Source organism: Dendrobates tinctorius, unplaced genomic scaffold (assembly GCF_039654945.1).
Source record: "Dendrobates tinctorius isolate UK_male_01 unplaced genomic scaffold, ASM3965494v1 ptg000290l, whole genome shotgun sequence".
Lineage (NCBI taxonomy): Eukaryota > Metazoa > Chordata > Amphibia > Anura > Dendrobatidae > Dendrobates > Dendrobates tinctorius.
This window is the reverse complement of record NW_027361957.1, coordinates 5,346,059-5,418,147: the sequence shown is the minus strand read 5'-3', so window position 1 is coordinate 5,418,147 and position 72,089 is coordinate 5,346,059. Positions and strand designations below refer to the sequence as shown.

The following is a 72,089-nucleotide window of genomic DNA, read 5'->3' as shown; positions in this document are numbered from 1 at the left end:
ATACTATTGTTTTAACTACAGAGAGTTCAGAAATCAATATTTTGTGGAATAACCATGATTTTTAATCACAGCTTTCATTCGTCTTGGCGTGCTTTCCACCAGCCTTTCATACTGCTCCTGGTGCAAAAATGTAAGCAGTTCTTTGATGGCTTATCCATCATCCTCTTGATTACATTCCAGAGGTTTTCAAGGTCTGGAGAATGGGCTGCCCATGACAGGGTTTTTATTTGGTGGTCTCTTTTTGCCAGAACTATATATGTAATACCAAGCCCGAGGTTTACTAATGAACAGGTCTCAACCAGATATCCTCATTAATTAAATGGTACATAAAGAGTTAAAAAAAGACACACACACACACACACACACACACACACACACACACACGCCTATGTAGGAGCATTAACATAATTAACCTAGATATGCTGTAAAAAAACAGCAATTGTCAGAAATCTGCGTGAAACGCAATGTTTATTTTAAAAAAAACTTGTGTGGGCTCCCGCATAATTTTCATAACCAGCAGAGTGAAAGCCGACAGCTGATGATAATCTGGGAAAGAGCCAATAGCCGTCAAGGTTCCCAGGCTATTAATATCAGCTCACAGATGTTTGCTTAGCCTTTACTGGCTAGTCTACAGGGGTCCCCCTATAAAATCGAACCAGCAAAGGCAAGACAGACATCTGCGGGCTGATATTAATAGCCTGGGAAGAAGCCATGGTTATTGGCACCCCCCACAGGCTAAAAACATCAGCGCTCAGCCGTCCCTGATATGGGGCATCTTAGGTCGGGGTCACACTGGCGAGGAATACGGGAGAGTGAGAGGCGTTAAAAGCACGCATTAGACACAGACCAATGATTCTCTATGGGGTCCCTCGCACCAGCCGTATATTTCTCATCCGTATTCTAGGCTCCGTGCCAATCGCAGCATGCTGCGATTGTCAGCGTACTACGGCCGTAGTACGCCAATGCAAGTCTATGGGTGCGCAAAAAATACGGATTACACACGGACCACACATGTGACTTGCGAGAAATGCGCACCAGGTGTCTTTTAGCAAAGCCGGCAATTCAGTGCACGATACAGTAAACTCACACTGACAGGTTTAATAAAGAAACAAAAGAATAGATATAGACACATAGAATACATATATATATATATACACTCACTGGCCACTTTATTAGGTACACCTGTCCAACTGTGTGTTAAGACTTAATTTCTAATCAGCCAATCACATGGCGGCAACTCAGTGCATTTAGGCATGTAGACATGGTCAAGACAATCTCCTGCAGTTCAAACCGAGCATCAGTATGGGGAAGAAAGGTGATTTGAGTGCCTTTGAACGTGGCATGATTGTTGGTGCCAGAAGGGCTGGTCTGAGAATTTCAGAAACTGCTGATCTACTGGGATTTTCACGCACAACCATCTCTAGGGTTTACAGAGAATGGTCCGAAAAAGAAAAAAAATCCAGTGAGCGGCAGTTCTGTGGCCGGAAATGCCATGTTGATGCCAGAGGTCAGAGGAGAATGGGCAGACTGGTTCGAGCTGATAGAAAGGCAACAGTGACTCAAATTGCCACCCGTTACAACCAAGGTAGGCAGAAGAGCATCTCTGAACGCACAGTGCGTCGAACTTTGAGGCAGATGGGCTACAGCAGCAGAAGACCACACTGGGTACCACTCCTCTCAGCTAAGAACAGGAAACTGAGGCTACAATTTGCACAAGCTCATCGAAATTGGACAGTAGAAGATTGGAAAAACGTTGCCTGGTCTGATGAGTCTCGATTTCTGCTGCGACATTCGGATGGTAGGGTCAGAATTTGGCGTAAACAACATGAAAGCATGGATCCATCCTGCCTTGTATCAACGGTTCAGGCTGGTGGTGGTGGTGTCATGGTGTGGGGAATTTTTTCTGGGCACTCTTTGGGCCCCTTGGTACCAATTGAGCATCGTTGCAACGCCACAGCCTACCTGAGTATTGTTGCTGACCATGTCCATCCCTTTATGACTACAATGTACCCATCATCTGATGGCTACTTTCAGCAGGATAATGCGCCATGTCATAAAGCTCGAATCATCTCAGATTGGTTTCTTGAACATGACAATGAGTTTACTGTACTCAAATGGCCTCCTCAGTCACCAGATCTCAATCCAATAGAGCATCTTTGGGATGTGGTGGAACGGGAGATTCGCATCAGGGATGTGCAGCCGACAAATCTGCGCCAACTGTGTGATGCCATCATGTCAATATGGTCCAAAATCTGTGAGGAATGCTTCCAGCACCTTGTTGAATCTCTGCCACGAAGAATTGAGGCAGTTCTGAAGGCAAAAGGGGGTCCAACCCCTTACTAGCATGGTGTACCTAATAAAGTGGCCAGTGAGTGTATATATATATGCATTCTATGTGTCTATATCTATTCTTTCGTTTCTGTTAGAAATCCTGTCATAGGGCTTCATTATATGTCCATTTTGCAAGCCTGCGAGAAAATCTCACCATACGGATGCCATACGGATTGCATACAGATGCTGACATGCGCAAAATACGCGACCACACCTTGATTACGGATGACATACGGAGCACTAGTTAGTGGTCTGTCATCCGTATTACGCATGTAAAATACTGACCGTATTTTGCGCAGGTTAGTGTGACTCCAGCCTTATAGATGCACCAATTCTGGCACTTAACCTCATTCTTCCCACTTGCCCTGTAGCGGTGGTAAGTGGAGTTCATATTTGTGGGGTTAATGTCACCTTTGTATTGTCAGGTGACATCAAGCCCACAGGTTAGTAACGGAGAAGCGTCTATAAGACACCTATCCATTACTAATCCTATGGTAAAAAAAGAAACAGCCAGAATAAAGTCCTTTATCTAAAATAATCACACAAGACTCCTTTATTAAATTTTAATTTACCATTCTTACTGAACGCCTAATCCCTGACACACTCATCTCCTGGAAACAATCAAAAAACAATAAACCAACATTTAATACTATCCTGTCCGACGTAGTCCATTTAATACCAAGTGTCCCACAAAGATCTTACCTGGCCTCCGACGATACACTGACAGGAGGAGGTCGCTCCCGCAATGTATCACTGCGCTGCTATGAGAGTTCCGGTGCTTTCACAGAACCGCTGCATGAGATCGGAGCTGATCAGCTGTTGAACTCCAGTGAACTCTCACGGCAGCGTGGTGATACACTGCGGGAGAGATTACCTCCTGTCAGTGTATCGCTGGAGGCAGGGTAGAGCGGTCACATCTCCCGATGTGACTGTTCTACACGTGAGATCGCCATGGGACACTCGGTATTAAATGGACTACGGCGGACAGAGTATATGTTGGTTTATTATTTTTGATTGCTTGCAGGAGACACGGGCATCAGGGATTAGGTGTTCGGTGCGTATGTACTTTCTATGTGAATATGTATGGAATTATGTAAATGTTTTGATTTTTTTTTTTACAATTGAACACAGGCGCCGGACGGTGAGACTATTCTCCCATCATCGGCTCATGCTGTCTCTGTTATATGTGACAGCAGACATAGCTGGATGGGAGTAGTAGGCCCATCAGATAACGCCTAAGTACAATCACTATGGGCTGTTCATCACATGGGTACACACCCGCAGATAGACAAGCACACATTCTCCGCCCACAAACTCTTCCTCCTTCTGACATCATGTCCTTTGACAATTCTACAGCAAATGCGCAAACCTTATTAGGGTAAGTTCACACAAGGCGTTTTTGTTGCTTCTTTTTCTGCATCAAAACCTGATTTCTTGGCAGGAAAGAAGCTGCGGCAAAAACGCAGGTTTAGGTGCGGTTTGTGTGTCTCTTTGTCCATGCTAATGTCCATGACTTTTCTGCAGAAAAATGCTGCAAATAATACCTGCGTTTTTGCTGCGTTTTAGCAGCATCCATTCAAGCTAATAGGTGAAAAACGCTGCAAAAATGCTGAAAGAAGTGACATGCTCTATGTCCAAAAAAAGCAGCAAAGCACAAAATCCTGATGACAAAAAAACAATGTGTGCGTGAGATTTCTGAAATCTCATAGGCTTTGCCGGTACTGTAAAAAGCAGCTGAAAATTAGCATACAAAAGCAGCAAAAACGCCCAGTGTGAACTTACCCTTACACCTGCAGTTTTGCTGCAGATTTGACTGACTTAATTGAAGTCACTGAGTCAAAAAAGCTGCAGAAACGCAAAAAAAATTGACATGCTGCAGAAAATAAAACGCTGCAAATACGGACGGAAATTTACTGAACAGTTTGGGTAAGGCCATTTTCTCCTGTAGTATGACTATAACGCAATAGCCAAAGCAAGGTCCATGAAGCCATGGTTGCCTGAGCTTGGTGTGGAAAACGTGACCGGCTCACACAACCCTGTTCTTAACAACAGACAACACCTTTGGAAAGAACAAGAGATTGAAAGCCAGAAGCTCGTGGCCAATATCAGTGTATGACTGACTTCAAAAAATGCTTTTCTGGATGAATAGGGAAACGTTCCCACAGACACACTCCAAAATCTCATAGAAAGCCTCCACTTTTCAGAGTAGACAGTCTGAATACATGTGGGGAATCCCTAACATAGAGGCAATCCCCACATGTATTCAGGGGGGCTAGCAGCCACAAGTCATGCAGATGAGACGACGAAAACGAAATCTCCGAGCACGCCGAATACTCGGAGGTCACCCGAGCAACGAGTATACTCGCTCATCACTACAAAGGACAAAAAAGCCAAAGGTGTGTGCATGAGATCTCTGAATTCTCATAGACTTTGCCGGTACTGTGAAAACGCAGTTGAAAATTTGCTTTAAAAAAAACAAACTGCAAAAACACTACCTATGAACATAGCCTAAGACAAAATGACGGGGGAACAATAGTGGGTAGGTATGATATAGTAACTAATAAATAACCATGCCAGAGGGAAAAAAAGGAAAGTGGTATTGTATTGCCAAGGAGTGAAAAGATGGCAGTGAGATAAATGAGCCGAATATTGCACAAACCGGAGCCTGGTAGCTCTAAGGTAAATAATGACTTGGTATCAAAAACGTAAAGGGTTCAGACCTTCCTAATTTCATCAGGGTGTCATGGATCCTGTAACTACTGGCAGAGTCTGATCCGCAAAACGGATGAAAATAGGACATGTTCTGAGTCACGAGTCTGTTTTTAACCCCTTCACACCTAAGGGTATGTGCACACGGTGCGGATTCTGCTGCGTTGTACAGTACCATTAAAGGCTATGAGAATTGAAAATCGCTGTCCACATGCTGCGGATTTTTCCATGCATTTAAATCCGCAGCATGTCAATTCTTTGTGCGGATCCACAGCGTTTTGAGACCTGCTCTTTTATAGGAATCCGCAGGTGTCAAAATGCAGGGGAAATCCGCACTAAATCCGCAGGCAAAATGCAGGTCATTTGACCTGCGGATTTAGCTAAATCCGCAGCAGAATCCGCAACGTGTGCACATACCCTAAGCCGGTTTTCAGCCTCATGACTGGTCCAAATTTTTCAAATCCAACCAAGGTCACTTTAGGTGGCAATAACTCTGGAACACTTCCACATATTTCAGTGCTTCTAAGACTTTTTTTTTTCATGACACATTGTACTTTATGTAAGTCGTAAATTTAGGTTGATGTCATTTTCACTTATTTATGAAAATATGAAACATTTTCAATATTAGAACTTTGAATTCATATGCCCATTAAACAGATAGTCCAGCCAAACAGAATCGTTAATACATAACAGTTATACATGTCTACTTTCCAACTTTGCCTAAGCATTTAAATTTTTTTTTTTTTTTTTTTGGGGGGTATAATCTATGTTCAAAGGGTTAAGAGTTGAACCACTTCACTTTGAGGGGCTTAGTCTGGTTTCACACTAGCGTTGAAACAACGCTGCGCACTGCGTCGGTAAGCCCCGCCCCGATCCGGCTCCCTGCCCTCCCCATCCGGGATCACCGCCTACTTTCGCATTTGCACGCATGCGATCGGCGCACCCTATCTTTAGCATAGGGTGCGCAGATCATGCGCTGCCAGTGTGAAAGTAGCGAGCTGCGCACTTTTGACGGTGCGCCGTGCGCGCCGAAATGCAGCATGTTGCATTTCGGGGCGCACCGTCAAAAGTGCGCAGCACGCTACTTTCACACTGGCAGCGCATGATCTGCGCACCCTATGCTAAAGATAGGGTGCGCCGATCGCATGCGTGCAAATGCGAAAGTAGGCGGTGATCCCGGATGGGGCGGGCAGGGAGCCAGGGCGGGGCTTACCGACGCAGTGCGCAGCGTTGTTTCAACGCTAGTGTGAAACCAGCCTTACATGTTAACAAACTCAAACATTACTGCCATGTGCCCAAACCCCAGTCTGGGCACATGGCAGGGCTCTCAGAAGTGAAGGAGCATCATTAGACTAATGCTGCTGGAATAGATTACGGACACCATCTCACATTTGCAGAACCCCCCACACACACAAAGTGACCCCATTTTGGAAACCACACCCATTGAGGAATTTTTCTAGTGGTGGGATGAGCATCTTGCAACCATTAGTGCTTAACAGAAATGTATAATATTGGGCCGTGAAAATGAAATATTACACAAAAATGTTGATATTAACCCTAAAATTCTTATTTTCATAAGAGTAAAAGGAGAAAATAGATTCCATAATTTGTTGTGCAATTTCTCCCCAGTGTGCCCATCTGTTTGGGTGCAGGGCAGGGCTCAGAAGGGAATGAGCAGCATACAGTTGTGGCCAAAGTATTGACACCCCTGCAATTCTGTCAGATAATACGGTTTCTTCCTGAAAATTATTGCAAACACAAATTCTTTGGTATTATTATCTTCATTTAATTTTTCTTAAATGAAAAAACACAAAAAGAATTCTCCTAAAGCCAAATTGGATATAATTCCACACCAAACATAAAAAAGAGGGTGGACAAAAGTATTGGCACTGTCTGAAAAATCATGTGATGCTTCTCTAATTTGTGTAATTAACAGCACCTGTAACTTACCTGTGGCACCTAACAGGTGTTGGCAATAACTAAATCACACTTGCAGCCAGTTGACATGGATTAAAGTTGACTCAACCTCTGTCCTGTGTCCTTGTGTGTACCACATTGAGCATGGAGAAAAGAAAGAAGACCAAAGAACTGTCTGAGGACTTGAGAAACCAAATTGTGAGGAAGCATGAGCAATCTCAAGGCTACAAGTCCATCTCCAAAGACTTGAATGTTCCTGTCTCTACCGTGCGCAGTGTCATCAAGAAGTTTAAAGCCCATGGCACTGTGGCTAACCTCCCTAGAATTGGACGGAAAAGAAAAATTGACAAGAGATTTCAACGCAAGATTGTGCGGATGTTGGATAAAGAACCTCGACTAACATCCAAACAAGTTCAAGCTGCCCTGCAGTCCGAGGGTACAACAGTGTCAACCCGTACTATCCGTCTGCGTCTGAATGAAAAGGGACTGTATGGTAGGAGACCCAGGAAGACCCCACTTCTTACCCCGAGACATAAAAAAGCCAGGCTGGAGTTTGCCAAACCTTACCTGAAAAAGCCTAAAACGTTTTGGAAGAATGTTCTCTGGTCAGATGAGACAAAATTAGAGCTTTTTGGGCAAAGGCATCAACATAGAGTTTACAGGAGGAAAAAAGAGGCATTCAAAGAAAAAAACACGGTCCCTACAGTCAAACATGGCGGAGGTTCCCCGATGTTTTGGGGTTGCTTTGCTGCCTCTGGCACTGGACTGCTTGACCGTGTGCATGGCATTATGAAGTCTGAAGACTACCAACAAATCTTGCAGCATAATGTAGGGCCCAGTGTGAGAAAGCTGGGTCTCCCTTAGAGTCATGGGTCTTCCAGCAGGACAATGACCCAAAACACACTACAAAAATCACTAGAAAACAGTTTGAGAGAAAGCACTGGAGACTTCTAAGGTGGCCAGCAATGAGTCCAGACCTGAATCCCATAGAACACCTGTTGAGAGATCTAAAAATGGCAGTTTGGAGAAGGCACCCTTCAAATACCAGGGACCTGGAGCAGTTTGCCAAAGAAGAATGGTCTAAAATTCCAGCAGAGCATTGTAAGAAACTCATTGATGGTTACCGGAAGCGGTTGGTCGCAGTTATTTTGGGTAAAGGTTGGGCAACCAAGTAATAGGCTGAGGGTGCCAATACTTTTGTCTGGCCCATTTTTGGAGTTTTGTGTGAAATGATCAATGTTTTGCTTTTTGCTTCATTCCCTTTTGTGTTTTCTTTTAAGACAAATTAAATGAAGATAATAATACCAAAGAATTTGTGTTTGCAATCATTTTCAGGAAGAAACTGAGTATTATCTGACAGAATTGCAGGGGTGTCAATACTTTTGGCCACAACTGTATGACTTTAGGAGCAGATTTTTTGCTAGAACCATGTCACATAAGGAGAGCCCCTGACATGCTAATACAGCAAACAACCCATAGTGACCTCATTTTTGAAACAACACTGAGGAATTCTTCTAGGTGTGTAGTGATCATTTTTAACCCACAGGTGATTCATAGGATTATATAATACTAGATGGTGGCACGATTCTAACGCATCGGGTATTCTAGAATATGTATGTAGTTTATTTATGAAGTTTTAATAATAATGCACCCCCCCATCCTGGTATGCATGGTCCCCTCACCTCCCAATCCTGATATGCATGGTCCTCACCCCCAAACCTGGTAAGCATAGTCCCCTCATCCCCCAATCCTGGTATGCATGGTCCTCTCACCCCTCTTTCCTGGTAAGCATGGTCCCCTCACCCCCCTTTCCTGGTAAGCATGGTCCCCTCACCCCCCTTTCCTGGCATGCATGGTCCCGTCACCTCCCTTTCCTGGTATGCATGGTCCCCTCACGCCCCAATCCTGATATGCATGGTCCCCTCACCCCCCAATCCTGATATGCATGGTCCTCTCACCCCCCAATCCTGATATGCATGGTACCCCTCACCCCCCAAGCCTGGTATGCATTGTCCCTTCACCCCCCTATCCTGGTATGTATGGTCACCTCACCCCCCTTTCCTGGTATGCATGGTCACCCTCACCCCCCTTTCCTGGTATGCATGGTCACCCTCACCCCCTTTTGCTGGTATGCATGGTCACCCTCACCCCCCTTTGCTGATATGTATGGTCACCCTCACCCCCCTTTCCTGGTATGCATAGTCTCTGTTAAAATAAAAAATAGTTATATACTCACCTTCCGACGGCCCGCGATGTCCACTCCACGCGCCCGGCCTCGCGGTCCCAGTAATGCATTGCGCGAAACACCGCTGATGACGTCGCGCTCTCGCGAGAGTGACATCATCTCCGGTCTAAGGTGCAAGGCATTACTGGGACCGCGAGGCTGGGCGCGTGGAAAGGAGATCTGACGCCGTCAGAAGGTGAGTATAAGCTTTTTTTAATTTTAATTCTTTTTTTTACAGAGCCCTGCGCCTGCCGCTGATTGGTCGCGGCCGCTTACCGTTACAAACAGCTGCGCCTGTCGCTGATTGGTCGCAGCCTGGCGGCAGTGACCAATCAGCGCAGCGGGATTTCGGTTACAGACCGACATGATAAGATGATTATATATATATAGATTAGACTGAAAATTAAAAAAAATGTTTCCAGGAAATTGTTTTAGCCCCAAGTTTTTAGATTTCAAGAAGGCTGATGGGAGAAAGCAGACCAAACATTTTGTTACACAACGTCTCCTGAGTATGATGATACCTCATATGTGGACGGAAACTACTTTTCCACCACAAAGCAAAGCTCAGAATGGAAGGAGCACTGTAGTATTGTGCAGATTTACTGGGATAGTTTGTGGGAGCCATGTAACAATGGCAAAGCCGCTGAGGTGACAGAACCCCCTATAAGTGACCTTATTTTACATACTACACCCCCTCCATAAATTGATCTAGGGCTGCACTGAGCATATAACACCCCAGTTGTTTCATAGAATTTAATATCATTGATCGGATCAGTGAACATATTTCCGTTAACAGATAACAGACCTCAATGGGGACTTGTTTTTGTGGAATGAATTGAAGGTTTTCTAGGTAGCATTTTGCGGTATAGGACATTTTGGATCACTTAAGGCTCTGTACACATTCATCCTGTGCTCTATACTCATCTTGAATATCGGAGCTTCCATCTAAATATCAAAAATTTGTGACTCATACAAAACCCCCAACAAATCCATTCACTACAATAAGGCAGGCAGAGTTACTGTGGACTCTGTCTGGCCTCTGTTCAGCAGTGTCTGTGGTTGACCGCACTTTTGTGCATGACTAAAAAAACTGACACTGCTGGATCAAAGGCTAAAGTGACCCAATCTGCCTCATTATAGGGAATTTTCTGTCGGGTTTTGTCAGAATAACGTTTTCTTCAGATTCAAGCAGAAACCCCAATACAAGCGGTCAGTAGAAAGCGCAGGAAAAATGTGAGAGGAGCCTTACTGAGATCTCTGGGAGGCACACTGAACAAATCAACAGCAGGTCAGGTTTTTACACAGTAGTGTTCAAAATAAGAGTGTGTTCAAAAACATGAGTTAATCACAAAATCTTTATTCTAGTTTTTATTTCCATGCATTGGGAACATTGCACACTATTTTCTAATTCAAAATATGGAGAAATGTGTATAATTTTTAACTACAATACCAAAAAAAACATAAAATTAACATTGCGCTGTTCAAAAAAATAGCAGTGTCTGCATTTGTCTTTACAAACTCACAATATGTACTTTTTTTTTAGGATTTAGCATTTCTGTGAATCACTAACCTAACATTTACGTGGGAAGCAGTTCTAAAAAAAACTGTGGTTATACACCTACGTTACATACAGTCATACAGACACAGTCTGGTGTCTGTCAACTGTTATTCCAGCCCAGGATGCTTGGACTCCATCCCACAATTTTTTGTCATTTGTTGGCTTTGCCTCAGAAACGGCACATTTGATGTCACCCCACAAGTGTTCTATTGGATTAAGGTAGCCTCCTATATACACCTCACATATATCAAAGCCCTATATTAGTCACACATTCTCATCATCCCTAGTACTCTCCTATATACACCTCACATATTACATCCACATTAGTCACACACTCTCTCAGCACCCCAGTAACTTCCCACAGGCACCTCACATATTACATATGTCACACCACCTCAGCCTGCCTAGCCACCTACTATATACAACTAACATATTACACCCCTATATTAATCACAGTCCCTCACCATCCTAGTAAACTCCTATATACATCTCGCAGATATTATACCCCTATATTTGTTACATGTTCTCAGCAACCCTTGTAACCTACAGTGATGAGCAATAGGGTAACATGATATGGGGTTGTTTCACAGCCAAAGGCGTTGGATACTTGACAATGATCGATGATGCTCTCAAAGCTGAGCTTATAGTTGAGTATCCTACAAGACGAGTTACTTCATACACTCGAGTACTATGGGTATGAAAAGGATGACCACGTTCAAGCAGGACACCGATCCGAAGCATACATTGAGATTGGCAAAGAAACAGTTCAATGACAATGAAGTAGAGATGCTGCATTGCCCCCCCCCCCACAGTCCCCAGACCTCAACCCAATCAAACACTTGTGGATTGAGTTGAAGAAAAAGCTGTATACATATGCAAGTGGGTCGACCAGTCTGCACCAAGTTCGGGAACATGTAGAAAAGACCGGAGATCAGATGTCATTCGAGACATGTTTGAATCTGATCGAGAGCATGCCCAGAAGGATTCAGGCAGTGTTGAAAGCCAAAGATGGATTTACAAATACTAACAAAATAATAAAAATTTAGAATTTTAGAAGCAAAACAGTAACAATGCAGTGACATGACAAGAATCTACATTAACAATAATTTTATTTCTATAGCGCCAACATATTCTGCAGCACTTTATCTAATCATATGCTAAATAGTTGCAAGTCAAATTCATGTATGAGATATCCAAGATGATTGTCTATAAAATGACCACTGTCGCACGTTCAAAGCAGAAGTGGATGCTGAGCTATGGAGCCTGAAAGCCAAAAGTTCAAAACATTGTTACTTACCCTTTTGCTTGTCATTGTATATTACAGCCCTATAATAGTCACACACCCTCTCAGCATCACAGTAACTTCCTGTACACATCTCGCATATATTATACCCCTATATTAGTCACACGTTCTCAGAACACCCTGTAACCTCCTTTATACGACTAAGACTAAGTTCACATTAGCGGTCGGGGGGCTTTGCGGATGGCTGCGTACTTCCTCTGTTAAGCCTTGCCTACCTCCGCATACTTCTGCATGCGTCCTGCGTACCTATCTTTAACATTGGGTACGCAGGACATGCGGATGTATGTGGCTGCGTCCGCATACTTCGTTTTAATGAGCCGACGAACGCAACATGTTGCATTTTTGTCCGGACGGCGGGTGCGTCAAAACGATACATCCGCATGTCCTGCGTACCCAATGTTAAAGATAGGTACACAGGACGCATGCAGAAGTATCCGGAAGTAGACGGGGCTTAACGGAGAAAGTACGCAGTCCTCCACAAATCCCCGGTACGCAAATGTGAACTTAGGCTTGTTTCACACTAGCGTATGGCAGAGCTGCGGAGGGATGAGTAGTTCCTCCGTGAAACTCCGCCCACTGCTGCACCTCCTCCGTTCAGCCCCGCCTACGTCGGCATGCGGCCTGCGTACCCTATCTTTAGTATTGGGTACGCAGGCCATGCCGATGTATGCGGATGCATCCGCATGCGTCGTTTTGACGGTGCGGCGACCTGCGCCGAATGCAACGTGTTGCATTTTTTTGCAGTCGACCCCTGAGGAAGTGTTGAAACGCGCGTCAGGTTGGAGGGGCATGGCTTGGACCCTGCATCATACAGTAAGTTGCCTACTTAGGGCTTTGTGCCTATGTTTATCACATTGCAGCAGTTAATATTTGACCTAATTGGCTACAGTTTATTTCTATTCTGGTTATTATGTATTATGATTTTATAACTTTATAGGGTATATGGTTACACAGCCCACTTATATCTTTTTACTCATGTTTGGCTTGTCTAATGTTTGTCTATTAATGCACTAGCACTTTATAATAGCAGCATTTTGAGCCTTTTGATATTTTTTTTCTGTTTATACCAGTATGGATTGACAGTATTCATGCTGCTCTATAGGCAATTGATGCTTAATAGGGTCCATTACTACCATGTCCCTCGCATTTGAGGCACCTTTTTATCAGTTCTTTGTCTAATATTGTGACTATAATAAAATTTGCATATTGAATTCTTTGTGTTAGTTGTGCTTTTTCTGATTACCCTATGTCACTCTCATTTTTGAGTGCTTAGGGATTTCAGACGGGGTTATATGTATCGGTGAGCACCATATAATTGGATCTTTTTCTATTGATTCTATCATATGAACAATGGCCTATGTCTCTTGAGCCACCAAACAAAAACACATCCATTCAAGAGTCAACATTCAGGGTCATATGAACAATGACAAAAACAAAACACCTAGGCCACACGGTAACTAGCCCAAGAAAGTAAGAGAACCATGGTTAAAAGATAAGTCAATCTTTATTAGAATCAATTTTAAATCAATTAAAAAGAAAATAATAAAAAGAAACCGAGTGCATAGTGTGAGGGATGTCACTGCCCCCTGGCCAATTAAACTGCTACCTAATAATAATATAGCTAATTATATACTGTGAGATAAAATCTCTGCAGTGATGGTATAGAAAAAAAAGAATAGAATTCTAACAGTGCATACTGATACCTGTAATATGTTGATGGAATGCAAATGTGATCAAAAAGGGTAACGCTCTAAGTAAATCAAATCCAATGACTCTTCATATGAACAAATACATTTAACTGTGAGATGTCTACTTAGAAAGGATGGAACATGAAGGAATAGCATTCTAGTTGTGCATACTGACACCTAATACAGAGGGAATACAAACTGAGGGTAGACCAGGCTGAAACAGTAAATCAAAATCCTCCCGCCAAGCGACCTGGGTACATAGTTCAGTATAGGTCTTAATCCAGTCACCAACACTGTTCAATCATAGATCGCCCAATAAGAGCAATAACAGTAACTGTCTGGAGTGGGCTAATAGAAGTAACATATTGAAATGACAAACGTCCAGTAAATAACTGTGTAGAACGGAATGTATGGATGCACGAGGTAGGAGCAGTCAGGATGGTTCACAGCGGCGTCCCCACACCCCGACGCCTCAAGTGTCTTCCGAGGGCACTTTATATTCCACAGTATTATGGGTGTCAGTGTTCGACTTCTATTCTCTTTTTTTCTATACTATCACAGCAAAGATTTTATCTCACAGTATATAATTAGCTATATTATTATTAGGTAGTAGTTTAATTCGCCAGGGTGCAGTGGTGTCCCTCATGCTAAGCACGCTGTTTCTTTAATTGCTTTTAAATTGATTCTAATAAAGATTGATTTATCTTTCAACCATGGTTCTCTTCCTTTCTTGGGCTAATTACCTTGAGACCTAGGAGTTTTGTTATGTCTTATGAAGTGCCAGTAACACAAGCAAGTGGACATTAGAGTAGTACTCATATGAACAATGACCTATGTCTCTTGACCCAACGAAGAAAAATACGTCTGGCATATTCAGATTAAATGCTGTGTCGTCACATCACACATTCTCTCCACATCACTTGTGACCTCCGATATACAGCTTTCATACATTATACCCCCTAAGTCACACACCCTCTCAGTACCCCCTCTAACCTCCTACATACACCCCTGTGTGTCACACGCCCTCTCAGTATCCCAGTTACCTCCTATATACACCTCTGTATTAGTCAGACCCACTCAGTAACCTCCTATACACTCCTCACATCCTTGTATTAGTCATACAGCGTCAGCACCCCCAGTAACCTCCTATGTGCCCCGTATCAGTCACACGCCCTCTCAGTATCCTCCTATATACACCTCTGTATTAGTTACACACCCTGTCAGTACCCCCAGTAACCTCCTATACACACCACAGATAGTACACCCCTATATTAGTCACACACCCTCTCAGCACCCCCAGTAACCTCCTATACACCCCTGTATTAGTCAGACCCACTCAGTAACCTCCTATACACCCCTCACATCCTTGTATTAGTCATACAGCGTCAGCACCCCCAGTAACCTCCTATGTGCCCCCTGTATCAGTCACACACCCTCTCAGTATCCTCCTATATACACCCCTGTATCAGTCACACACCCTCTCAGTAACCTCCTATACACCCCTGTATCAGTCACACGCCCTCTCAGTAACCTCCTATACACCCCTGTATCAGTCACACGCCCTCTCAGTAACCTCCTATACACACCTGTATCAGTCACACACCCTCTCAGTATCCTCCTATACACCCCTGTATCAGTCACACACCCTCTCAGTAACCTCCTATACACCCCTGTATCAGTCACACACCCTCTCAGTAACCTCCTATACACCCCTGTATCAGTCACACGCCCTCTCAGTAACCTCCTATACACCCCTGTATCAGTCACACACCCCCAGTAACCTCCTATACACCCCTGTATCAGTCACACACCCTCTCAGTAACCTCCTATACACCCCTGTATCAGTCACACACCCTCTCAGTAACCTCCTATACACCCCTGTATCAGTCACACACCCTCTCAGTAACCTCCTATACACCCCTGTATCAGTCACACACCCCTCAGTAACCTCCTATACACCCCTGTATCAGTCACACACCCTCTCAGTAACCTCCTATACACCCCTGTATCAGTCACACACCCTCTCAGTAACCTCCTATGTGCCCCCTGTATCAGTCACACACCCTCTCAGTAACCTCCTATACACCCCTGTATCAGTCACACACCCTCTCAGTATCCTCCTATACACACCTGTATCAGTCACACACCCTCTCAGTAACCTCCTATACACCCCTGTATCAGTCACACACCCTCTCAGTAACCTCCTATACACCCCTGTATCAGTCACACGCCCTCTCAGTAACCTCCTATACACCCCTGTATCAGTCACACACCCCCAGTAACCTCCTATACACCCCTGTATCAGTCACACACCCTCTCAGTAACCTCCTATACACCCCTGTATCAGTCACACACCCTCTCAGTAACCTCCTATACACCCCTGTATCAGTCACACACCCTCTCAGTAACCTCCTATACACCCCTGTATCAGTCACACACCCCTCAGTAACCTCCTATACACCCCTGTATCAGTCACACACCCTCTCAGTAACCTCCTATACACCCCTGTATCAGTCACACACCCTCTCAGTAACCTCCTATGTGCCCCCTGTATCAGTCACACACCCTCTCAGTAACCTCCTATACACCCCTGTATCAGTCACACACCCTCTCAGTAACCTCCTATACACCCCTGTATCAGTCACACACCCTCTCAGTAACCTCCTATACACCCCTGTATCAGTCACACACCCTCTCAGTAACCTCCTATACACCCCTGTATCAGTCACACGCCCTCTCAGTAACCTCCTATACACCCCTGTATCAGTCACACGCCCTCTCAGTAACCTCCTATACACCCCTGTATCAGTCACACACCCTCTCAGTAACCTCCTATACACCCCTGTATCAGTCACACACCCTCTCAGTAACCTCCTATACACCCCTGTATCAGTCACACGCCCTCTCAGTAACCTCCTATACACCCCTGTATCAGTCACACGCCCTCTCAGTAACCTCCTATACACCCCTGTATCAGTCACACACCCTCTCAGTAACCTCCTATACACACCTGTATCAGTCACACACCCTCTCAGTATCCTCCTATACACCCCTGTATCAGTCACACACCCTCTCAGTAACCTCCTATACACCCCTGTATCAGTCACACACCCTCTCAGTAACCTCCTATACACCCCTGTATCAGTCACACGCCCTCTCAGTAACCTCCTATACACCCCTGTATCAGTCACACACCCCCAGTAACCTCCTATACACCCCTGTATCAGTCACACACCCTCTCAGTAACCTCCTATACACCCCTGTATCAGTCACACGCCCTCTCAGTAACCTCCTATACACCCCTGTATCAGTCACACGCCCTCTCAGTAACCTCCTATACACCCCTGTATCAGTCACACACCCTCTCAGTAACCTCCTATACACCCCTGTATCAGTCACACGCCCTCTCAGTAACCTCCTATACACCCCTGTATCAGTCACACGCCCTCTCAGTAACCTCCTATACACCCCTGTATCAGTCACACGCCCTCTCAGTAACCTCCTATACACCCCTGTATCAGTCACACACCCTCTCAGTAACCTCCTATACACACCTGTATCAGTCACACACCCTCTCAGTATCCTCCTATACACCCCTGTATCAGTCACACACCCTCTCAGTAACCTCCTATACACCCCTGTATCAGTCACACACCCTCTCAGTAACCTCCTATACACCCCTGTATCAGTCACACGCCCTCTCAGTAACCTCCTATACACCCCTGTATCAGTCACACACCCCCAGTAACCTCCTATACACCCCTGTATCAGTCACACACCCTCTCAGCAACCTCCTATACACCCCTGTATCAGTCACACACCCTCTCAGTAACCTCCTATACACCCTGTATCAGTCACACACCCTCTCAGTAACCTCCTATACACCCCTGTATCAGTCACACACCCCTCAGTAACCTCCTATACACCCCTGTATCAGTCACACACCCTCTCAGTAACCTCCTATACACCCCTGTATCAGTCACACACCCTCTCAGTAACCTCCTATACACCCTGTATCAGTCACACACCCTCTCAGTAACCTCCTATACACCCCTGTATCAGTCACACACCCTCTCAGTAACCTCCTATACACCCCTGTATCAGTCACACACCCTCTCAGTAACCTCCTATGTGCCCCCTGTATCAGTCACACACCCTCTCAGTAACCTCCTATACACCCCTGTATCAGTCACACACCCTCTCAGTAACCTCCTATACACCCCTGTATCAGTCACACACCCTCTCAGTAACCTCCTATACACCCCTGTATCAGTCACACACCCTCTCAGTAACCTCCTATACACCCCTGTATCAGTCACACGCCCTCTCAGTAACCTCCTATACACCCCTGTATCAGTCACACGCCCTCTCAGTAACCTCCTATACACCCCTGTATCAGTCACACACCCTCTCAGTAACCTCCTATACACCCCTGTATCAGTCACACACCCTCTCAGTATCCTCCTATACACCCCTGTATCAGTCACACACCCTCTCAGTAACCTCCTATACACCCCTGTATCAGTCACACACCCTCTCAGTAACCTCCTATACACCCCTGTATCAGTCACACACCCTCTCAGTAACCTCCTATACACCCCTGTATCAGTCACACACCCTCTCAGTATCCTCCTATGTACCCCTGTATCAGTCACACACCCTCTCAGTAACCTCCTATACACCCCTGTATCAGTCACACACCCTCTCAGTATCCTATGTACCCCTGTATCAGTCACACACCCTCTCAGTAACCTCCTATACACCACTGTATCAGTCACACGCCCTCTCAGTAACCTCCTATACACCCCTGTATCAGTCACACGCCCTCTCAGTAACCTCCTATACACCCCTGTATCAGTCACACACCCTCTCAGTAACCTCCTATACACCCCTGTATCAGTCACACACCCTCTCAGTAACCTCCTATACACCCCTGTATCAGTCACACACCCTCTCAGTAACCTCCTATACACCCCTGTATCAGTCACACACCCTCTCAGTATCCTCCTATGTACCCCTGTATCAGTCACACACCCTCTCAGTAACCTCCTATACACCCCTGTATCAGTCACACACCCTCTCAGTATCCTCCTATGTACCCCTGTATCAGTCACACACCCTCTCAGTAACCTCCTATACACCCCTGTATCAGTCACACACCCTCTCAGTAACCTCCTATGTGCCCCCTGTATCAGTCACACACCCTCTCAGTAACCTCCTATACACCCCTGTATCAGTCACACACCCTCTCAGTAACCTCCTATACACCCCTGTATCAGTCACACGCCCTCTCAGTAACCTCCTATACACCCCTGTATCAGTCACACGCCCTCTCAGTAACCTCCTATACACCCCTGTATCAGTCACACACCCTCTCAGTAACCTCCTATACACCCCTGTATCAGTCACACACCCTCTCAGTATCCTCCTATACACCCCTGTATCAGTCACACACCCTCTCAGTAACCTCCTATACACCCCTGTATCAGTCACACACCCTCTCAGTAACCTCCTATACACCCCTGTATCAGTCACACACCCTCTCAGTAACCTCCTATACACCCCTGTATCAGTCACACCCTCTCAGTATCCTCCTATGTACCCCTGTATCAGTCACACACCCTCTCAGTAACCTCCTATACACCCCTGTATCAGTCACACACCCTCTCAGTATCCTCCTATGTACCCCTGTATCAGTCACACACCCTCTCAGTAACCTCCTATACACCCCTGTATCAGTCACACACCCTCTCAGTAACCTCCTGTGCCCCCTGTATCAGTCACACGCCCTCTCAGTAACCTCCTATACACCCCTGTATCAGTCACACACCCTCTCGGTAACCTCCTATACACCCCTGTATCAGTCACACACCCTCTCAGTAACCTCCTATACACCCCTGTATCAGTCACACACCCTCTCAGTAACCTCCTATACACCCCTGTATCAGTCACACACCCTCTCAGTAACCTCCTATACACCCCTGTATCAGTCACACGCCCTCTCAGTAACCTCCTATACACCCCTTTATCAGTCACACACCCTCTCAGTAACCTCCTATGTGCCCCCTGTATCAGTCACACACCCTCTCAGTAACCTCCTATACACCCCTGTATCAGTCACACACCCTCTCAGTAACCTCCTATACACCCCTGTATCAGTCACACACCCTCTCAGTAACCTCCTATGTGCCCCCTGTATCAGTCACACACCCTCTCAGTAACCTCCTATACACACCTGTATCAGTCACACACCCTCTCAGTAACCTCCTATACACCCCTGTATCAGTCACACACCCTCTCAGTATCCTCCTATACACCCCTATATCAGTCACACACCCTCTCAGTATCCTCCTATGTACCCCTGTATCAGTCACACACCCTCTCAGTAACCTCCTATACACCCCTGTATCAGTCACACACCCTCTCAGTAACCTCCTATACACCCCTGTATCAGTCACACGCCCTCTCAGTAACCTCCTATACACCCCTGTATCATTCACACACCCTCTCAGTATCCTCCTATGTACCCCCTGTATCAGTCACACACCCTCTCAGTAACCTCCTATGTACCCCCTGTATCAGTCACACACCCTCTCAGTATCCTCCTATGCACCCCTGTATCAATCACACACCCTCTCAGTAACCTCCTATGTGCCCCCTGTGTCAGTCACACACCCTCTCAGTAACCTCCTATACACCCCTGTATCAGTCACACACCCTCTCAGTAACCTCCTATACACCCCTGTATCAGTCACACGCCCTCTCAGTAACCTCCTATACACCCCTGTATCAGTCACACACCCTCTCAGTAACCTCCTATACACCCCTGTATCAGTCACACGCCCTCTCAGTAACCTCCTATACACCCCTGTATCAGTCACACACCCTCTCAGTAACCTCCTATACACCGCTGTATCAGTCACACACCCTTTCAGTAACCTCCTATACACCCCTGTATCAGTCACACACCCTCTCAGTAACCTCCTATACACCCCTGTATCAGTCACACACCCTCTCAGTAACCTCCTATACACCCCTGTATCAGTCACACACCCTCTCAGTATCCTCCTATACACCCCTGTATCAGTCACACACCCTCTCAGTAACCTCCTATACACCCCTGCATCAGTCACACACCCTCTCAGTAACCTCCTATACACCCCTGTATCAGTCACACGCCCTCTCAGTAACCTCCTATACACCCCTGTATCAGTCACACGCCCTCTCAGTAACCTCCTATACACCCCTGTATCAGTCACACGCCCTCTCAGTAACCTCCTATACACCCCTGTATCAGTCACACGCCCTCTCAGTAACCTCCTATACACCCCTGTATCAGTCACACGCCCTCTCAGTAACCTCCTATACACCCCTGTATCAGTCACACGCCCTCTCAGTATCCTCCTATGTACCCCCTGTATCAATCACACACCCTCTCAGTATCCTCCTATACACCCCTGTATCAGTCACACACCCTCTCAGTAACCTCCTATACACCCCTGTATCAGTCACACACCCTCTCAGTAACCTCCTATACACCCCTGTATCAGTCACACGCCCTCTCAGTAACCTCCTATACACCCCTGTATCAGTCACACACCCTCTCAGTAACCTCCTATACACCCCTGTATCAGTCACTCGCCCTCTCAGTAACCTCCTATACACCCCTGTATCAGTCACACGCCCTCTCAGTAACCTCCTATACACCCCTGTATCAGTCACACACCCCCAGTAACCTCCTATAAACCCCTGTATCAGTCACACACCCTCTCAGTAACCTCCTATACACCCCTGTATCAGTCACACGCCCTCTCAGTAACCTATACACCCCTGTATCAGTCACACACCCTCTCAGTAACCTCCTATACACCCCTGTATCAGTCACACGCCCTCTCAGTAACCTCCTATACACCCCTGTATCAGTAACACACCCTCTCAGTAACCTCCTTTACACCCCTGTATCAGTCACACACCCTCTCAGTAACCTCCTATACACCCCTGTATCAGTCACACACCCCCAGTAACCTCCTATACACCCCTGTATCAGTCACACACCCTCTCAGTAACCTTTTATACACCCCTGTATCAGTCACACGCCCTCTCAGTAACCTCCTATGTGCCCCCTGTATCAGTCACACACCCTCTCAGTAACCTCCTATACACCCCTGTATAGGTCACACACCCTCTCAGTAACCTCCTATACACCCCTGTATCAGTCACACACCCTCTCAGTAACCTCCTATACACCCCTGTATCAGTCACACGCCCTCTCAGTAACCTCCTATACACCCCTGTATCAGTCACACGCCCTCTCAGTAACCTCCTATACACATGTATCAGTCACACACCCTCTCAGTAACCTCCTATACACCCCTGTATCAGTCACACACCCTCTCAGTAACCTCCTATACACCCCTGTATCAGTCACACACCCTCTCAGTAACCTCCTATACACCCCTGTATCAGTCACACACCCTCTCAGTAACCTCCTATACACCCCTGTATCAGTCACACACCCTCTCAGTAACCTCCTATACACCCCTGTATCAGTCACACACCCTCTCAGTAACCTCCTATACACCCCTGTATCAGTAACACACCCTCTCAGTAACCTCCTATACACCCCTGTATCAGTCACACACCCTCTCAGTAACCTCCTATACACCCCTGTATCAGTCACACACCCTCTCAGTAACCTCCTATACACCCCTGTATCAGTCACACACCCTCTCAGTAACCTCCTATACACCCCTGTATCAGTAACACACCCTCTCAGTAACCTCCTATACACCCCTGTATCAGTCACACACCCTCTCAGTAACCTCCTATACACCCCTGTATCAGTCACACACCCTCTCAGTAACCTCCTATACACCCCTGTATCAGTCACACACCCTCTCAGTATCCTCCTATGTACCCCTGTATCAGTCACACACCCTCTCAGTAACCTCCTATACACCCCTGTATCAGTAACACACCCTCTCAGTAACCTCCTATACACCCCTGTATCAGTCACACACCCTCTCAGTAACCTCCTATACACCCCTGTATCAGTCACACACCCTCTCAGTAACCTCCTATACACCCCTGTATCAGTCACACACCCTCTCAGTAACCTCCTATACACCCCTGTATCAGTCACACACCCCCAGTAACCTCCTATACACCCCTGTATCAGTCACACACCCTCTCAGTAACCTCCTATACACCCCTGTATCAGTCACACACCCTCTCAGTAACCTCCTATACACCCCTGTATCAGTCACACACCCTCTCAGTAACCTCCTATGTGCCCCCTGTATCAGTCACACACCCTCTCAGTAACCTCCTATGTGCCCCCTGTATCAGTCACACACCCTCTCAGTAACCTCCTATACACCCCTGTATCAGTCACACACCCTCTCAGTAACCTCCTATACACCCCTGTATCAGTAACACACCCTCTCAGTAACCTCCTATACACCCCTGTATCAGTCACACACCCTCTCAGTAACCTCCTATACACCCCTGTATCAGTCACACACCCTCTCAGTAACCTCCTATACACCCCTGTATCAGTCACACACCCTCTCAGTAACCTCCTATACACCCCTGTATCAGTAACACACCCTCTCAGTAACCTCCTATACACCCCTGTATCAGTCACACACCCTCTCAGTAACCTCCTATACACCCCTGTATCAGTCACACACCCTCTCAGTAACCTCCTATACACCCCTGTATCAGTCACACACCCTCTCAGTAACCTCCTATACACCCCTGTATCAGTAACACACCCTCTCAGTAACCTCCTATACACCCCTGTATCAGTCACACACCCTCTCAGTAACCTCCTATACACCCCTGTATCAGTCACACACCCTCTCAGTAACCTCCTATACACCCCTGTATCAGTCACACACCCTCTCAGTATCCTCCTATGTACCCCTGTATCAGTCACACACCCTCTCAGTAACCTCCTATACACCCCTGTATCAGTAACACACCCTCTCAGTAACCTCCTATACACCCCTGTATCAGTCACACACCCTCTCAGTAACCTCCTATACACCCCTGTATCATAGAATCATAGAATCATAGAATCATAGAATCGTAGAGTTGGAAGGGACCTCCTGGGCCATCTGGTCCAACCCCCTGCTCAAAGCAGGATTCGCTAAATCATCCCAGTCAGATGTCTGTCCAGCCTCTGTTTGAAGACTTCCATTGAAGGAGAACTCACCACTTCTCGTGGCAGCCTGTTCCACTCATTGATCACTCTAACTGTCAAAAAGTTTTTTCTAATATCTAATCTGTGTCTCCTCCCATTCAGTTTCATCCCATTGCTTCTAGTCTTTCCTTGTGCAAATGAGAATAAAGTTGATCCTTCTACAATGTGACAGCCCTTTAGATATTTGTAGACAGCTATTAAGTCTCCTCTCAGTCTTCTCTTTTGCAAACTAAACATTCCCAAATCCTGCAACCTTTCCTCATAAGACAGGGTTTGCAGACCGGTCACCATTCTGGTCGCTCTTTTCTGAACTTGCTCCAGTTTGTTGATGTCTTTTTTAAAATGTGGTGCCCAAAACTGGACACAATATTCCAGATGAGGTCTGACCAAAGAGGAGTAGAGGGAAATAATGACTTCACGTGATCTAGACTGTATGCTTCTGTTAATACATCCTAGAATTGCATTTGCCTTTTTTGCTGCTGCATCACACTGTTGACTCATATTCAGTCTGTGATCTATTAGTATACCCAAGTCTTTTTCACATGTGCTGTCACTTAGCCCTATTCCTCCCATTCTATATATGTTTTTTCCATTTTTATTGCCCAGATGTAGTACTTTGCATTTCTCCCTGTTAAAAACCATTCTGTTAGTTGCTGCCCACTTCTCCAGTTTATTTAAATCTTTTTGAATCCTCTCTCTCTCTTCTCTAGTATTAGCTATCCCTCCTAGCTTTGTGTCATCAGCAAATTTAATCAGTTTACCCTCAATTCCTTCATCTAAATCGTTGATAAAGATGTTGAACAATACAGGGCCCAGGACAGAGCCCTGTGGTACCCCACTTGAGACATTCTTCCAACTGGATGTGCAGCCATTTACGACCACTCTTTGGGTCCGATCACTAAGCCAGTTATGAATCCACCTAACAGTTGCCTTGTCCATTCCATACTTAATCATTTTTTCAATAAGGATTGTATGAGAGACTTTGTCAAATGCTTTGCTGAAGTCAAGATATACTATATCTACAGCATTTCCTTGATCCACCCAATCAGTGATACCGTCATAGAAGGAAATTAAGTTAGTCTGACATGACTTATTAGTTACAAACCCATGCTGACTCTGTTTAATCACTTCATTCTTATCCAGGTATTGACATACATGTTGTTTAATAATTTGTTCAAAGATCTTTCCTGGTATAGAAGTCAGACTCACCGGCCTATAGTTACCTGGGTCCACCTTCTTCCCCTTTTTGAAGATAGGAACAACATTTGCTCTTCTCCAGTCTTCTGGCACTTCTCCTGTTCTCCAAGAATTTTCAAAGATTATAGAGAGGGGTTCAAAAATTTCTTCTGCTATCTCCTTCAGTACTCTGGGGTGTAATTCATCTGGACCTGGAGACTTGAATTCATTTAAGTCTCACACCCTCTCAGTAACCTCCTATACACCCCTGTATCAGTCACACACCCTCTCAGTAACCTCCTATACACCCCTGTATCAGTCACACACCCCCAGTAACCTCCTATACACCCCTGTATCAGTCACACACCCTCTCAGTAACCTCCTATACACCCCTGTATCAGTCACACACCCTCTCAGTAACCTCCTATACACCCCTGTATCAGTCACACACCCTCTCAGTAACCTCCTATACACCCCTGTATCAGTCACACACCCTCTCAGTAACCTCCTATACACCCCTGTATCAGTCACACACCCTCTCAGTAACCTCCTATACACCCCTGTATCAGTCACACACCCCCAGTAACCTCCTATACACCCCTGTATCAGTCACACACCCTCTCAGTAACCTCCTATACACCCCTGTATCAGTCACACACCCTCTCAGTATCCTCCTATGTACTCCTGTATCAGTCACACACCCTCTCAGTAACCTCCTATACACCCCTGTATCAGTCACATGCCCTCTCAGTAACCTCCTATACACCCCTGTATCAGTCACACACCCTCTCAGTAACCTCCTATGTGCCCCCTGTATCAGTCACACACCCTCTCAGTAACCTCCTATACACCCCTGTATCAGTCACACACCCTCTCAGTAACCTCCTATACACCCCTGTATCAGTAACACACCCTCTCACTAACCTCCTATACACCCCTGTATCAGTCACACACCCTCTCAGTAACCTCCTATACACCCCTGTATCAGTCACACACCCTCTCAGTAACCTCCTATACACCCCTGTATCAGTCACACACCCTCTCAGTAACCTCCTATACACCCCTGTATCAGTAACACACCCTCTCAGTAACCTCCTATACACCCCTGTATCAGTCACACACCCTCTCAGTAACCTCCTATACACCCCTGTATCAGTCACACACCCTCTCAGTAACCTCCTATACACCCCTGTATCAGTCACACACCCTCAGTAACCTCCTATACACCCCTGTATCAGTCACACACCCTCTCAATAACCTCCTATACACCCCTGTATCAGTCACACACCCTCTCAGTAACCTCCTATACACCCCTGTATCAGTAACACACCCTCTCAGTAACCTCCTATACACCCCTGTATCAGTCACACACCCTCTCAGTAACCTCCTATACACCCCTGTATCAGTCACACACCCTCTCAGTAACCTCCTATACACCCCTGTATCAGTCACACACCCTCTCAGTATCCTCCTATGTACCCCTGTATCAGTCACACACCCTCTCAGTAACCTCCTATACACCCCTGTATCAGTAACACACCCTCTCAGTAACCTCCTATACACCCCTGTATCAGTCACACACCCTCTCAGTAACCTCCTATACACCCCTGTATCAGTCACACACCCTCTCAGTAACCTCCTATACACCCCTGTATCAGTCACACACCCTCTCAGTAACCTCCTATACACCCCTGTATCAGTCACACACCCCCAGTAACCTCCTATACACCCCTGTATCAGTCACACACCCTCTCAGTAACCTCCTATACACCCCTGTATCAGTCACACACCCTCTCAGTAACCTCCTATACACCCCTGTATCAGTCACACACCCTCTCAGTAACCTCCTATACACCCCTGTATCAGTCACACACCCCCAGTAACCTCCTATACACCCCTGTATCAGTCACACACCCTCTCAGTAACCTCCTATACACCCCTGTATCAGTCACACACCCTCTCAGTAACCTCCTATGTGCCCCCTGTATCAGTCACACACCCTCTCAGTAACCTCCTATACACCCCTGTATCAGTCACACACCCTCTCAGTAACCTCCTATACACCCCTGTATCAGTCACACACCCTCTCAGTAACCTCCTATACACCCCTGTATCAGTCACACACCCCCAGTAACCTCCTATACACCCCTGTATCAGTCACACACCCTCTCAGTAACCTCCTATACACCCCTGTATCAGTCACACACCCTCTCAGTAACCTCCTATACACCCCTGTATCAGTCACACACCCTCTCAGTAACCTCCTATACACCCCTGTATCAGTCACACACCCTCTCAGTAACCTCCTATACACCCCTGTATCAGTCACACACCCTCTCAGTAACCTCCTATACACCCCTGTATCAGTCACACACCCTCTCAGTATCCTCCTATGTACTCCTGTATCAGTCACTCACCCTCTCAGTAACCTCCTATACACCCCTGTATCAGTCACACGCCCTCTCAGTAACCTCCTATACACCCCTGTATCAGTCACACACCCTCTCAGTAACCTCCTATGTGCCCCCTGTATCAGTCACACACCCTCTCAGTAACCTCCTATACACCCCTGTATCAGTCACACACCCTCTCAGTAACCTCCTATACACCCCTGTATCAGTAACACACCCTCTCAGTAACCTCCTATACACCCCTGTATCAGTCACACACCCTCTCAGTAACCTCCTATACACCCCTGTATCAGTCACACACCCTCTCAGTAACCTCCTATACACCCCTGTATCAGTCACACACCCTCTCAGTAACCTCCTATACACCCCTGTATCAGTAACACACCCTCTCAGTAACCTCCTATACACCCCTGTATCAGTCACACACCCTCTCAGTAACCTCCTATACACCCCTGTATCAGTCACACACCCTCTCAGTAACCTCCTATACACCCCTGTATCAGTCACACACCCTCAGTAACCTCCTATACACCCCTGTATCAGTCACACACCCTCTCAATAACCTCCTATACACCCCTGTATCAGTCACACACCCTCTCAGTAACCTCCTATACACCCCTGTATCAGTAACACACCCTCTCAGTAACCTCCTATACACCCCTGTATCAGTCACACACCCTCTCAGTAACCTCCTATACACCCCTGTATCAGTCACACACCCTCTCAGTAACCTCCTATACACCCCTGTATCAGTCACACACCCTCTCAGTATCCTCCTATGTACCCCTGTATCAGTCACACACCCTCTCAGTAACCTCCTATACACCCCTGTATCAGTAACACACCCTCTCAGTAACCTCCTATACACCCCTGTATCAGTCACACACCCTCTCAGTAACCTCCTATACACCCCTGTATCAGTCACACACCCTCTCAGTAACCTCCTATACACCCCTGTATCAGTCACACACCCTCTCAGTAACCTCCTATACACCCCTGTATCAGTCACACCCCCCAGTAACCTCCTATACACCCCTGTATCAGTCACACACCCTCTCAGTAACCTCCTATACACCCCTGTATCAGTCACACACCCTCTCAGTAACCTCCTATACACCCCTGTATCAGTCACACACCCTCTCAGTAACCTCCTATACACCCCTGTATCAGTCACACACCCCCAGTAACCTCCTATACACCCCTGTATCAGTCACACACCCTCTCAGTAACCTCCTATACACCCCTGTATCAGTCACACACCCTCTCAGTAACCTCCTATGTGCCCCCTGTATCAGTCACACACCCTCTCAGTAACCTCCTATACACCCCTGTATCAGTCACACACCCTCTCAGTAACCTCCTATGTGCCCCCTGTATCAGTCACACACCCTCTCAGTAACCTCCTATACACCCCTGTATCAGTCACACGCCCTCTCAGTAACCTCCTATACACCCCTGTATCAGTCACACGCCCTCTCAGTAACCTCCTATACACCCCTGTATCAGTCACACACCCTCTCAGTAACCTCCTATACACCCCTGTATCAGTCACACACCCTCTCAGTAACCTCCTATGTGCCCCCTGTATCAGTCACACACCCTCTCAGTAACCTCCTATACACCCCTGTATTGTCGGGGTCGTAAACGACAATGAATCCTCATTCACCAGTCATTCCAAATCATTGTGCGAGCGCAAAACATCTGGTACCGATTAAGAATGACTCAGACACGCAGCTGATTCAGTCTTAGCTAATGTCCTGCATCCACACCTGTCAGGAGCAGTACAACAACTGGCTTTATTTACAAATACACAATACTATATTGAGTGTTAGGGGAAGGCGTGCATTAGGCGGGGTTTATGCAGTATACATCTAGTGTCCAGTGTCTCTCTGATTCGTCAAAACGTCTCCCGATGGTTACTTCTTCTTCACATTCCTGAGTTATCTTTTTTAGGAGAAATGAAACTTAACTTAACTCTTTAGACACTGAATTTAAGTGAAAGTGAACACTGGCAGCCATCTTTAATACAGTTACATTTGCATTAGCAAGCAATTAGGAAAAACTTATTGTTTCACAGTATAAAAATATAAAAGTTATATAAGAAAATATATTTTCACCTTGACAATCCCCCCTAAACACTAAGTTTTTCCCTTAATGAAAGATCCTTCGAGACTGTGTATGTGATGGGAAAAGGGGAGGTGGATTTCTTCATCCAGACACCTCAGAAGCTCTCCCCTAGCGAGAGGCCTCCAGGCAGCTGAACCCTTCACTAACCTCACATGGAGTTCTCCCGCTGTCCCTAAACTAAGTCTCTTAACATCATCTGAGAATGGGGGGTTTTGTCTACTCTCTTGAGGGGAATATACTTAGGGATCTCCCCTAGATCAGTACCATCGTACTCTGGTGGGTCTACTTCTTGATTGAGGAAGGTGCCAGTCGGAGTTGCTTTGGCAATAACCTTTTTATACAAGGGAATAACACAACAAAGAGTTATCGATCCAATTACAAGGAGGGCAATCAGTACTATACAAGCTTGTTGAAGGAATCCCTTGAGTCCACCCAACCAGCCGGAAAAGAAAGATGTGTCTACTCCAGCATTAGTTTTCAATTCTGCTGCTAACCCAGTTATCTTTTTAAGGGCTATCATGGTTTTTCCATTCACTCCAGAGTTCTGAGGGATATAGGTACAACACTCCTCTCCCACCATCCCACAAACTCCTCCTTTCTCAGCTAATATCATATCAAGGGCTAGTCGATTTTGGAGTGTCATTCTAGTGTTAGGGCCCAATTCTTCAACTATACCTTGGAAGGCATCTTGGCTGAAATTGACAAACCTTTGTTCACTGTAATATATGTAATTGATCCATTCAACATTTTTATTAATCTGCACCTGTGGGATTATAGAAGCAAAGCCAGCATAGATCTGGTTCTGGGCTTTAAATTGGTCAGGCACCCCCCTTGGCACTCCAATAGCATCAATATATATTAGTGGATCTTCTTCATAACTCATATGGAGCTGATCGAGGCTTCTCCTTTTCCTGGTAGGTTCATCAGGTATCTTTGGATCCCAGGGTAGAATCTTGAACTGCATAGCTAGTTTAACAAGGGTGCATTGGCCTGTCCAGGCATTTGGCAACCTAGGACGGAGCTTACCATCTCCACATAACCAATAAATGTCATACATATATTGTGTATGTTTGATTAACAAGTCAGTATCTAGAGAACTATTCTCTTTGCAGAAACCTGTCTCGAAGATCCCTACTGGTGTACCTGTGGTGTCGTGGGAATTATAGCAGGTGTAATTGTCAGCTAATACAGTTACTTCTCCTGGGACCTTTAGTTTGGGTTCCTTATGAATTAGTGGGACGTAATCTGGGCAATCAGTGGGCTTCAAACCTTTCAACAAATTCATGACACAGGCAGTGGTGTTGTCATCAGGGAAAAGCAATGCATGTGTGTATAGGTGTGTATTCGCAGCAGCACAAGCAATACATCCTACAGAGATATTCTGGACTTTTACATTGTACCTCACCCATTCTAACCACAAATTTTTCCTTGGGGCTGTTTGTGTTTCTATGGAGAAAACCTCTTGCCAACTGAGACCTGGAATGGGGATCACTTCATTAACTACATTTTGCAAACGCTCACCTGTGCCTATTTTAGGTGTACTGGTAATGGGGGCCTTGGTTGGTCTGAAGCTAATATCCTGAAGCCGTATATGGCCTAAATACGCATAAGGTCCAGCACTAAATACATAATTATAATGCCTTCCTAGTACGAACGTCTGCAGATCAGCAGATTGAGGGCTTTCAAGATTTAGGAGAAGGGGGTGACAGCTTCTACCCCATTTACAGCCCCTAAATGGTTGCAGAAGGGCTGTTAGATGCATTCTCTCACGAAGACTCCTACCCGTCCCATCCTTGGGGAACATGGCTTCGCTAGGTTTATATCCCCAATCATTCCCCGTACTCCAGGCAGCATCTGTCCAATAATGACAATTATTGTTGTCTTGTCTGGTAACACACATATAGAACTGGATGATCCCCTCTACCACCCGTTCAGTCTCAAGGCACTTGACTACATCACAGAAATCAAATCGCCAGATATTCACCGGGGCTGTCAGGTTTACCCAGAGAATAAAGGGACCAGAATTCTTATTTACAATAGGGGCCGAAGAGGTAGGGGCGAGGATGGCCCCCAGTCCCAAGGTCAAAAACAACAGCAACATTTCCCTTCAGTCACTACTGTGACTAAACACTGGTTCGGTCTCTTTTACAGTGTGAAGCGTGAATCCAGGTGCTCTTTCCTTCAAGTTTTACTGCTGTGGGGGTGACCAGGATCACCGTGTAGGGTCCTTCAAATCTCGGCTGGAGACAATCTCTGCGCACAAACTTTTTCACATACACCAGGTCTCCTGGCACAAAGTCATGGACCACGTCACCTGTGGATTCTGGAAGAGAAGCAGAAACTGTAGAGTGGGTGTTAGACAGTTCCTTAGACAATGCAATCACAAATTGTATAACTTTATCATTTGTCTCAGACAACTCTTGTGGCCTAATGTCTCCTATTTTAGGTGGAGCACCAAAAAGAATCTCAAAGGGAGTCAGGCCGTGTTTTCCCTGTGGGGTGTGTCTGATATGGTATAGGACCACGGGGAGAAAATCTGGCCATGGGAGTGGGTAGTCCTGGCTCATTTTAAGCAACTGGGTCTTAATTGTGGAGTTCATTCTCTCAACTTTGGCTGAACTGGAGGGGTGATAGGGGGTGTGCAGACCCAAATCTGTCCCTAACATGTGCCACAATTCCTCGTAGACATTGGCAGTGAAGGCTGGGCCTTGATCTGATACAACAACTTCGGGAATTCCAAATCTGCACGAAATTTCAGTGATGAGCTTCTTAGCTGTAGTTTTGGCAGTCATGTTGGTCACTGAGTAGGCTTCGGGCCATCCTGAGAACATATCCACAGCCACTAGGACGTACTCATACTTTCCTGACTTGGGCATCTGAATATGATCAACCTGGATTCTCTGCCAAGGGTAGTCTGGTTTGGCAAGATGCTGAAGTGGAACCTTGGCGGTGGCTGTTGGGTTACAGATGGCACAGACTGGGCAGGCTCTTGAGTAGGCTGTGACAGTGGTAGAGATTCCTGGGGCCCAGTAGAGCTTCTTGATACAGGCCAGAGCTTGGTTCTTTCCTCGATGAGTTGATCCATGAGCCCATGCTGCAACGGCTGGATACATTCTTTTGGGTAGACAGGGTTTCCCATCCACCTTATAGAGTCTATGAAATTGGTATTGTCCGGCAGAACTACGATTCCCATGAATGGCTCCTGCAGCTTCCCACTGCTTCTTTTCTTCTTTAGAGGTCAACTTTTGTTCTTCCCACAATCTCTCTTCAGGTGGTCGGGCTGGCTTCCAGACAGATCCGGTGGCAGGGTATTCCATTTCCATGTCTTCTATCAACTCCCTCTTCTTTCTTCGGGCTTCGGACTTCTCAAAGTCTCGTTCTTCTTCGGCTTGGGTAGCTTCTTTGGTTGCCTGTTCTCTTGTTTGTGCTCTGGTAAGCACAGGCATCACAGGTGTATCAGTGCCTTCCCAACAGGGTTTTTCTGGTGCTGTTTCTTCTTCTTCCCACTTTGCTGAGACATTCTTTATGGCAGCAGCTTTGGCAGCTTGATCTGCTAAATGGTTTCCTCTAGTCTCCTTCGAATTGACTTTCCCGTGAGCTTTGACCTTGATCACCGCAATTTGTACAGGTAGCTCCAATGCCTTCATCAGGGCTTTAATCCTTAGTGCATGTTTAACAGGGGTTCCCGTAGCCGTAATGAACCCTCGGGACTTCCACAGGAATCCAAAATCGTGACAGATTCCATAGCCGTATCTTGAGTCAGTGTAGACATTGGCCGTCTTCCCTTCTGCTAGATAACATGCTTGTTGTAGGGCCACAAGTTCGGCTTCTTGAGCCGAAAGGTGAGGTGGCAAGGCTTCAGCCAGAAGGACTTCTGTTTCAGTGGTGACCGCATATCCAGTGTGGAACTTGCCATAAGAGTCTGCAAATCGAGATCCATCAGTCCATAGTTGCAAATCAGGGTTGAGAAGTTCTTGAGTTACCACATTTTGTGGTGCAGAGGCTTCTTGTTCCAGTGCTTTTATACAGTCATGCGGGTCATCAGGTGACCTCCCGTCTGGTAAGTCCTTATACCCGTCAGGGAACTCCCCCCTAGAATGTGGAAGCAAAGTGGCTGGGTTGATGGTAGTACATTTCTGGAAGGTGATGTTGGAGGGCAGAAGTAGAGAGCACTGAAGTCTGAGATGTCTTTGGCTCGTTAGATGCTTAGGAGATGTTTGTTGGAGGACAGCAGAGAGATCATGTCCAGCTTGAATGACCAAGTCATGACCAAGTGCTATGTCAGCAGACTTATCCAGAAGAACATGGGCTGCATGCACAGCCTTGAGACAGGAAGGAGCAGTTCTGGCAACAGGGTCTAGCCTGGCTGAGTAGTAGGCCAGAGGACGGAAACGATCAGCATGTTTCTGTGCCAGCACACCAGAGGCATGTCCTTCAGATTCTGAAACAAAGAGATGAAACGGCTGAGTGTAGTCAGGGAGACCCAGAGCAGGGGCGCTGACAACAGCTTCCTTGAGAGCCAGGAAACAGTCCTTTTGCTGAGCATAGATATACGGATTTTCAGCATGATCCCAGTCCGGTCCTCCAGTCTTGAGGCAATCATACAAAGGTTGCATGAGTCTCGAAGCATCCGGAATCCACTGTCTGCAGTAGGTAATGAGTCCTAAGAAAGACTGCATAGCAGAGTATGTCTTTGGATAAGGGATATCCTCGATTGCATGTTTTCTATCCTCGGTGAGGTGTCTCGAGCCTTGAGAGATGCAGTGTCCGAGGAAGACGACTTTCTCTTTGCACCACTGGACCTTGGCCTTTGAGACTTTGCAGTTGGCAGAATGAAGAAAAAGGAGCAAGGACTCAGAAGCAGCAAACAGATTCTCTTCAGTTCCACAGAGGAGTAGGTCATCAACATACTGGAGAAGCGTGACATGAAGATTCTGTAACACCCACGGATCCAGGGTCATCTTCATAGCATGAGTGAACTGGTTAGGGGAGTTCTGGGCACCCTGTGGTGTCCTGGTCCAGGTCAGCTGAGATCCTTGAAACGTGAAGGCAAATAAAAACTGTGAGTCTTCATGAAGCGGGACACTGAAGAAAGCATTAGCCAGGTCAATAACGGTGAAGAGTGTTGCTGAAGTAGGCACTTGAGAAAGCAAGGTGTTTGGGTTGGGTACCACAGGAGTTTCCAAGATGGTGGCTGAATTGACTGCTCTGAGGTCCTGTACAAGTCTGTACTTCGGAGGGTCTCCAGGAGCTGTCTTCTTCTTCACTGGAAACAGGGGTGTGTTACAGGGTAAAACACATCTGATTAGCACTCCAGAATGTAAGAGGGAGGTAATCTGAACTCCAAGGCTCCGCTCTTGGGCAGCCTTAAGCGGATACTGAGGTAGTCTGGGGTATGGGTGCCCAGGTTTGAGGTGGACTTTTACTGGAGGCACTTTGAGCAGACCCACATCCTTAGGTCCAGTTGACCACAGAGTGGTAGGTAGATTGGGCAAATCCGGGGAAGGTGTCGTTTGCAGAGTCATCATCATCAGAGGGAAAGCCTTAAGGACACAACGATCTTCAGTGCCTTGTTGTGAGGCAGGATCTTGTAATTGCAATTCCATCCCTTGATCACCGAAGATGATGGTAGCGTGAAGCCTTTGAAGGAGGTCAGCTCCTAGAAGGTTGACGGGGCAGGTTTCAGACACCAGAAATTTGGCAAAGACACCAGAGAATGGGCCAGCTGGGACGGGAACAGTGAGTGGTGATGAGGTTTGTTGACCTTCAACTCCAATACATGTGAGGAAATCTGAAGACAGGGAGATTGTAGGAGGCAGCTGAGATGAAGAGATAACAGAGGTGGCCGCCCCAGTGTCCACTAAGAACTTGAGAGGTTGATTGTCCACTTCCAGGGTCACTGTACCACAAGACGAGGAAGTACAGGTGGCGGGAAAAGTGGGCACCGGTTGGCCTGAACTTCATGAGTGTGGAGGAGGAAGAGGTCTCTGAGGGTGCCCCCTGCGAGGACAACTTCTTCTCATATGACCAGGGCTGGCACACTCCCAACACAGAGGTCTCCCTTGGTCATCACGAACTGGTCTGTCCCTGTAGTTTTGGCCCTGGGACCCTCTCGGCCTCAAGCGTGGTGATCCATACCGATCCTGAGCCTGATACACCATAACAGGTACTTCTGAGGCTTCTGCCATATACATGGCTGGTTTCTTCTTGCCTTTGTCCTTCTGTGCTTCCTTTTCTGCTTCTTTTTCTTCCCTTTGAAGCATTTTCTGATAACTCTTCACAACAGTGAGGGCCTGTTTTAGGGGACCATCAGGTAATTCGAGACGAAGCTTCATGACCTTATCCTTCAGTGGATCTTCCAGACCATCAATAAAAGCACGGACCAACAAGGCTGCCTGCGTCTTCACATGAGTTGAATAACCCAAGTCTTCAAACTGCATAGTTAGTCTGGCAGCGTATTTCTCCACAGCTTCACCAGATTCTTGTTGTATATCCTGTATTGATCCTGCTTCGTCACAGAGACGATCCTGGGCCCACTTTGTGAGTTGAGCGATAAACTCCTTTCCAGACTTGAACTTGTTGAGAGGTCCTGCTTTAGTGGGGTTCAATTCCTTCATGATGGTGGGGAGAAAATATTCGGAGGCTTTGATTGAGGTGATGCCTGATAGATCAGACCATGTAGCCCCGTAGATGCTCCTAGTCTGTTCCAGTTTCCTTACATACTGCATGGGAAATTTGTCCGGGTCAGGTAACTTGTTAACAATAGCATCAATTTGTACCGGAGTGAAGGGTTTGTATTTCAGCTTCAGCCCTTCTTCTTCTTCGTCATGTGTCACTGCCTCATCCTTCGGGGCAGTTGGGGGTGCTGTGGGTATTACCTCATCCAGGGGCTTTATACCTGTGTGCATCAGTGGTATCATGTATTCAGCTACCAAGGGCATGATGCCCTCTAATCCGGATTCATGGTAACAGACGATCCTAACTTCTTGTAAATCGAGATCTGGGGTTGATTGGAGACAATTCTTGATGACTTCAACGTGTTCCTTCATACAGGGGCCCAGTGGGTATCCAAAGAGTCCTGAAGATATCAATGGTATAGCCAAAGTTCTAGGAGGAAGTGTATCTCTCCCTAGCCGTCCTGCAAAGATAAGCACTGTCTGTAAGGCGGTCTGCAATATTGTACGGCAATGCTCGGGTGTCCTGTAATCATATATAGGGCCTGCAGTGTGTAACACTATATCACAGGGCAAATTCCCTCCCTGGGTGGACATAGCGTCTCCTGGATGCAAGGGGCCATAATTGGTAAGGTAGGCCTGACACTCTTGTGTTATGGCTGGGCCTCCCTTTTTAGCTATCTGTTGGGCCAAACCACCTCTATGCGACAGGGTAGAGTTAGCTGGGTTCACTATGGCTCCTACCTGGTGGGTAACTATGTCCCCATACCCCACTGAGAAAAGAACCTGGGAGCCCTGAGGTGTGATGTAATAGCGTGAATGACAGGGGAACCAGATTTCAGGGTCATGGGGCAACCTAGAGGATTTGTTGAGAGGGGTAGGTAGTGGGCTCCTTCAGGGCCGGGGGGATTCGAACGGACCTAATAGCAGTGGCGGGGCAGGGGGAATTGTAGCAACCTGATTGTCAGAATCTTCTGATCCCTCATCATCTCCGATAGCTTGGCGCCTCATACGCATTACGGACCGGAAAGCCGTACTGCCGGTCAGGGCATCAAGAGTGAAGGGACCTTGACCAGGTGTATTTACAAATATCACAGTGGGTTGCACCGGGAGACTAGGCCCAGAGGCCGGAACAGAAACAGGAACATTAGAGGTGGGAACAGCATCGGTCGGTGCCGGAGGTTTCTCAGGAAGTGGTGGTCCCTGATAGTACTCGCCGGAAAGTGTTACCAGCGGACATAGTGGCTGGGGAGGAATTCCGGGTGCACCAAGATGGCTGCCGGTGGAGGCGTGGCATGCCCCACTTCCGTCCATGGTCTGGGCGGAACCCCAAGGACGGCCCGCCCCACACACACGGCAGGTTTCCACCCAGGTTGGATTCTGCACGCCACAAACAGGACACACCCACGCTTCTGGAGAGCTCGTCTTGTCGCCATTATAGGGCGGTGGTTGGGACTGCATTTTCATCATCAGTGGCACGGCGGCCATTTTACAATCTATAAGATCACAGTTCAAAGGCATTTTATAACCAAACACAGGTTCCGCATTGTCTGATCCTCCTTCCCCATCAATCTCTTTCCATCCTTCATTCTTCAAGCCTCGCGCAACTCGCAGATGAGCTTGTGCTTGTTCTAACAATCCTTTATCTTTCAACATGCCTCGTTTGTTCTCTATGAGATTATGCCACATAGCCGGCTGTAATCTCCCTGACGAGGGCAATCCTACATGCTTATACAATCTCTCAACATTCTTGACTGCCTTCTTGCCTTCCCGTGACGCTACTATTGCCTTGACCTCCACAGCATCCTCATCTAACTTGTGGGGCACAGACTTCTTCTGCTTTAAGATACGCAGCATGACTCTTACAGAATACTATGGTTCTCTGCAGAAAAACCACTGGTAGCGATATCAACACTGATGTTCCACAGTACGGAGCCTCACGTTCGACGTACTAGGAAAAGAGCCTCGCGCTCAATATTTCCTTTCCCTAACCTTGAACAGCAGTGATTAACAGATTATCCTGCCACGATATTCCAACAGTCGGGAGGCGGTCTCCTAGTGAGAGCCCTCCACAGAAATACAGGTGGTCCCTTCTCGGGACGTCTTAATTACCTAGCTGGTACAATATCACTGAGGCTGCGTCTCCTATCCCTTCCTCTAGGTTGCCCCACAATCTGCAACTAGCTCAATTTATCACTCCACTTCACTACTAGACAATAGTCACGGGTAGGGTGGTTGAATGGAGTACAATGACCGGTGGAGGAGGTGTGGTGTACACGAGGACGCGCAGAATGCGACGTCTCTCAGTTGCTGGTTCAGAGCGTGGCACAGGATCGCACTCAGTCTCACCACTCGACCGGTCACCCCTCAGACCCAAGGAGACCACAGACAAACCAATAACGGCTGAGACACTAGCAAGTGTGACACATACAGTGTATATGATCTCACTTACCGTGTTTTGGAGGGTGATCAGTCCTCGAGGTCAGCCACTACAGGTATCATCCACAGACATCCAGGCATGGGTCCAGAGGAGCCTCGGATCACTGTCCACGCCCCACGTTGGGCGCCAAATTGTCGGGGTCGTAAACGACAATGAATCCTCATTCACCAGTCATTCCAAATCATTGTGCGAGCGCAAAACATCTGGTACCGATTAAGAATGACTCAGACACGCAGCTGATTCAGTCTTAGCTAATGTCCTGCATCCACACCTGTCAGGAGCAGTACAACAACTGGCTTTTATTTACAAATACACAATACTATATTGAGTGTTAGGGGAAGGCGTGCATTAGGCGGGGTTTATGCAGTATACATCTAGTGTCCAGTCTCTCTCTGATTCGTCAAAACGTCTCCCGATGGTTACTTCTTCTTCACATTCCTGAGTTATCTTTTTTAGGAGAAATGAAACTTAACTTAACTCTTTAGACACTGAATTTAAGTGAAAGTGAACACTGGCAGCCATCTTTAATACAGTTACATTTGCATTAGCAAGCAATTAGGAAAAACTTATTGTTTCACAGTATAAAAATATACAAGTTATATAAGAAAATATATTTTCACCTTGACAGTATCAGTCACACACCCTCTCAGTAACCTCCTATACACCCCTGTATCAGTCACACACCCTCTCAGTAACCTCCTATACACCCCTGTATCAGTTACACACCCTCTCAGCAACCTCCTAAACACCCCTGTATCAGTCACACACCCTCTCAGTAACCTCCTATACACCCCTGTATCAGTCACACACCCTCTCAGTATCCTATGTACCCCTGTATCAGTCACACACCCTCTCAGTAACCTCCTATACACCCCTGTATCAGTCACACACCCTCTCAGTAACCTCCTATACACCCCTGTATCAGTCACACGCCCTCTCAGTAACCTCCTATGTGCCCCCTGTATCAGTCACACACCCTCTCAGTAACCTCCTATACACCCCTGTATCAGTCACACACCCTCTCAGTAACCTCCTATACACCCCTGTATCAGTCACACGCCCTCTCAGTAACCTCCTATGTGCCCCCTGTATCAGTCACACACCCTCTCAGTAACCTCCTATACACCCCTGTATCAGTCACACACCCTCTCAGTAACCTCCTATACACCCCTGTATCAGTCACACACCCTCTCAGTAACCTCCTATACACCCCTGTATCAGTCACTCGCCCTCTCAGTAACCTCCTATACACCCCTGCATCAGTCACACACCCTCTCAGTAACCTCCTATACACCCCTGTATCAGTCACACACCCTCTCAGTATCCTCCTATGTACCCCTGTATCAGTCACACACCCTCTCAGTAACCTCCTATACACCCCTGTATCAGTCACACGCCCTCTCAGTATCCTCCTATACACCCCTGTATCAGTCACACACCCTCTCAGTATCCTCCTATGTACCCCTGTATCAGTCACACACCCTCTCAGTAACCTCCTATACACCCCTGTATCAGTCACACACCCTCTCAGTAACCTCCTATACACCCCTGTATCAGTCACACACCCTCTCAGTATCCTCCTATGTACCCCTGTATCAGTCACACACCCTCTCAGTAACCTCCTATACACCCCTGTATCAGTCACACACCCTCTCAGTAACCTCCTATACACCCCTGTATCAGTCACACACCCTCTCAGTAACCTCCTATACACCCCTGTATCAGTCACACACCCTCTCAGTATCCTCCTATGTACCCCTGTATCAGTCACACACCCTCTCAGTAACCTCCTATACACCCCTGTATCAGTCACACACCCTCTCAGTAACCTCCTATACACCCCTGTATCAGTCACACACCCTCTCAGTAACCTCCTATACACCCCTTTATCAGTCACACACCCTCTCAGTAACCTCCTATACACCCCTGTATCAGTCACACCCTCTCAGTAACCTCCTATACACCCCTGTATCAGTCACACACCCTCTCAGTAACCTCCTATACACCCCTGTATCAGTCACACACCCTCTCAGTAACCTCCTATACACCCCTGTATCAGTCACACACCCTCTCAGTAACCTCCTATACACCCCTGTATCAGTCACACACCCTCTCAGTATCCTCCTATGTACCCCTGTATCAGTCACACACCCTCTCAGTAACCTCCTATACACCCCTGTATCAGTCACACACCCTCTCAGGGCCACCGCTGCTCTTCTTCCATAAACTTCTACTTGTTTTCTCCGGAAATAACATTTTTGCTGTATTCGGATCTCGGGCGTCACATGACACATTGTCACGTGACTATTACGTCCGCACGCCTTTGTCAGAGGACGATTGTAGCTAAGTCTAGTATAAACACGCCCATACCATGTGGCGGAAATGACGTCATCCCGGAAAAAGGTTTACGTGTTAGCGACCTTGCAGCTTGCTGTGTGATTGGTCGTGTTGTTTCCTGCTAGTGGTTGTCATGGAGACAGGAAGAGGTGAGTGGCTCCCACACTCCGGGTGATAAGTGGCCGGGGAGGTAGATACATTGCCGCTGTGTGTGGTCCTGTTATTAACTCTTACAGCACCGAGCTGCCCATATCTTCCTCAGTGTATCCATACAGCTGCTGGCAGTGGAGCCATTCTGAGGGGGTCCCTGCCTTGTCTGGGTGCTGACAGTACCGGGGTGGTCTGTGCTGTGTGTCGCCCCCTAGTGTGGTGAGATGGTGACACACCGAGCCGAATCCTCGGTGCTCCTCTGGGTGTGGTGCTGTCCTGCTCTGGGGTTCTCCGGTCGCTGTGGCTACATCGATATCAGATTTGTGAGATTTTTCTATTTTTAATCTAAGTGCTGATAAAAATATAGAAACATAACTGAAGCGGGTTTGTGTCGCCATTGTCTGCGATCTTTGTTGGAGGGTGACAGTTCGCTCCTTGCGTGGCCAGCGGTAGCTTTCCCTGGAAGCCTTTGCGGTAGCCGTGATGTTTTCATTACTTTTCAGTGGATTTTTATCAGACGTTTATCCAAACATGTTTTTTTTTATTTATTTACTTTTATAGAGGGTTGATTAAAATTTTTAGATTTTTTAATATATAGTATATAATAAAATGGATGAGGCTGGGGTTCACAGGAGTACGGACATGGAAGGCATTGGATCTTCTGTAGCCCCCCAACTGCCGTCACAACCCATTGCCCCCCTCTGATGACTTCACAGGGGGGAAGCACAATAGGTGCCCGCATGTACTAAATCAATGGCACTTCAAGTCAATAGTGAGATAAAAAAAATCCTGGTACCCTATTACACCAGAGAAGTTAAAGAGATCCATACTAGTAAAATATATACTTCTATTAATAATACTAAAAAACAATTGATACAAAGAGAACAATAAAAAAGCAGTAAGGAGGGGATATCTTACAAAAGTAGTGCATGCGACACTGTGAGGTAGTGATGTGAGAAGCCATCAGAAAAGCAGGGATGGAAGGACATCATACGGAGAGGTCACATAAATGTTTAATATGTGTTCCTGTCGTGTACCTCTTTTCCAAATATGGTGCTTAGGTCAGATGTAGTAATGTATGTGATCCAAATGATCTCAACCGCTACTAGGCTGAGACTTAACCGTGAGGAGAGTGCACCTTTAAAGACCCTGAAACATAATTAAATCAAAGGCAGTTTACCTCAAGTGTAACAGAGTGTCGTCCCCACACCCCGACGCGCTTTTCATCACTGGATTCTTCTGGGGGCGCTGCTAGGTGAGGGGCGGCTGTCTATTTAAATATATCAGTAGCCAATGGACGTGAGGGAAAGACCCGATGACTCGAGGCGTTTCAGCGCATGACCCCTTTGCCATGCCTCGAATGGTAAGTAGCTTCCTGGAAGGTGCTGCGATGAACCGCAAGTGTGGAAAGCAAGCGGTCATAGGTGAAGCACTTCTGGAAGTTTGACGGGATCAGGAAAGGAGTGATTGCACACTGCCAACCAGCACATACCGGTAAGACTCAGAGTGTAAGCTAGATACACACTTACTAGTAGAGGAGGAACTAGTGTCAAGTTCGATAGAGTGCTAGAGAAATTTATTAAGAAGGTGCCAAAGTAATAGTGAAGTTTATAAACAGTCATTTACATTTATACTTACTCCCTGTGCACCTTACCTTATGATGTCCTGATCTCCCTATCCTGCTTTTTTGACGGCTTCTCACATCACTACCTCACAGTGTAGCATGTATTTTGTAAGATATCCCCTTGTTACCGTACTTTTTTTTACTAGGAGTCTATGGCATCTCTTTTGTGAAGCACTCTACTTTTTATTGTTCTGTGTATCGTTTTTTATTATTGTTATGGTAATAAAAGTATACAGTCATGGCCAAAAGTTTAGAGAATGGCACAAATATTATATTTTCACATGATCTGCTGCCCTCTGGTCTTTATGTGTGTTTGTCAGATGTTTTTATCACATACAGAAATATAATTGCAATCATATTATGAGTAGCAAAAGGTTATATTGACAGTTAGAATGAGTTAATGCAGCAAGTCAATATTTGCAGTGTTGACCCTTCTTCTTCAGGACCTCAGCAATTCTCCCTGGCATGCTCTCAATCAACTTCTGGATCAAATCCTGACTGATAGCAGTCCATTCTTGCAAAATCAATGCTTTTATTTTGTCTGAATTTGAAGTTTTTTATTTGTCCACCCGTCTCTTGATGATTGACCACAAGTTCTCAATGGGATTAAGATCTGGGGAGTTTCCAGGCCATGGTCCCAAAATCTCTATGTTTTGTTCCCTGAGCCATTTAGTTATCACCTTTGCTTTATGGCAAGGTGCTCCATCATGTTGAAAAAGGCATTGTTGATCGCCAAACTGCTCTTGGACGGTTGGGAGAAGTTGCTCTTGGAGGACATTCTGGTACCATTCTTTATTCATGACTAGAGTTGAGCGATACCGTCCGATACTTCAAAGTATCGGATCGGAATGGATCGGCCGATCTTAAAAAAAAGTATCGGTATCGCCGATTCCGATACCGGAAGTCCCATTCAAGTCTATGGGACTTCCGGTATCGGAATAAGAAAAATCCTGTTTTTCCCTTGTACAGCCTCTCTGGGGTCTGTACGGGCCTTTCGGGGGGCTGTGCCGGCCTGCCAGGGGGTCTGTGCAGGCTCCGGTGGTCTGTGCCGGCCTGCCGGGGGGCTGTGCCGGCCTGCCAGGGGGGCTGTGCCGGCCTGCCGGGGGGCTGTGCCGGCCTGCCAGGGGGGCTGTGCCGGCCTGCCGGGGGGCTGTGCCGGCCTGCCGGGGGGCTGTGCCGGCCTGCCGGGGGGCTGTGCCGGCCTGCCGGGGGGCTGTGCAGGCTCCGGGGGGCTGTGCCGGCCTGCCGGGGGTCTGTGCAGGCATCGTCCGATGTAGTATGCATGTTGCATGCATGTAGTATATATGTAGTATGCATGTTGCATGCATGTAGTATGTATGTAGTATGTATGTTGCATGTAGTATATATGTAGTATGAATGTAGCATGTATGTAGTATGTAGTATGAATGTAGCATGTATGTAGCATGCATGTAGTATGTATGTAGTATTTTTTTTTTTTTTTTTTTTTAACATTTAACACATTAGCCGGATGATGGGACTACTACTGTCCCATCATTGGCTAATGTGTCAATCACTGTCATGGTAGCAGGCATCGCCAGATGGGACTTGTAGTCCCATCGGACGATGCTTGCACAGACCCCCGGACATCAGCACAGCCCCCCGGCAGGCCGGCACAGCCCCCCGGCAGGCCGGTACAGACCCCCACAGGGTGCACAGACCACCGGCAGGCCGGCACAGCCCCCCGGCAGGCCGGTACAGACCCCCACAGGGTGCACAGACCACCGGCAGGCCGGCACAGCCCCCCGGCAGGCCGGTACAGACCCCGGGCTGTCCACACAGCCCCCCGGCAGGCCGGCACAGCCCCCCGGCAGGCTGGCAGAGACCCCTGGAAGGCCCGAAATGACGGCGCATCATGATGCGCACACACCGCGCATCATGATGACGTCAGGCTGTCAATCAACTTTGAACTTCCGATTCCGATGCCGACTTCCGATATTGAAAAAATATCGGAAGTCGGTATCGGAATTCCGATACAGCAAGTATCGGCCGATACCCGATACTTGCGGTATCGGAATGCTCAACACTATTCATGACTGTGTTTTTAGGCAAGACTGAGAGAGAGCCCATTCCCTTGGCTGAGAAGCAACCCCACACATGAATGGTTTCAGGATGCTTGACAGTTGGCATGAGACAAGACTGGTGCTAGCGCTCACCTGGTCTTCTCCGAATAAGCCATTTTCCAGATGTCCCAAACAATCGAAAAGGGGATTCATCAGAGAAAATGACTTTACCCCAGTCCTCAGCAGTCCACTCCCTGTACCTCTTGCAGAATATCAGTCTGTCCATGATGTTTTTTCTGGAGAGAAGTGGCTTCTTTGCTGCCCTCCTTGAGACCAGGCCTTGCTCCAAGAGTCTCCGCCTCACAGTGCGTGCAGATGCACTCACACCTGCCTGCTGCCATTCCTGAGCAAGCTCTGCACTGCTGGTAGCCCGATCCCGCAGCTGAAACACTTTTAAGAGACGGTCGTAGCGCTTGCTGGTCTTTCTTGGGCGCCCTGGAGCCTTTTTGGCAACAAGGGAACCTCTCTCCTTGAAGTTCTTGATGATGCGATAGATTGTTGACTGAGGTGCAATCTTTCTAGCTGCGATCCTCTTCCCTGTTAGGCCATTTTTGTGCAGTGCAATGATGACTGCACGTGTTTCTTTAGAGATAACCATGGTTAACAGAAGAGAAACAATGATGCCAAGCACCAGCCTCCTTTTAAAGTGTCCAGTGGTGTCATTCTTACTTAATCATGACAGATTGATCTCCAGCCCAGACCTCATCAACACCCACACCTGTGTTAATGGGGCAATCACTGAAACGATGTTAGCTGGTCCTTTTAAGGCAGGGCTGCAATGATGTTGAAATGTGTTTTTGGGGATAAAGTTAATTTTCTAGGCAAATATTGACTTTGCAAGTAATTGCTGTTAAGCTGATCACTCTTTATAACATTCTGGAGTATATACAAATTGCCATTAGAAAAAATGAAGCAGCAGACTTTGTAAAAATTAATATTTGTGTCATTCTCTAAACTTTTGGCCATGACTGTATATTTTACTACTATGGATCTCTTCATCTTCTCTGGTGTAATTGGGTACCAGGATTTTTGATCTAATACTTAAAGCACCATGCTGATGGTGTTTTTTTTTTTTTTTTTAACTTCACCCTCGCTGTGGTTTCACTAATGTATGTTCCCTGCCTGTAGGAAAAATGGTTATCAGTCGCTGATTTGTGTTCCATCCAGACCTTTGCATTATCTGCGGTGAAGCATAGTGGTGTCCAGAAGGACCTTCCCACACATGTGACCAGTGACTTCCGGTCACGTGACCTCGCACTGAGTATCCACAAGGACCTTCCTGTACACATGATCGGTGATTTCCGGTGGCGTGTCTATGCTGTGGAATGCATGTGTCCCAACAGACCCATTTATTAACGAGTGATCGGTTATTTCTGGCCACCTGGCTAACATTATGGAGCGCAATTGTGACATGGGAGAAAAAGATGCAGGACCACTGAGATCGAGTAAGCAGAAGGGGGTTGCCTCTGTTGTTTCTATGCAAGAAGTGAATGGTAGCTTAGAGCAGGGTTCCCCAACTCCAGTCCTCAAGGCCCACCAACAGGTCATGTTTTCAGGATTTCCTTAGTATTGCCCATGTGATAATTGCATCACCTGTACAATACAAGGGAAATCCTGAAAACATGACCTGTTGGTGGGCCTTGAAGACTGGAGTTGGGGAACCCTGGCTTAGAGTCTTGCTTGTGGATTGGCCTCAGATTTATTTCTGCGCTTATCTTTTTATAATAAGGAAATACTGAATTATTAAGCATCTAGCGGGACCTAGGCCAAGTACCCCCCCCTTTTTTTCGGTGTGAAAACCTTTCCCTTGGTGAACCTCTAGAATAAGAGGGGAGAAACGCGTTGGGATTTATGATTAATGTATCAGGACTTTACCATTACACATCATAAGTTTCATTACATTTAGTCTTTGAATACATGAACATGGCAACATGATTATGGGAGTTATGGTTCATTTATCAGGGCTTCACAGTTACATACAATAAGTATCATGATTTTTACTCTGTGACTATATAGATATGGAATTTATGAAGTTGGCTGCAAATTTGTGGTTATGCTATTTGTTTTACACCTTCTGACCACAATCTAGGCCTTTCGAAATGGTCTTTATTAAGGACTTGCACTGCCCTTTTCTGATATACTAGCAAAGTATTTTTCTCTGATATACTACAAGTGCTTCTCACAACATTAGAATATCATAAAGTTAATTTATTTCAGTTCTTCAATACAAAAAGTGAAATTCATATATAGAGTCATTACACACAGAGTGATGTATTTCCAGTGTTTATTTCTGTTAATGTTGATGATTATGGCTTACAGCAAATGAAAACCCAATAGTCATTATCTCAGTAAATTAGAACATTTTTAAAGCTGGTGTTATAAAGTAATTTTAAAATTCGAAATGTTGGCCTACTGAAATGTATGTTCAGTAAATGCACTCAATACTTGGTCAGGGCTCCTTTTGCATCAATTACTGCATCAATGTGGCGTGGCATGGAGGCGATCAGCCTGTGGTACTGCTGAGGTGTTATGGAAGCCCAGGTTGCTTTGATAGCAGCCTTCAGCTTGTCTGCATTGTTGGGTCTGGTGTCTCTCATCTTCCTCTTGACAATACCCCATAGATTCTCTATAGGGTTAAGGTCAGGTGAGTTTGCTGGCCAATCAAGCACAGCAATACTGTTGTTTTTAAACCAGGTATTGGTATTTTTGGCAGTGTGGACAGGTGCCAAGTCCTGCTGGAGAATGAAATGTCTGTCTCCAAAAAGCTTGTCTGCAGAGGGAAGCATGAAGTGCTCTAAAATTTCCTAGCAGACGACTTTGGTCTTGATAAAACACAGTGGACCTACACCAGCAGATGACATGGCTCCCCAAGCCATCACTGATTGTAGAAACTTCACACTAGACCTCAAGCAGCTTGGATTGTGTGCCCCTCCACTCTTCCTCCAGACTCTGGGACCTTGATTTCCCAATGAAATGCAAAATTTACTTTAATCTGAAAACAACACCTTGGGCCACTGAGCAACAATCCAGTTCTTTTTCTCCTTGGCCCAGGTAAGACGCTTCTGGCGTTGTCTATTGGTCATGTGCGGATTGACACAAGGAATGCGACACTTGTAGCCCATGTCCTGGATACGTCTGTGTGATGGCTCTTGAAACAATGACTCCAGCAGCAGTCCACTCCTTGTGAATCTTCCCCAAATTTTTGAACATGTCTTTTCTTAACAATCCTTTCAAGGATGTGGTTATCCCTATCGCTTGTGCACCTTTTTCTACCACACTTTCTTTCCACTCAATTTTCCATTAATATGCTTGGATACAGCACTCTGTGAACAGCCAGCTTCTTTAGCAATGCCCTTTTGTAGCTTACCCTCCTTGTGTAGTGTGTCAATGACTGTCTTCTGGGAATCTGTCAAGTCAGCAGTCTTCTCCATCATTGTGGAGCTACTGAAACAGACTAAAGGGCATGTCACACTAAGAGATATCGCTAGCAATATCGCTATAACTAGTGACGTTATAGTGATATTGCTAGCGATATCGCTATGTGTGATACTTACCTCCGACCGGCTCCCCCGCTGATTATCGCTGATCGCGCGAGAACGTTCAGGACTGTTTCTCGTCGTCAGCTTCCTGCTGGGGCTTCCTGCTGTGAGGACGAGCGACGCGTGGAGCCGGGCGGGAGGACGCAGGATCGCCTAGTGTGACAGGTAAGTAGCGACCCCCGACCCCAGCGATGTCGCTGGTGAGATCTGCCTGTGTGGCAGCTCACTAGCGACCACTTAGCGATGTACCAGCGATCCTGACCGCGTCATATCGCTGGTCGGGATCGCTGGTACATCGCTAAGTGTGACAGTACCTTAAGGGACCTTTTTAAATGCTTAGAAGTCTTTACAGGTATTTTTTGTTAATTATTCTAATTTACTGACCTAATGACTTTTTGGGTTTCATTGGCTGTAAGCCATAATCGTCAACATTAACAGAAATAAACACGTTAAATAGATCACTCTGTGTGTAATGACTCTATATAATGTATGAGTGTCACTTTTTGTATTTAAGAACTGAAACAAATTAACTTTTTTATGATAGTCTAATCTTGTGAGAAGCACTTGTAATAGTGTTTTTCTGATATGTTAGCAGAGCATTTTTCTGACATACTAATGCAATTTGGTTATATTATCTGGTGGTGTTTGTTCACTGTAAACCCGTACCTACTGCAGTTGATGCTGATACTACTCTAATATATCATTGTATCAAATTATCTGGCTTATATATATCTTAAAAGAGATACCGTTAATGCTCTGATGCTTTAACCATCTACTGATGGCTTTTTTTGCGACATGCATTTTTTTTTTTTTACTTTGGTATCGTTCTTATTTTCACAAACTTTGTCACCTCATCACACATTTTTGGTATCCTATAACAGGATTTGTCTGGGTCTCTATTGTATCTGTTTTTTGACCAGTACAATAACAGCAGCCTGGAAAACGTTTTGTCCCATTCAAATAAAAAGCAGACACAAAGCAGAAATTGGGCAGATCCTGTTAGAGCTAATGGGGCTCTTCTATTTTCGTTATTTAATGGATCAATTTTACACAAGAAAACTGACAGAGAATTGGACCTCAAAATAGAAGTGTGAATAGAGTCTTAACATATGAGGTTGTATATCGCAAAATTGGTCTTCTAATCCCTTGATTCCTTTTATTTTACTGTCACTGTTTTATTACTTAGGATATCGTATAAAATAATCTTTGTATATGCCAGTACAATTTTTTTTTTTTTTCTTTTCTTTTTAAAGAATGCAAAGACATCCAGAACATCTAAACATTCGTAAAATCCTGCAGGTGACGGAGCCATTGGAGAAAATTCTACATGGTTGCTTTGGTCCTGAAGGAGGGCAAGTTTTATTCATTAAATCCACAGGTGATCTTCTCATTACCAAAGATGGAAGAAGGATACTGGAGAGCCTTTTATTGGATCACCCTGTTGCTAGGTACTTAAGCATACTTTGTGTATTTAAAGGGACCCTGTCAGCACAGAATGACTGATCAAACTAAGTCCCGCCACTCAGTGCTCCATGGCGGGGCCGATCATTTATATGCACCTTCCCACTGGCTTGTGTTCCCTCAATCTCCACCGACCTCTTTGCCAGCTGTGGCCCCATAGAGCCAGAGAAGGGCTGATATAGATGGCAATCAAGCAGGTGGAAAGGTGTATATAAATGATTGGCCACCATGATGCACTAAGCACCTGTACTTGGCTTGAACAGTCATTCTGTGCTGACAGTCCCATTGCAGGGATTCTGTTATCTCCCAAATTTTTATCAAAATAAGTAAAGTTCCTTGTATTTGACTTTGTATAAATAGGGGCATTAACTTGATTTTAAAGAACTGCTAGATAGTTTTGAAGAGTACATTCAAGTGCAAATAAATTGATTTTGGCCTCGCTATTCTGAGCAGCCTTCTACCCACAGTTTAGCAGACTAGCTCACCATTTCCATTAATTCAACAGGGAGACTGAGTTAGCAGGTGAAACGGTGTGAGGAATAGGGGATCTTGACTGCACAAGTCTGAGCATCTGATTCGCAGAAGAACATGAAGAATGTGCTCTCTGAAACTCTCCAGGGGATTGTTAGACTAAAAGTATGGTTCCTCATAGAGCAGTATTCCCTAAAGGAGCTCGGCTTGCTTTAATATGGATTTTGGTGTTGCAGGTGTACCTTCCAAGAAAAATAAATTCTTCACAGAGCTGTTAGATCCCTATCTGCACTACTGTTTTGATGACTTTTCCTTTAAAGCTCAGCTGATTGTGCTGGAGACTTCTCCATCTTCCTCATACACTGACATTAAGGTTTCTTTATTGCCTACCATGTTACAGATGCAAGTCACTGTAATAATTTCTACAAGTCTGCTTGCTAGCTCACATTACCTCTACCACCCCTATAGACTATATGCTAGAAATGGTGCAGAGGCTGCAGGAATCACAGTACTTTAGCTGGCAACTTCTGTTGACAGATACACAAACAGTTGGTAGTTATTTTAGATATTTCAGTTATGACTGTCTTTCAGCAAGGGGAGGTTAAGGGCTGAAGTGATTCAAGAAACAGCATAGATTACACATTTTATTTCTAGATTAGAAACTTGAATTACACACTGAGGCTCATATCCTGAGAGGCAATTCATTGGATACATCCTTTTGAAGAGCATTTTCACTTTAGGATGATTAAAGGAGTTGTCCATTAAAAAATATTTGTCATTCATTGGATTGATGATAAATGTATGATCGCTGGAGGTCCTGCTGCTGATATCCCCACCAATCCAGAGAGCAGGTCATGGTTGCATATAGTCACTACCTCTCCATTCACACAGGAAACTGTAGAACACCCAATTGCCGGAGGGGGTAACCTTCATGACAGGCACGGTCTTCAGCTGCCAATTCGTTACAACCAATCAGCATCTCGCGATGTTCATGAGTTTACTTTCCTATTAAAAACGCTTGTGTCGCCAAAGTTTAGTTAAAGGGATTGGCCACTTTCTCTTGTCAGTGCAGCAATCCTCACACACTGAGCTGCATGTCCGGGCATAATATTGCTGCTTATGGAGGCGCATGTGTCCAGATCAGACCATCAGCCTCGTCCATCAGAAATGTTTCTTTCCCATTTGAGGTGTTTTATAATTGTACGAGGCTGATGACTGATGTTGACATGTCCCTCCTTCAGCAGCCATTGAATGGACAGAAGTGCGGGTCAGTGTGTGAGGAAAGCTGCACTAACAAGAGGAAATGGCCAACCCTATGAAGGTCTATGGGAGATGATCTTGGACCCTTGATGGTCAGGATTTTATGGTATATCTAGTAATTACACAATGGAACTCTTGTGGATACACCCTTTCAATATGAGAAGCTTGAGCCTAGATACATACTGTTCTGCAGAATTCATGGAATAGCCATGGTAAAAACATTGTGTGTGGACCCATATACATGTGACTTGGCACATTGGCTTTTAATCATTCCTATTTTTTATAGCATGGTGGGTCACATAATGTCGCACCAAAAACAGGGAACATAGGAAGTGTATTCCCTTGTTGAATCATAAATAAACAGCAAGATGGAATGGATCTTACAGGTTTTAGCAAGAACTAATAAACTAAAAATCTAATGTTTAGACACACTGCAGTAAGTAAAAAAAAAATAGTAACACATGTAAATAGCATAGGGTAAGTAGTTAACATTTATTGATCAAAAAAGTATAAAAGCGATCTCGCTGCAGCACGGTGTACGTACCAATCGGGATGGTCTCTTTTTTAAAAAAAAAAAAAAATATATATATATATAGTTTAGATTTTGTTAACAAATAAAAAATGTCAAACACAGAATTGGTAATGCAGAATAATAGCATAGGCATGTGTATAAGACCTATGTATTTCAAAGCTGCAAAGGTCGCTTAGTGCCCCAGAGAGCATAACAATAATAGCTTTCAATAAAGGGGAATTTATAACTGATTAAAACAACTTTGACCACCAATTATTGACAAAAGACAGGAATCTGACTATAGACAAGGAATGTGAAGACAAGAAAGGGAGGCAGAGGAGTTGTGAAGGAGCTAACTGTTTTATTGAGCCCAGAAATAGTTCCAATGAGGGCAGATTGTCTCGAATAAATTAGAATAGCAGTCATGTATTAGTAATAGGATGGTCCCTTTCTCTAGTGACTTACTTTGGTTTTGCTCTAGTAAAAACTAAGCCTAGATTTGAGCTTAGCTACAGTGAGTAATATGTATTTGATACACTGCTGATTTTGCAAGCTAGCGTAGGTACACTTCAACTGCGAGAGACAGAATCTTAAAAAAAATCCAGAATATCAAATTGTATGAATTTTACATAATTTACATTTTATTGCATGAAATAAGTATTTGGTACAGTAGAAAAACAGAACTTAATATTTGGTACAGAAACCTTTGTTTGCAATTACAGAGGTCAGACGTTTCCTGTAGTTCTTGACTAACTTTGCACACACTGCAGGGATTTTGGCCCACTCCTCCATACAGATCTTATCCAGATCTTTCAGGTTTCGGAGCTGTCACTGGACAACATTGAGTTTCAGGTCCCTCCAAAAAATTTCTATTGTGTTCAGGTCTGGAGACTGGCTAGGCTACTCCAGGACCTTGAACTGTTTCTTACGGAGCCACTCCTTAGTTGCCCTGGCTGTTTGTTCGGAGCATTGTCATGCTGGAAGACCCAGCCACTACCCATCTTCAAAGGGAGGTTGTTGGCCAAAATCCAGCAATACATGACCCCATCCATATTCCATTCCATACGGTGCAGTTGTCCGGTCCCCTTTACAGAAAAGCACCCCTAAAGTATGACGATTCCCCCACCATTCTTCATGGTTGAGACTTTGTTCTTGAGGTTGTGCTAATCCTTCTTCTTCCTTCAAACACGGTGAGAGGAGTGGATTCCAAAAAGTTCTATTTTGGTGTCATCTGACCACATGACCTTCTTCGATGCATCCTCTGGATTATCCAGATAGTCATTAGGAACTTCAAAGAGGCCTGGACTTGTGCTGGTGTGAGCAGGGGAGCCTTGCCCCACGATGCAAGATCATGGAGCCCCAGACCTTGGAAGATTGACAGGCATCTTGTGTTTCTTCCATTTTCTAATTATTGTGCCAACAGCTGTTACTTTCTCACCAAGCTGCTTGCCTATTGTCCTGTAGCGCATCCCAGCCTTGTGCAGATTTACAATTTTGTCTCTGGTGTGGTTAGACAGCTTTTTTGTCTTGGCCATGGTGGAGAGGTTGGAGTATGATTGATTGTGTGGACAGGTGTCTTTTATACAGGTAATGAGTTCAGTGTAGGAGAGCTTCTTTAAAAATAAATTAAAAGGCCTGTGAGAGCCAGAATTATTGCTGGTTGGTAGGTGATCAAATACTTATTGCATACAATAAAATGCAACTTAATTATTTGGAAATCATTCAGTCTTATTTTTTTATTTTATTTTTAGATTCTGTCTCTCACAGGTGAAGTGTACCTACGATAAAAATTGAAGGCCTTTCCATTCTTTGTAGGTGTGAAAACTTGCAGAATCGGAAATGTATCAAATACCTATTCTCTCCACTGTATATACACTAATCATACACTGTGTAGGTCTTTTTGTGCCACCAAAACAGGTTTGACCCATTGAGACATGGACTCCACACAACCTCTGAAAGTGTCTTTATAGTACATGGCTCCAAGACATTAAGGAGATCCATGTTACTTGCAAGGTTTGATAACAATTTACATTTTTGACACATCACACAATGGCTTCATTCAGCACTGAGAAATTTGGAGGCCAAGTCATCACTATGAAGTCTTCAATATGATTCTAACACCATTCCTAAACATTTTTTGCAGTATCGCAGGAAGCTTTATCCTGCTGAAAGAGACCACTGCCACTAGGAAATGCCTTTCCTGTAAAGGTGTGCAGGTGGTCTGCCATAATCCTCATCAGAGCTCTGTTTACGTTTAGCCCCCCTTACAGTGAGTCCACCCATGATAGAAACTTTGCAAAATGGCAGAGAGAAAGCGCAGCTTTGGGTGTTTTCTGCTCAGCCGGACCTTATCTGATCATGATTGCAATGCTGATGTTAAGGTAGGTATTATATATAGGGTTGATCAAATAGCTTTGCATAAGTGCTTATCCGAATAGCTATAACGCTTACTGAAGAAGCTGCATCGGAAACCCGGATTCCTGGAGCGCCCCCGATAATCAGCTGTTCGGCGCCCCAGCTGCATGTGTCACGGCTGTGTGACCATCACATCACATGCATAGAGAACTGTTTGTTGTGACAGTCACACAGCAGCGACACATGCAGCTGCTGTGCCAAACAGCTGATTATCGGGAGCAATCCAGGTATCCGGGTTACCGATGCAGATATTCTGGAAGCGCTATAGCTATTCGGAGAAGCACTTATCCGAAGCTACTCGATCAACCCTAATTACTCTATATATCAAAGCAACCTAACGAAGAATGCCTGGTTCCAAGGTGCAGGAATTGCCAAAAGCACCATACTGACTCCGTCAACTTGCCTTCTTTGTATAGTGCATCAATATGTTTTCCGTATACTGTCCAGAGGAGGGGGAAGTAAGAGCGTTGATTGTTACAGTGTAGATCAATCAGTGTCTCTCAGATATGTCTCTTCCCCCAGCCGTCCATATAATGTTGAATAACACTCGATTCATCGCACCAGACCAGGACAGGTCACTTTCTTTTATTGCTTCATGGTCTAGTTCTGATGCTTACATGTGTGTTGTTGGTTGTTTTGAAATTGGACATAGGTTAGGGGTTTGGCCAGAGTGTCCATGTTAACCATTCTGTAATAGCCAACATAGATGTTTTCAGCAGTCTATGCTACCTTCACTCTGGGATTAGAATAGGGTTAGCCTTTGCAACACAAGCTCATCAGTGAGCTTTAGGTGCCCATGACTCTGTCGCCAGCTCGACTGTTGTCCTATTTTGGTTACTTTTGGCAGATAGCGCTGCATCCTGGGAACACCCCACAAGACCTGATGTTTTGGTGATCCTCTAACCCAATCATCTAGCCTTTGTAATTTGGTGCTTGTTAGGATTGCTGCTATTTTTACACTTGCTCACTTTCTTGACCCCCAACATTTCCTTTTTAAGAACTGACCCCTAGAAAAATGCTATTGTCACAAGATGATCAATTTTATTCACTTTACCGTAAATTTAATGTCTTGGCTGAACGGTGTATGTGGAGAAACCGATATCTTATCGCATGAAGATAATATGTGTCTCTCATGTAAATTTTCTTGCTGATTTTAAAAATGAAGGTAATACCAATTATGTACTAACGACATAAAAAATGATTTTCCACTGACGTTAACCTCCGTTATGATTTTGTTTTTCTCTAGAATGATCGTGAACTCTGCCTCCAGGCATTACGGGATTACTGGTGATGGTGTGAAATCCTTTGTTCTCCTCTTATGTGCTGTCCTCCGAGAGCTCCAGGCAACAGCTGATAAAAATGAAGATCTGCTTTTATCTGGGAAGACAACACTGATGAACCAATATCAAAGGCAAGGTCATGCATTGAGAAGATTAAGCAATTTACTGTTGACCTTCCACAGTAGAGTTCTGGATCATATCATAGCTGAGCACCTGAGTCCACGCTTTCTGTCAGTTTTCAGACTTATGGAAGGAAATATTATTTTATGCAGAGCGTCCGTACAGCAAATATTTGATACATATTTCAGTGGAAGAACTGGGTGTAACCTCCAGGGGTTCATTAGTAAACTTGCCTGTGAATACTTCTATAACTGTTTTCTGGATATTGGCGACATTCCCAGTGTGGTCAGTGTAGTGAACAAATATTTCTCTGAGCTTCTCACAGAAGTTTCGGGACTTCCAGTAGCTGATTCCAGGATATTACCCGGCTTAATACTACACCGGACGTTTTCTGTATACTGTCCAGCAGATGGAGAAGTAAGAGCAGTAATTGTAACTGAGCAGATCAGCCAGTGTCTCTCAGATACACACGTAGATTTTGTCGTTTCATCAGCTTTTCAACTACAACAATCCCAACTATTCCTAAGACTGAGAACCGAAAGTGTTCTGAGACAGTTACAACAGAAAGAAGTCAAGGTCATATTTTCAAGTGTGAAGCAACACGAGATTGTACTTTACTATGCCAAACTAAGTGGAATATCTATAGTAGATTGCTTACCATCAGAGGAGATTAGTCTTCTTTGCAAGATCACTGGAGTATCCCAAATGTCCAGACCGCCTAATGGAGACCTTCAGACTGTAACTTTTCCAGCCGCAAGCTGTAAACCTATTGTAATTGGTTCCAAGAAGTATGTGCATCTTGTTCTCCAGAGTTCATCGGCCTTCAGGCCACACAGCCTTGTGTTGTGTGGCCCTGTGAAAGGGTTGACTGAGCAGCTTGTTTCTGCCTTTCATGGTGCTTTTAAGATGCTAACACAGTTATTCCACCCTTTCACTACCATTCAGGAACAGCCACCAAAAAATGCAGACAGTTATTTTCCAAAAAGGGCCATTCTCACTAAAGAACAAAGTGTGGATTGTAATGGCTGTCAGAATGACTCAGCTGGCCCCAAGTGTCATCTAGGAAATTACGACCAGGCCATCCACATGCCACGCACACTGTCCGTGGAAAAGGACTCGGCATGCGCTTCTAGAGAGTGTTCAGCAAGTTTAAGTCCATCTTATAGATGTTTTGATGAGATGAGAAGAAAATCGCATCAAGAACCGTTTATTATCCATGACGACTCTAGTAGTATTACTGATTTATCAGGCACAATACCATTTGCAAATGTTGGACTAGTATTTCCAGGGGCTGGAGTTTTTGAACTTTTGTTGAAAGATTATCTCTACAAGTTTGCCAAGACATGCCATGATCCAGACCTGGCATCCATATGTACAGTGTTTGGAAATGCTCTGTTAAGTATTCCCAGGCAAATCTACAAGGCAAAGACTGGACGGGTCCATTTACCACTATATTATTTACAGGGTACTCAAAACATGAAACACATAGATTCACTTAACATAGCAGAGACAGGTCTTGAAGCTGTTTCTTGTAAGTACCAATTGCTAGCCTCTGTGCTCCAATGCATTAGCCAGCTTGTGACCATAGACTTGATTGTTGGTGTTAAAAGGAGCCCATATAGTCACAGAGAAGAAACTGATCAAGACATATTGCTGGAGGATCATTGACCTTTATAGGCGTTAATGCAGATTGTTTTCCTAATAAAGCTACTAGATATGAGGTAGCAGGTATTTTACAATTGACATGTAAACTATAAATGCAGTTTTTTTTTTGTTTTTTTTTTTATAGCGTTTCAAAATGTAAGAAGGAGACTAGATGTACACTACATATTATTTTGCATGGGGAAGGTGATTATCTTGTTTTATGCTGTTTATATCAAAACCCATTACCTGTTTTCCCGCAGTACAACAAAGTTCCACCACTGTTCTCAGCACAGATTTGGGGATCTAGCAGTCCAAGAGGTTGACCAGGACTTATATATTGATAACCCATCCAAAGTAGGCCATCAATATCGGTGGGGATCCAACAAACAGTTTCCTTATCATACACCTTTCCGCTGCTCCCACTGCAGCTGGTTGTGAATACTGTGCAGAGTGAAAACACTACAGAAAGATCCTATGGAAGTCAATAGGTGCTGGACTGTATTATGCCAGAATAGCCACTATGCAGAGCCATGCTTTTTCGCTCTGTTCACAGTATATATCTGGCTGCTGTGGGTTCTGCAAACAAATGATCAGTGAGAGGGCTGGGTGTTCGAGACTCACTGGTCTAATATTGATGAACTACCTTTATAGATCACTGTGGAAACAGCAATACATCAAACACAAATCTGAGCACACCTAATTGTCTTGGAAAAATTTTAGACCATATTTTTCTGACTATAAATTGCATGCTTTAGCAAGAGAAAATCTAAATCATGTGTGCGTCTTATAGTCCGAAGGCAGTTTCCTGACACAGCATCCTTCCAGATCACTTAGAGCGGTGGTCTCAAACTTGGCTGGGTATAGGGGCCGCATATAGAAAAAATTTGAATTTGGGGGGACCGCATTCTTTGAAGGACAAAGTGACATTTTTTACTGATAACAATTTGTTTTCTATACACCTTTTGAACATTTTTGCCATGTTTTTTTTTATTTTATTTTTTTTAGAGCTTAGGACATTATACTTACAGTTCCTGCGCTCCCTCGCAGCCTCTTGTTCTGATGCAAGCTGCTGATTTATGCTTGTAAGCAGGTCATTGCACTGACATCATGCACTGCCTGCAAGCAGAGGACAGCTGCCAGAATACTCACTGCTCCCAACGCCTTGACAATAGAAGTGGAGAGCAGTGAATATTAATATTCATTGATCTTTAATAGCGGGCACAGTAGCCGGCTTTCTGCGGCTGGCGATCATGTATGCCTGCTACTTAAGGGAATGAATATTCACTGCTCTCCAGTCGTATAGTCCCGATGTGGAGAGCAGTGAATATTCAGTCTCTTTAGTATAGGGCACACATGATTGCCCAGCCGATGGAAGCCAGCGGCTGTGCTTACTGTGCCTGCTATTAAAGAGAAATTAATATTCACTGCTCTCCACTCCCATGGATCAATGTAACTCAAAATTAATATCCCATGGAGATCTGGAGTTGGAATGATACTCAAAATCAAAGTGGAAAATCAAATTATAGGCTGATCCAACCTCAGTGGAAATGCCTTAAGACAAGGAAATGATGCGCAGTAGGGTGTGATGTTGTAGCCAATGCATCTCCACATTTTGTTGCATCTGTCACATGTGCTCAGTGTGAAACTGTTTTCATCTGTCAATAGCACAGGGTGCCAATGTCAAATCTGCCAATCTTTGTATTCTCTGGCAAATGCCAATCACCCTGCATGGTGTTGGGCTTGTAAGTACAACACCCACTTGTGGATGTCAGGCCCTCATGGAGTCTGTTTCTGACAGTTTGAGCAGACACACGGATGTTAGTGGCCTGCTGAAGGTCATTTTGCAGCGCTCTGGCACTTCTCCTGTTCCTCCTTGCACAAAGGAGGGGGTAGTGGTCTTGCTACTGGGTTGTTGCCCTCCTACGGCCCCCTCCACCTCTCCTGGTGTGCTGACCTGTCTTTTGGTATCTGCTCCGTGCTCTGGCCACTGTGCTGACAGACACAGCTACAGAAGGGGAAAATGTCACAAGGGGAAAATGCCACAAATGAATATTTAATGTCACACAAGTAATATAGAGTATGTCAATAAAGTGCACTAGTGCGTATATCATAATCCCACTGCAATAATCAAACATGTATATGTAACATATCCAGCATATAGTGTCACAGAAGAGATATAAAATGTATCAGAAAAAAGTGCAGCAGTGTATACACAATAATACTACAACTATAGTCAGTGTGCATATCCTAGTACTACAGGTGCTTCTCACAAAATTAGAATATCAAAAAGTTAATTTATTTCAGTTCTTCAATACAAAAAGTGAAACTCAGATATATAAGGTCATTACAAACAGAGTAATCTATTTCAAGTGTTTATATTAATGTTGATGTTTATGGCTTACAGCCAATGAAAACCCAAAAGTCATTATATCAGTAAACTTGGAAAAATTCAGAAAAAACACTTGCAAAGGCTTCCTAAGTGTTTAAGAAGATTCTTTAGTTTGTTTCAGTAGGCTCCACAATCATGGGGAAGACTGCTGACTTGACAGATGTCTAGAAGGCAGTCATTGACACACTCCACAATGAAGGTAAGTCACAAAAGGTCATTGCTAAAGAAGCTGGCTGCTCACAGAGTGCTGTATCCAAACGTATTAACGGAAAGTTGAGTGGAAGGAAAAAGTGTGGTAGAAAAAGGTGCACAAGCAACCAGGATAACTACAGCCTTGAAAGGATTGTTAAGAAAAGACCATTCAAAAATTTTGGGGAGATTCACAAGGAGTGGACTGCTGCTGGAGTCATTGCTTCAAGAGCCACCACACAGAGGTATCCAGGATATGGGCTACAAGCAGGGTCGGCGTTTGGGGCAGGCAGATGCCCTGGGGCACCCACCTACAAAGGGGGCCCCCTGCATCTGCAGCCCCTTTATGAAGTGCTCAGAGGGTGTACAGCAGTGAATAATGCTGTGTATTGCTCTGTAGTCCTGGAGTGTCTCTTGCAAACCCCCTTGAGCCCCCCTGTCTCTCTCTCCCTGCAGTCAGGTTAAAAGTTGAGAGTGAGGGGCTGGTTACAGCACAGTGACAATGCAGGATGATTCCTGCAGCTGTGTGTGTTTCCTCCTGAGTCCACATCATGGCTGCTTCTAGCACTGTCCTGAGAATGGATATGCATAAGTGAAGCCACAGAACCTGGTAAGTAAGAGCAGCGATTTACTCACTGTGGTCCGGAGCTCTGTGCTGATCGCTGCAGGATCAGAATTCACAGCCACATACAGCAACGATCAGCATCGGCTCTTACCGCAGTCACTAATCACTGCTTGTAATGTGACAGGGCGACCTCCTGTCACTACTGTCTAGATGACAAAAGCCAGGAATATTGTCTGCTGAATCAGGGTATTTCTGATATACAAATCAATTAATTCCCAGACATAAGGGTAAACCATACACATATATAGTACAGGTGTGCATATGAATCAGCGTTTTTGGTGCATTTTTTTTTTTGCAGCCAAAGCCTGCTCTCTTGGCAGTAAAAACACTGCTTTCAAAACACCCATTTTTTAAGGGTATGTGCAGACGATCTGGAAATGGCATCACTTTGGACACAGCAGACATGTGCTGCGTTCAAAGTGCTGCCATCTATTGAACGCAGGTGATTCCGCATGTGATCATTGAACTGTGCGGAATCACCGCGTCCAATGCATTGTGCGGATGAGATTTATCTTGCAGAGACTCGCATCTACACAAGATAAATAGACATGCTGCTGTCTGGAGAGACGTGCTGCATGTTTGTCTTTGCGGGTGAAGTGCGGGCGTCTGTGGACACAGTGGATATGGAATTTCTTGAGATCCCATCCACTATGCTGTAACATCTGGCTGCTGCGGGTTGGACGCTGTACAAGTACACAGCAGCTGACCCCCAGTGTTTACTGATCGCGGACACATACCCTTAGAGCTTTTGCTGTTTGTTTCTTTTACAGTATTCATTTTGTCTACATTACATGTTTAATAAAGTTAGTTTCATTCATCAAAAATGCAGCGAAAAACAACATTGCTTCATTTGCAGCTTTTTAAAAAAAATTTTATTGCTTTCTACGGGTGAAAACAATTGCTGAAAGAAGTGACACGCTGCAGACTTAAAAAACGCTGTGGTTGTGAAATTCAGTCAGGAGAAAATAAAAGGGTGTGAGGAGATCTCTGAAAATCTCAGTCTTTGCTTGTGCTATAAAATGCTGTAAACTTCTTATTTGCAGAAGAAAATGCTGCAAAAATTCTGCATATGAACGTGGCCAAAAGAAGCTTTTTAAAGTGCCAGCAAAACATGAGATTTCTGAAATCTCCTGCATGCTCTTGTTTTTTCCGGACTGAATTTCAGAACTGTAGCGCCTTTTAAAGCTGCAGTGTGTCACTTCATTCAGTGTGTTTTCACCCATAGAAAGGAATGAAAGAATAAAAAAAAAGCTGCAGATATTGCAACGGCATTTTTCACTGCAATTTTTTAAGTGGTTTTGGTGAATTATTAAGTCTAATTCACATGTTCAGTATTTGGTCAGTGTTTTACATCAGTATTTGTAATGCAGAAACAGCAGTCGAACAATGAGAGGAAAAGTATAAGGCTGGAGTCACACACAACGTAGAAAAATACGGACCATATTGTACGGCCGTAATGTGCATAAATGGTCCCTAAATAGTGATCCGTATGTCATCCGTTGTCAGGGTGTGGCCGCGTATTTTTCTCATGTAAGCATCCGTATGTAATCAGTATAGCGTTTTTTTCTCGCAACCTTGCAAAATGGACATTTAACGGTTCTGAGGCCTGCACATAATTTAAATCATCATCACCAACCCTATTTATTGCCTCAACATCAGGTGGCAGCCTCCAATCAGCCCATTTTGAGGCTGTTCTTGTGTTGGTGTCTTGGTGGTTGTTAGCAAACATGTCAGACACACTCTATTGTCGGATGACTGTTTTTTACCTTTGATGTTTTGTTGGAGACAGTGCGCCCAGGGATCACCTTCGAGGACACCCAGATGTGCAAATGTATCTCTGCTGAGGAGCACCTTCTACTTACGTTACAGTATGTATTCCTCAGTTACAGTTGCACATCTGTGTGTGGGGTAAGGCGGAGACGGTTAGGGGGTGAGAGCTGCCACCTCTCAAGATGCTCAAACACCTCATTTGGGTCATTGGGGTGTGTGCATGTATCACTTAGGATCTGAATGGGTCCTCGCACACGTAGCCTCACCTCACGGGGTAGGGGACGGAGGTACCGGGCCAGGCTTCTGGAATATGCCTCTTCACCCTCATCCTGGGCAGCCCTGGACAGGTAATTGAGGACACCTGTGTCTACATGCCTCCGGGTAACAGAGGCAGTGTTATCTCTTCTCCGTCTCCCACGGCGGCCTATGGCTGCAGGCTGGGGGAGCCCTCAAGATGGCCAGTAGGGCTACTGCTGTTGCCGGGGTCTTCTACGATACTAGGTGCTGGTGGTTCTGCTGGTTCTGGACCAGGTTCAGAAACATGCTGGTGGAGCTTGGGGGTTGCAAATGCTAGGCTCAGAACATGGGCCAGCCACCTCTGCACCTCCCCCCCGGCCGGGTCTATAATGGCCTCAGAATCCGACCCTGTCTCTCTCTCTGTGAGGTTGGACTGAGTTCTGTTAGGAAATGTAATAAATGAACAAAAAAAAATGTATCTCTGACCCTAAACAGCATATGTGTCATGTGGTGTGCTGTCTGTACTTATGGTCTGAGATCCATAATTGGTGCCAAAAAAGACAAGCGGTCAAAATATATATTTTCGCTTGGTCGGTGCGGCTGCTCCACTCCTGGCCCTCTGCTGTCTTTCCCGCCGGTACTGGTCGTGGATGCTGCGCCAGCGTCTCATCACATCCTCAACTGCAATGTGAAGGGAAAATGTAATTTAACCTTTGGGAAATGTGCCAAGCAACTTTCCTAACATTTCACATAGTCATGTGGCCTAGTAAGGGTGTGCTTTATTTCCTAAATTTTCAATTACAAACAAGGATAACTACATACACAGTATAGGATTTTAGGGGCTACTTTAAAAAAAACTGACTTCTGGCCTTTAAGATGATTGGTAAAAGAGGCAATTACTTACTCATTTGTTGCTGCTCCTCACGTGGCCGTTGCCCCTAATCTGGAAACATGTGCACATAGATGCGCCTCCAAGTCGCCTCTTTTCTGGACCTGTCAGAATAATGGGCATTCCGTTGGTCCCAAATTTCAGGCCTTTCCTGGACCAATACAATTAAGAGCTCCACATTAATGTGGCTAGACATGACGCTGCAGGACTCCGTGGAGGCGTTCTTCCTGGATGTCTGGAGCGCTTTTTGAGCTGATTTGCATGTCTAAGCTTCCTGATGGTGGATTGGCCCATTTCCTGTCACCAGAAGTCTTGCGTATTTCTCGCAAGTCACACATGTGGTCTGTGTGTAATGCAGTTTTTTTGCACACCCATAGACTTGCATTGGCGTCCTACGCTGACAATCGCAGCATGCTGTGATTCGCACGGCCCCTAAAAAATCCACCAGAAATATATGGGTCACCCTCCCAGGGCTGGAGGGGTGCTCGGTACCGGGCCCGATGAGCTTCAAAGGGAGATGTCACGGCAGCTGGGACCCGGCCCGTGGCCCTGGACGCCCATTGTAAAAGGGGAATGTTCAGTGTGTTTATGATTAGAGTTTACGAATGAATGAGTCGTAACGCCACTTGTGGTGTTCGGCAATGAAGATGTTAAGCCGACGCTACAGACAGATGGTGTGGTGCAGCAATGATGTTATAGCCCTCCACACGCTGGGCTGTAGTCCCAGGGCAGAGTAGGTGAAGTGACACGTAGATGGTGTAGTGTCAGGCACAGGGGATGTAGCAGTGCCGGGCAGGTTGACGCAGGAATAAGTAGAGGACACCAGGGCATGTAGTTCCAAAGCTTTACTCACAGTCTGTTGTGGTACAAGGGCCCGCATCTGTACCGTGTCCTCCAGGTCAGGAGCTCAGCCAACTTCCTGGCAAGATGAAGTACTCCTTTCCAATGCTCCGCCAACATGTGCCTTTTGTGAACGTCTCCCTTATTGCGCCTTTAGTGAAGTACTCACAGTACTGAATTACACTGGAGTTCCTCCTGTCAGATGTTCCTATGAGCTCTACTTGTACGGCAGAAAGCTGTAGCCTGCTTCGGGGACTCTTTGCTACCTAGTCCCGGCTCACTCACGTTGCTGTTGTGCCCCCAAGTCTTGTGTGGGAATAAAGTGGTGACAACTTCTATTCTTCCAGTGTCTGCTGCAGGACCATTAGTATCCATACAACCTCAGGAACCGGACCTCGACCTTGCGCTTAGAACTGGGAAGGGTTCTCCTCTAACCCTAATCCTTAGTCCTCTTCTTCTCTTCATGTTCCGTACTAATCTTTTCCTTCTCATGGAGAGTCAGGCTTTCTATCAATGTTCCTTTCCTGTGCCAGCGGACCCAGGTCACTGAGGTCGGCTGCAGCACTTCCTTTATCCATCTCACTCAGGGGATCTCCTCTCACAGACTGACCAAATCCCACTCTTCCCGCTCTTTTGGGTGCAAAACTAAACTCCACCCGCCTCCCAGCACGCTTCTTGTTCCAAGCAGGGGAGCCACCAAATGGTGCTTTGCTACACTACTATGTTGTGTGGGATGCAGGTGTTGGAGCGTGGTCAGGTGTCTCCACCTTACCTGGATGGTGGAGTACCACACCTCAGGAGGAGGTGCAGTACCTCTGTGGCGACTGAACCCTCAGGGGCGCAACATATACAGCTGATGGGAGCTGCCCCATAGAGAATCATTGGTCCGTGTGCAATGTGTGGTTTTAACGCCTCTCACTCATCCGTTTTTATCTCTAGTGTGACGCCGGCCTTAGAGTAAGATCTGTTATTCTTGTTGATGTTTGTGAACTGTGAGCAAAACTCAGAATGACATGTAGTTTTATCACAAAATGCATCAGATTACTATGCAGTGATGTGCTCATAGTATGGTTTTCATACGGAAAACTTCTTTAAAATAATGGAACAAAAAGATGAGCAGTGAGATATGGCATGTGTATTATTCTGAACTATTCTATAACTTAAAAGGGTTGTCTCCATTTCACCTATATTTAGCCCGCAGGTTCAGTTATGTGCAAAATAACTAACTGAGCTTTACTTACCTTCCCTGTGTCCGTTCTCTTTTGATTGGCTGCAATGGTAATCAACAGCACTGCAGCCAATCAGTGAGATTGGAGGGTAAGTAAAGCTGAGTTTGGCATTTTGCACATAACTGAACCTGCGGGCTAAAAGTAGGTGTAAGTGGACAAGCCCATTAAAGTTTCTGGTTCTTAATACAACATTTGGAACAATTCCCTGGCATCTACCAATTTTCATTAGTATTTGTTTGTGATAGAGGAGTGACCCTATGGCTCCAGTGCTCGGGTACAATGTCTACCTCTGCATCACCTAACTATGACTTAGCAATATTGTAGTATTTTCTGTTTTTTTTTCCTTACAGCTAAAAGGATGTTGTTTTATGCTAATGATTGTCAGAATCTGCTTTTTCAAATTTGTATACAGTGGAGCTTTTCTGATTTGCATGATCTTGCTAATCTGCATGCGTTGTAATTGGATGCTGTGGTGAGCTGAATATTCCCTGTGGCGCATGGTATGTAGATCACTGCACCGTAAAACAGGGTGGAGCAAGGATGAGCTGATACGCCGCAGGTTAATAAGACAAGCAGGAAAATACACACATACATGGGGGGGTAGGGAGGATTTATTAGGTAATCATTTATAGTGCTTCATGTTATCTTGCTTAAAAACCATAGCAGGTGCATAGTTTGTCTCTGCGATATGTTTAACTTTGTATGTCATCTGCATCCTGATGCATTGATTGCACAGCCATAGAAGAGGGTATTTTTCTCCACATCTGCTACTCAAGATATAGAAGGGATTATGTTTTTGCACATCAGATACCGTACGTACAACCATAGATGGGGTTGGTTTCTTCTGCTTCTGGTACTGACGGTACAAACATTATTATTATTTAATATTTTTTACACTTTTTTAACTACATCCCTGATATGCCAGATTATCTGGCATGGCTATTGTTTGATTAATCCAATGTACAATTGAGCAGATTGCAGATTGTACCCTTGGTAAATGTTCGTGCACAGTTACCCCTGATAACCAAGGGCTGATGTTGCGGCGGTGAGCCCACCTCAAAGCCGCAACATGTCAGGTGTTATGAACAGCTGACATGTGCCTGCAATAGGCGCGAGCGGAATCGCCATCCGCCCGTGCCTATTAACTAGCTATATCCCACTGACAGTGGACACTTAACTAGCTCTTCCGGCCGTCGGGCCGGAAGTGAGCTCATCGCCGAACCCCGTCACGTGATCGGGGGTCGGCGTCCCGTTGCCTTGACAACCAGATGTCTCATAGAGACCTCTATGGTTGTTGCAGGCACATTGCTTTGAGCGCCGCTCGGTGGCCAGCGCCTAAAGCAATGCAGTAAATCTGCTACATATGGGCGATCTGCTCATCGCCTATATGCAGCAGAGCCGATCGAGTTGTGCATGCTTCTAGCCTCCTATGGAGGCTATTGAAGCATGCCAAAAGTAAAAAAAAAATGTTTAAAAATTAAAAAAATTAAAAAACCCTAAAAGTTCAAATCACCCCCCTTTCGCCCCAATCAAAATAAAACAATTAAAGAAAAATCAAACATACACATATTAGGTATCGCCGCATTCAGAATCGCTCAATCAATTAAAAAAAAGCATTAACCCGATCGCTAAACGGCGTAGCGAGAAAAAAATTAAAAACTCCTGAATTACGTTTTTTTGGTCGCCGCGACATTGCATTAAAATGCAACAACGGGCGATCAAAAGAATGTATCTGCACAAAAGTGGTATAATTAAAAACGTCACCTCGGCCGGCAAAAAATAAGCCCTCACCCGAACCCAGATCACGAAAAACGGAGACGCTACGGGTCTCAGAAAATTGCGCTTTTTTTTTTTTTTTAAGCAAACTTTTGATTTGTTTTTCACCACTTAAATAAAAGAGAACCTAGACATGTTTGGTTTTTATGATCTCATAATTATCTGGAGAATCATAATGGTAGGTTAGTTTTAGCATTTAGTGAACCTAGCAAAAAAGCTAAGCAAAAAACAAGTGTGGGATTGCACTTTTTTTTGCAATTTCACCGCACTTGGAACTTTTCCCGTTTTCGAGTCCCAGACATGCTAAAACCAATAGTGTTGTTCAAAAGTACAACTCGTCCCGCAAAAAACAAGCCCTCACATGGCCATGTTAACGGAAAAATATAAAAGTTATGGCTCTGGAAAGAAGGGGAGCGAAAAACGAAAATGAAAAATCCAAAAAAGCTCCAGTCATGAAGGGGTTAATATTAACATAAGATAAAAAAAAAAATATTCATAAGTATATGACTTAATATTGAGCAGAATTAAGTATGCTGACATGCCCTATACACAGTATGAGCCCCCACATACAATATGAGCCCCCATACTGCTCCCTCAATCAGCAACCAAAACGATCAAGCTATACATGTAAACTATAACAAAAACAACCTTAAAACATTCTCTCTTTAGTTATTTTAATCCCTTCACGCCGCAGTTCTTTTTCATTTTTGCATTTCTGTTTTTCGCTCCCCTTGTTCCCAGAGCCATGACTTTTTATTTTTCTGCCAATATGCCCATATGAGGGCTTGTTTTTTTGTGGGACGAGTTAAACTTTTGAATGACACCATTGGTTTTACCATATCATGTATTGGAAAATGGGGAAAAAAAATCAAAACAGCTGACATGTGCCGGGAAAGATGTGGGCTCAGTGCCAGAGCCCACATCAAAGGGAGAGACATGACATGCAACGTACATGTACGGAGCATGTTGTGAAGGGGTTAAAAACCCAATACGTAAAAACAAATGCACACACATTTGCACAGAAAAACAGTGATTTATAAAAATGCAGAAATGAGGGGAGATGGGGACTAGTCTTTCCCTTTACTCTTCCCTTCCTGACCACATAGCCCCCCTACATACAATATGAGCCTCCACACAGCCCCGTTTACAGTATGAATACACACACAGCCCCCTACATGCAATGAGTCTACACACAGCCATCTATATGCAGTAGAAGCCCTCATATAGCTACTTAGATACAGTATGATCACTCCCATAACTCTCTATGTACAGTATAAGCCCCACATAGCTCCTTATATACAGTATGAGACTCTATATAGCCTCCTATATACGGTATGAGCCCCCATTTAGCTCCCTATATACAGTATGAGCCCCTATATAGCCTCCTATATAAAGTATGAGCCCGCACATAGCTCCCTATATACAGTATAATCCCCACATAGCTCCATATACAGTATGTGCCCCCATATAGCTACCTACAGTATGAGCACACATAATTCCCTATATACAGTAGTATAAGACCCACATAGCTCCCTATATACAGTAGGAGCCCCTATATTGCATCCTATATACAGCATGAGCAACCATATAGCCCCCTATGTATAGTATGAACCAGCACATAGCCTTCTATATAAAGTATGAGGCACACATAGCTGCTTATATACAGTATGAGCCCGCACATAGCTCTCTATATACAGTATAAGCCCCACATAGCTCCCTATATACAGTATGAGCCCCTATATAATATAATAATAATACATTTTATTTCTATAGCGCCGACATATTCCGCAGCACTTTACATTTCAGAGGGGACTTGTGCAAACAGTAGACATTACAGCATAACAATAATCACATAGATCATAACAGATACCAAGAGGAATGAGGGCCCTGCTCGCAAGCTTACAATCTATGAGAGATTGAGCGCCATATAGCTTCCTATATACAGTATAAGCCCCACATAGCTTACTATATACAGTATGAACCCCTATATAGCCTCTTATATACAGTATGAGCCCCCATATAGCCCCCTTTCTAAAGTATGAACCCGCACTTAGCCTCTTATATAGCTTCCTATATACATTATGAGCTCCCAGATAGCCTCCTATATACAGTATGAGCTGCTGTATAGCCCCCTCTACATTATGAGCCCCACATAGCCTCTTACATACATTAGCAGCCTGCACATAGCCTCCTATATACATTGAGCCTGCACATAGCCTTTTATATACATTATCAACCTGCACATAGCCTCCTATATACATTATGAGCCTGCACATAGAAACTTATATACAGTATGAGTCCTCACATCCCATACATATATTAATAATAAAAAAACACATATGTGGCACCCCTGAGGCTCAGTCACCACAGAGGTACTGCACCTTCTCCTAAGGTATAGTGCCCCACCACTTAGGTAAGTTGGGGGCTCCTTTCCACGCTCCAACACTTGCATCCCACACAACAGGGTAGTTCAGCATAATCACAGTGAGGGTTCTCTCTCCTCCTAGACATTATGAGTGGCCTGGTTGTTCCCTGCTTGGAACGCTGGATGTGCTGGGAGGTGGGTGGAGTTGAGATATATAAAAGGTTGGGAAGGATTAGAATGACAGTTGGAGTCTGGACAGTCAGTCAGGAGAGTCTGAGGGCGGGTCCGAGAGAAAGGAGATCCCTAGAAGAGGGAGAGAAGGAGTGCTGCAGCTGCCTCAGTGATCTGAGCCAGCTGGCACGGGAGAGGAACAGAAGGAGAAAGACGTAGAACTGCAACCTAAGCTTCCCTAGAAAAGAGGAGTAGAGAGAACAGAGAGGAGTTGTGGGTCGGAAGAGGAACCCTGCCTATAGGTTCTCAGCGCAAGGCCGGGGCCCGGTCCCCGAGGTTGCATGGACGCTTATGGTTCTGCAGCAGACACCGGTGGAGTAGTTGGCTGTAAATGCACTACTCCCATCTAAGACTTGGGGCACAACAGCAACTGAATAGAGAGCCAGGACTCCGGAGAAGGGAGTCCCCGAGAGAGGCTACAGCTGTCTGCCATACAAGTAGAGTTGTTATGAACATCTGACAGGAGGAACTCCAAAGTATAACGATACTGGAGCTCTTCACACCTTAAGGCGCAATAGAGGAGTCGTTCAGGAGAGGTACATGTTGGCGGAGTGTTGGAGAGGAGAATCCTGACTTGCCCGGGAGGTTGACTGAGTCTCTGCCCCGGAGGACACGGCATGGAGGCAGGCACCAGTGTGTACCATGGACTGTGAGTAAAGCCCTGGTGTCTTCCATTCATTTGTGCGCTAACACTGTCAGCACCGTTACATCTGGGTACCAGCCTTCCTCACATCGCCTGCGCCTATTCTCATCTATTGCCATTACACTGCCCTGGGGCTACAGCTTCACCTGTTGGGAACTACACCATCTATGCTGCAACACACCCTCAGCCCCAGAGGATCTGCACGCAGCGTTGGCTTCACATCTTGCTTGCCAAACACCACAGGTGGCGTCACGAACTATCACATAAACTATATCACAAACCACCATTGATTTGGGCGCCCAGGGCCACGGACTGGGTCACCGCCGCTGTGACACCTTTCCCCCTGACACCGGCCCGGTACCGAGTACCCCACAGTCCTGGGAGGGCGAATTTTGGCGTCACGAACAGGATGACGAGACCCGATGCCATCGGGTTCTGTGCCCCTGAAATTTGTGAGACTTTGTACTTTTGAGAATGTGCAGAAGACCTGATTTAATAGACTGTAAAATGGACCTTAGAAATGGCCGCTGGCGTGGAGAAGAAGGGCGTGAAGAGATGGGAGGTCCTAGGAAAAGACCACGAAGAGTATTGGGCTTTCCCTGCCTGAATTACTATGTGACAGCGACATGGCCCACCCCCCGAGGGGTTCGTATACTGGCATGGTATGGAGGCGCTGGAAGAAGACACCGCCCCCGGAAGGAGGGGCAGAAGAAGCCAGTGGCGGGAAAGGGGCCGAGGCAGGAAGAAGAACGCCAGAACGCCATTTTGGAGAGTGAGGGAAGGAGGCCTGCGGAGCGCAGGGAAACGGATCTCCCTGGCGCCATGGCTGACGGCTCCAACCTGATCTCCGGGATGAACCGCCGTCAGCTGGAAGAAATTGTCGAGCTGACCACCCGGCTGCAGCTGAGACGGGAGGCCTTGGAGAGACTGAGCCGGCAACATGCCCAGGAGGGGCCTACGCCTGCGGTACCCGCTTCACCGGTACCTGCTGCTGCTGCACCGGACTGTCCTCAGGCAGCGCCCATCTATATTTCCAAGCTGTCCATACAGCTGGTCGCGGCCCGCCCGGAGGAGTCCCCGGAGACCCCGGGAGCCGAAGCCGCGCTATTGCCTGGACTTGACGCGGCCGTGCAGGTCCCACCGGAGACCCCTGCGGACCCGGAACCATCACCCGATTCCCCACCGCCGGCACCCAGACCAGCCATTCCGGAGGATATTCCGGCAGCGGCCCAGGGCTTCAAGCCTGCA

At 45.6% G+C, this 72,089-nt stretch overlaps 1 protein-coding gene across 6 annotated transcripts; it reads left to right on the top strand.

Annotated features, from left to right (window-relative positions):
- The first annotated feature begins 41,118 nt into the window (after positions 1 to 41,118).
- Positions 41,119 to 57,757, top strand: BBS10 (Bardet-Biedl syndrome 10). Of its 6 annotated transcripts, none has more exons than XM_073560007.1 (4): positions 41,320 to 41,575; positions 46,125 to 46,402; positions 49,750 to 49,944; positions 55,861 to 57,757. In XM_073560007.1, exons 3-4 carry the CDS (start codon positions 49,751 to 49,753, stop codon positions 57,680 to 57,682), a joined length of 2,016 nt encoding a protein of 671 aa, XP_073416108.1. In that variant the 5' UTR covers positions 41,320 to 41,575; positions 46,125 to 46,402; position 49,750; the 3' UTR covers positions 57,683 to 57,757. The 6 variants fall into 6 exon arrangements, with proteins under 6 accessions (XP_073416105.1, XP_073416110.1, XP_073416108.1 ...); XM_073560005.1 differs by having other exon boundaries at positions 46,086 to 46,402; XM_073560004.1 differs by lacking the exons at positions 41,320 to 41,575; positions 46,125 to 46,402 and adding an exon at positions 41,119 to 41,251.
- The last annotated feature ends 14,332 nt before the right edge of the window (positions 57,758 to 72,089 follow it).

Coding starts and splice junctions, on each gene's coding strand:
- BBS10 (XM_073560004.1), top strand. CDS start 49,751: ATGCAAAGACATCCAGAACATCTAAACATTCGTAAAATCCTGCAGGTG. Junction 49,945..55,860: donor TTGGATCACCCTGTTGCTAG/GTACTTAAGCAT, acceptor GTTTTTCTCTAG/AATGATCGTGAACTCTGCCT.